The sequence below is a fragment of the Mirounga leonina genome, unplaced genomic scaffold (genome assembly GCF_011800145.1).
Source record: "Mirounga leonina isolate KUSES-001 unplaced genomic scaffold, KU_Mleo_1.0 Mir_114, whole genome shotgun sequence".
In the NCBI taxonomy this organism is placed as follows: domain Eukaryota; kingdom Metazoa; phylum Chordata; class Mammalia; order Carnivora; family Phocidae; genus Mirounga; species Mirounga leonina.
This window is the reverse complement of record NW_023270265.1, coordinates 49285638-49357726: the sequence shown is the minus strand read 5'-3', so window position 1 is coordinate 49357726 and position 72089 is coordinate 49285638.

Sequence of the window (72089 nt, the reverse complement as noted above, 5' to 3'; positions counted from 1 at the left end):
GGAGGCAAGCAAAGAGCAAAGGCTAAAAGAGCAAGCTGGAACAAAAATTTAGAGCAGGTAAGGATAACTAAGCTTGTTATAATGATATGTGTATGTAGTATTTTCTCCTCTAAGCCAGGAATTTTATAATGTGCCCAAGTTAAACTGAGGGTACACATACCTCAGAATGTATCAAATGTATCAAGACTTCTTCCCTGGTTCAATTTATTTTTTGTGTGAATGTTATTGATATTTCTACAGAAAAGTCCACAAGTCGGGTATACAAATTGACGAATTTTCATAGTGAATTCATCCATCCATCAGTACCCAGAAGGTTACAGTTCATTAGAGAACTCCAGACGACCCTCCTGTCTTCCCAGCCATGGGAACTCCCTATGCTGATCTCTAACATGGAAGAGTTGTGCTTGGCTTTGAACTTCATATGAATACAGTCATTACTATGTGCTGGTTTTGGTCTAGATCTTTCATTAAACATTTCTTTTGGAACAATTCAGCTATATTGTTGCAAGTACTTATAGTTCCTTTTTTATTTTTTTGCTATAATACATTCTGTTGTATGACCATTTCATCCATCCTTCCTATAGGTGGATATTTGTACCGTTTCCAGTATTTTGGCTATTAGATATAGTGCTGCTATGAATATCCTACACAAATCTTTTGGTGAAGATACAAATGACTTTCTAGGAGTAGAATTACCCACTCATAGGGTATGTATATGTTTAAATTTATTACACACTGATAATTTTATAAAGAGGTTACACCAATCTCCATACTTGACCTGCATAAGAGTTCTGCTCTGGTCCTCACCAACCATTTAGATGTCCAACTTATTCATCTTACTGACTCAGTACACTTTGGGTGGGTGGTAAGTGTAAGGTTTTGTCTTCAGGATTTGTAATAGGTCCATAAACAAAGTATCTCACCCTGAGCCCTAATGGTATTGGCAATGGGCTTTGTTTTGCGAGATGCCACTGAATTTTCAAATCTTGACATTTTCTTCCCTGAGAGCTCATATTTCTGAAACTAGAGCTTCTTTTTATAGCCTAAAACAGCTCTATACTCTAACACAGACCCAAAATCCAGGTTGTAGGGGAAAAAATGTTTCAACATAAATGAGAGATGTGAACAAGAACCTTAGCAAAAGTGAAATGTAAGACTTGAAAATCTAGCCGTAAATGTCTTCCAAACATTACTCACTGCTGCTACCATTTTGACATGAAGAAAAGAAAGGTCGTGAGCACATTTTGGAGACTTCAAATTGCACAGGGGTAATGCAAGTTGGTGGCGAAAAACCATAGTGTTTGAGTTTGGGATTGCTTAGTCTTGAATCTTCTTCCACTATGGTTTGTAAGTAATCAAGTTACCTAACCCTGCTAAACGTTAACTTCTTTATGCGTTAAATCGGGGTTAAGTTGGCTGTGACTACCTCATAGCACTTTAAACACCAAACGTGTTAACTCATATAAAAGAATTTAGCTCAAGTAAACTGGCACTCAGTAGGCTTTCAGTGTTTGTTAGCTAGGACATTTTCCTTTTGGTGGATTACTAGATATTTTGATATCTATAATGAACTTAAATATGTTAATTTTTAATCCTGTAGTTATTTTGTTTTTATTAAAGCAATGTTCATGATGCTAAATGGGTGAAAGCAAAATGTAAAGATCTCCTTCCCCCCATCCTCCTTCCCCACCTCCTTACCTATTCCACAGAGGTGATCACTTTTGATTTCTTCTGTTGGGCATTCTGAAGTTTCCTCCATAATTCTAAAGTACATTTTCTTTTTTTAATTAATATTTTAATCAAAGTAATACAAAGGACTTACAGCAAGAACTTATTTGTTTTCCTATCCCCCTACCTATTTTGCTCCATAGAAGTAATAATTTTTAAACTTTATTGCCTGGTTTTTAAAATTTTTACATGCACATTTAAATAATATGCAGATATTGTTATTGCCCAACTCATCAATTTGAAGCTTTACCTATTGGTTTTATTTTAAAAGATGGATTTTGGTTCACTTATACCTAATCCTCCAACCCATTCTCCCAGTTTAGCATCTTAATTTTTATTTAAATTCATTCTTAGTGTTTTATCTATTTTACTTCTGTAACTATCTTTCACTGCTGACCAAGCAGAATGGTATGATTACATTTTCTTTTATGTAACATGTCATTTTTCCAAGAGCTAATGAATGCCTCGGTTTTTAAAATTTACATTGTTTTCCTTGAACATCTAAGTCTTTCCATACCTTCAATATGTTCTACAAGGCATATAAGTACAATTCTTTACAAAGTCTAACTAGTCTGATGAAAACTACCTAGTTTTGTATATATGTCTGAGAAATCATCTTTCTGAAGTCCTTCTTTTAATTAATTTCTCTAAACCAGTCTTCCGGCTCTCTGTTTTCATAAGGACTTTCCTTTGCAATTATCCAGTGACTTTCTTTTTCCTCTTTCTTTCCTTCTTGAACCTCCTGCTTTCTGGGTCTCATATATTTCTTTTTCTTGGATTATATACTTCTTTTTAAGGTAGAGCACTTCTTGTTGCTTCACAAGAAAGGGTGATTGGGAAGTACATGTTTTTGAGAATTTTATACATTGTACTTTCTACCTTCACTTTGATTAGTAGTCTATCAGGGTATGGATACATAGGTTGGAAATTATTTTTACATAGAATTTTGAAGATATTTTTCCATTATACCCCAGCCTCAAAAGCTGCTGAGAAGTACAAAGTTATTTAAAATTCTCGATTCCTGGATTATGGTCTACTTTTTTCCTCCTTGGAAGTGTTTCAGGTCTTCCCTTGCACGTCCTAGATTGACCCACAATTTTCTTGTCTTCTCTGTCCTATTAATCCTCTCTTCTTACTGTTCTACTTTCTGGGAGAAGTCCTTGACTTTATGTTCCAATTGTTCTATTTTTGTTTTGCTTTAGTTTTCATGGATATTTTCAACATTTTTTTTAACCAGAGTACTTTCTTATTTTTTTGCCTCTTCCTTGTTATAACTTCTTGTTCTTGTTTCATGGTTGCAAAATTCTCTCTTACATCTTTTAGGATATTAGCTATAATTCTTTTGAAATTATCTTCTGCATCCTGTGTTGTCTCTCTTTCCTTTGGGCTCCTTTATACTTTTTTATGTTTTAATCATTTCAATCTTTATCGTTCATGTTGGAGCCTATCATTAAAGATCTAGTGATTCTTGGCTGACCATTCATATTTAGGAGTGAAGCAATAAAAAAGTTGGTTGGTAGCTCATGTGTGTGTGCACGTGCATGGAAAACCAAGGCAACTTTGGAGTTGATCCCTGAATGTCAAGTCAGAAAATAATATGGAGGCAAATTTCTTAGAGGGATGCCCCAGCGCTCTGCCTGGGTACAGAGCCTGCTTATGATATTGTGGGCCTGGGAGATGGAAGGACTACTGCATCACTGTTCATCTTGCAAAATTTCACTCAATCTCCCTGTTTGAGTAATACATTTTATTCCCATCTCCCTCTGTGCCTGATGCTCTTGAGTCTGAAACCCTCTTGTTTAGTAGCTTAAGAAATTAAGTGTTCTTTCTTTTATGGGTATAGATTCTCAGAAACACTCGATGGGACCAGGAGGTGTAATTACTCTCTAATATGGATTTTCAAGACATTCCTCTATCTTTAGTCCCCTGTGTCATCCCTGCCTTTCTCAGTAATTGGTACTTTCAATTCTCAGGAGGTATTGGCTTGCTCCTAATAACATGATAAATCTAATATTTTGTAAGGATCAGCAAAGTTCACTAATTACCATAAAACCAAAAGTCCTTTATGCATTTGGGGACTCCATTCTCAGCGGTTACTGTACCCTATCCCTGCCTTAATTACCTGCCCCTCCATCCCTGCCTATCTAAGCTTTAAAACCTGTGAGAAGTTACAGTATTTATAAAGCAATTGCTGAAACCAGGTCTTCTGACCCGTTCTTGTAAAATAGCTGATCTTAAGCATTAGATCAAGACCCACCTGAGTTATGACCCAAAGATCATCTTACCATATAATAATTTTGTGTGGGAACCATAAAGTGTATAGACCTGAGTGTCTCTAACCTTCTGTTAGAGGCGGTATAATTCCCAGACACTTGATGTCACAGAAGAGGAAATAGGTGGAAAAAGAATCCCTCTTGTGCTTTAAGGAAAGATTCTTTGTCTAGTTCTATGGCAGGGCACAGCAGGGTGTAGATACCAGAACACCTCCTTGTTTCAAGGAAACAGATGACACCGCCTTCCAAGCACTTAATAGTCCAGTTGGATACTTTGGGGGAGTTATTACAGCATTTGTTCCTAATGGGGAAACCCCTCCCCCTCAGCACAGGCAAGTCAGCCTCAGGTAACTTAATCTGCAAGACACCTTAATTGATGATACAGAAGATGGGAGAATGGAAGGCTTGAACATGGACACAGTTTAATTGCTCACACTAAGAATCACTCTTTGTTGGTGAGCTGACATCCCAGATGGCAGGACTCTTCTTTTCAACAATTAATCACTCAAGGGGGAAAAATAATTAGGACTCTTAACAAGTCAAAGCAAGATGGATACAAAAATTCTTTCAAGAAGTTACCTGGGGTCCAGAATCTGCCTTGAAGGAATCATGGTTTTATTTTCCAAGTACCTTCCTCTAAAAGCAGAGGTGCTCAAGTTACTAAATACAAAAGACAGCCCCAGCTTGGAATGAACAACCTAAACCACCTTTGAACTTTTGCAGTATTAACTTCCTACCATGTGCATGACTGTAATTCTGCCAATAGCTTCAGCAGGCAGAACTTCCCAAACAGACCTTGATCCTCTGAAGAAGACAGCAGCGACAATGGTTTAGTTGACAACAGTGTCATTTCTGAAAGAAAGGTCACAGGCTTAGTCTTTGCTGAAGCAAGGTGGATGTACCTTATTTGGCTCTTTACAAAATTGTGGCTTCCTGGAAAAAATGAACAGCCATATCATGTATCCTATCCAGTAACTGATTGAAGAGCTGTCAAAAACCAGACTGGATCCTTCTGGTTCTGATTTTATCTGAAGCAGGATTGAAAAGCACATATGTTGCCAGACAGAAGGTAGCAGCCCTAAAGTCCTGGGGCAGTATCCCATTCTTTGAAGAGCAGGACAGATCCTACATGTCCCCCACTGCCTTGTGGATGTGGAAAACCAAGTGATTTTTTTTTCTCAAAAAGCTCTTTATTTATTTATGGAGTGTTGTTTTTGCACACCATGTTTCAAAGAAGGGTCCATAAATATTATATAATTCCTTTAAATAACAAGTTACTCTTTTTAAGCAGAAAAAAAGATTTAAAAAGTTGTCCCTTATAGTAATTTTCCTGGTGACTAAATGTATGGAGAATTACGGTGAATGATGATGTAATCAGAATGCATTTTGTGGGTTTAAAGACAAGTGTTAAAATATGTGTTTTCATGGATTAGTCACATTGGATAAAATGATTTTTAAAAACACCTATGATAATTCTTAGTGTAAGTGGTTGTTGCTATTTTTTTCTTGGATTGAAGTCATTGGAGAGCAATTTAAATCGAGTTGGTAGATATTTACTCTTTCCCAAAACTGTGGCTTTAAAAAAGACTTGTACATGTTTCTAAAGTGGAGTGGCTTTTCATCGTTGATTGATTTACATGCTGTTAGTGGCTCCTTCGGAAAAGAAATAAAATGTCTCAAACTGTTGGCACACACTTCATCCTCCTCCACTGAAGGTTCAGAGAAAAACAGGAAGTAGAGATATCTACATTAATGTGTACATTCAAAATGAACAGAGAAATCTAATTTTAGGCCTATCAACCTTGATAGCTCCTTCTTAATCATTTGGATTTGAACAAATACGGGGATCAGAAGTAAAGAACTCACAATTTAGAAGTCACATCAGTGCTAAAATTGCTTGAGAGGTGGATAGATTTGTAATTCATTCATTACGCTCTGATCCCAGAAATCTGTGGTTCTATTAAGAACGGAAGCCAGAAATCATCTATAATGTGCAAATCCATATGAATGGCATGCTTATTGGTAAATGTCAAATCTGAGAAGCCACAGATGTCCCCTACACAGCTTCCTAGACTCGCCTGTGAATAGAGCATCATCCACTTTTTGGCACTAGGAAAATGAAGGCTGATAAATACATGAAGCCATGTAGCAACCTCCTACACAAGTATTTGGTGCATGAGATGGGTCTTTTAAAAACTCAGTAACAGAGTTCTTAAAATTTGAACTTCTATCATTTCTCTCATTTCCAGGTCAGAATTGGTCCTGTGCCTTATACCAGTCGGGGAATAATCGAGTTCAACAGTGATGCCAACAGAGGCAGGATGAGTCCAAAATGTATATTCTCTAGGAACCAAATGAAACTTGGGATCCTACAGGCATGTATAATAGTAAAGTAAAGATAACAAAGCATGTAGTCAGGTGAGCCCTGCTTTATTTTCTGGATGAAGCAGGACACTGTGTGGCTGGCTATAGTCCAGAGGTGTTTTCATTAAATCACGGCCTCTCTTGGAGCTCTTGATGCCCAGGATATGGCGCCCCACAACTCATCTGTCTTCCTGGCCAGTGAGCCACTGTACGATCAATTTCTCTGCAAAGGATGCTCATAAAATTTTTCAGAGGTAACTGCAGAACTCTCATTCCATGAAACATCATGGGGTGACGCATTATGATCAATGTTTAATCGAAGGCAGGAGTTAAAATACACAGCCAAGGCCTGTCAGGGTGGGAGAGGCGCTTCTGGAATGTCGGTGCAAGGCAGACACAAAGCAGGTCCAGCTGGGTTGCTAATGGTCTTGGCCATTTTCAGCATGTGGCTTCTATGAAATGACTTCAGGCTTCATTTGACACCTCTTCCCCTCGCTCCTCCCACCCTCCCTCCACCCAGCTGGCCCTCATCCTGTGAAGACTTCCCCTTAGTGCTAACTTCTAGCTCAGCTGGAATTCTCTAGCAATCGGGCCTGAACTCACCGGGCAGGAAGGCTCAGCCACCCACAGGAGCAGAGCAGAACAGTTGCTAGATGGCTCAGGAACAGCTGCCCACGAGGATGCTCTGCATCGGCCCCAAGTTCCAGGACAAAGAAGTGGCATTTTTTCCCCCTCTAGGACCTTTAAAATTAGGAGAGGTGTAGGAGTGGCTCACGGGCACTTGGAACATGACTTCAGATTCTGGGACGGTTGATGTCTCTGCTTAGTCATGGAGAACCGTGGGCAGAATTCGAATGCTTCAGTTCTTACCCGGACCCATAGCAGGGGCATAGGTATCATACTCTGTTTGGGGCCAGTTTTTCTTCATGTTTTATGAATAATGCTGCAATATGGGGCAAGTTGGAAACAGTAGCCCAGCAAAGCACTCTGACTTCGAAGGGAATTTAGGGGGACGGAGATCTCGCTTTAAAGGCCAGAACCTGAAAGTACCCAGGGGACAGATCAATACTGTCTATTTTAGAATTTCTCGGTGTCCCCTGCGTGATTCTCCACTAAGCCCTGGATTCGGGTTCTTGCTGCCCATTTCAGGTGGCCAAGGTTGGAGTGTTCCTATGGTATGGACTGGCATTCTCTGCCCCTGGTTTCTAATGTTAGCCCATGGAAGTTATAATGGGGTCATTTCTGGCAAGTCAGGGGGCTGGCAAGTCCTCTCATTCACTGCTAGCTGACACTTGCTTTCTCTTTTTCTTTTCCTCGCTTTCCTTTTCACTCCCAGGGGCGCACACACACAGAGCTGTACTTTTGATGGGGGCCGTCTGATGCCCCATGTTCGTTTCAACATACAATCCAACAGCTTAATCTCATAGGTACTCAACAGGTGACTCTCAGAATTTTTGGCATCTTATTTTAGCTGGGTGGGTAGGCTGCCGCTCGTACCCAATAGACACCGTTCAGAGTGTTGAATACTTTTTGTGAAGTGCAGGTAAAAACTTGTACAGTGCCTAAATCATTATTTATGAGACCCTTGTGGTCTATCATTTTAGAAAATAACGAAAAGTATTCTATGTGTTAATATTTCAAAGTTGATGAGCCAATAATTTGAATTCCATTTTTGAGGTAAGCTTTAATTTAAAAGGTAAAGAGATCTATATGTAAGCAGTATCTACCACCATCAGTTGTCTTCGAGCCTTTACTTTGTATTTCAGTAATATGGGCATGTTGATAAGTTATGGTAAGTTGTATTTTTAAAAAGCTAGGTAACATACTTAGTGAAAAACCAAATGAAGTATGAAGTGCCATTTTTAAAAGCAGTAATAAGATAAAACTAAAAATATATGCACATCTATTTATAAATACACATATGTGTATAAACACATACATATGCATAGACATACATTTGCATAGACATAAATATATTTGTGCACATATAGTTTTTTAAAAAAATTTCTATTGTTTGACATTTCAGTTTCCTGATTTCATAGGGTTTCTGTCATCAATCACCTTGATTGGTGGGTGGATTGGTTTCTTAATATACTCCTATGGGTTTATTACATTTTGTTTGCTGCTACTGAAACCCTGACTTATTTTTCTCTTGGGGCCGGGTTTGAATATAAACTTAAAATATTAACTATCGACAGGAAAAATGGCTCCCACCCCTCTCAGATTTTATATGTACTTTTATTTATTTTGTTTGATCTCTAATTCCTTTTTTAAAATTTTTTTATTGTTACGTTAATCACCATACATTACATCATTAATTTTTGATGTAGTGTTCCATGATTCATTGTTTGTGCATAACACCCAGTGCTCCATGCAGAATGTGCCCTCTTTAATACCCATCACCAGGCTAACCCATCCTCCCCCCCTCCCCCCCCAGAACCCTCAGTTTGTTTTTCAGAGTCCATCGTCTCTCAAGGTTCTCAAATTCCTTTTAACTCTCATGTTTTCACTCATCCTATCAAGAAGTAGATTTAATTTAAAAATAAAATTTCTCTGAATGTTTATAGCTAATTTAGCTGTGTCTTTCCCAGCCTCTAGGTTATGCTGCCTAGTGGAAATGCTTCTGCATCTAACTAAATGTCAGCAAACAAACAAACATCTTTTGTTGGAATGAAATAAAGCCTCCTAAAAGCATACAAAACTCAATATTATCTTTAAGTCTGTAATCTGTTAGAAATGCTTTTACTCTATGTTTCTAATTTCTAGCACATTGTAGTTAGATTTACAGGTTTGTAGAGCATTTGTCATATTCATTTACTTAGTGAATGAATTTATTATGGTTACATTAAATTATTTTCAATTGAACTTTGATAATGACCATTTATTATGACTGAAATATACTCAGATCTTGTACTTTTATAATATTAGAATTATTTTTGTTACACTTAAAAAATAGGCTTGGGGAATGTAATCAATGTTTTTTATAAGGGAAGGCAATTGGCTGGGGACTCCAAAATAGTGCTCTTCTCTCCAAAAGTGTCATCATCATCTTTCACTAGCAGAAAGCTCTGAGAGGAGTACCTGTAGCCCATGGCGTGAGAGAGGATGGGGATGTGAGTTGCCCCACGAACATTGTCAGCAGAAAGCAGTGACATCATGCAGCCAGACAACCTTAATGGCCATAATTAGTGAAGAAATGGAGAAAAATGTTCACAGAAGTACACTATAAAAGTATAATACTTTTAAAGTAATTACTCCTCAAGAGTAGCCCTAATAAATGTTAACGTGTTAAGTGAGGTTCTGATAATGAGTATAGTTTGGTGATGAAAAGGAGAAGGCAGAATGGAGCAGTAGACTAACGAAAGGATCTCACTCAAAAGGTAACTCATGAGCCAACAGTCCCCTCTCATCATGGCTCCACTTTCCCACATTTCAGATATCTGGGGTCAACTGCGGTCTGGAACCAGATGACCCTCCTTCTGACATATCCGCAGAAGATCCGTAGTAGCCTCATGCTGTCCCACAGTGCCAGTGTCATTCACTTCCTTCATCTCATCCTGTAGACATTTTATCATCTCATATCATCGCAAGAAAAAGAGTAAGGACAGTAAAATAAGATACTCTGGAAGAGAGAGAGACCACATCACATAACTTTTACTATAGTATATTGTTATAAATTGTTCTATTTTATTATTGTTGTTATAAGTATCTTACTGTGCTTAAATAATAAGTTAAATTTTATCATAGCTATGTATGTATAAGAAAGAACATAGCATATATAAGGCTTAGTACCATACAGCTTCAAGTATCCACTAGGAATCTTGGAACACATCCCCAGTAGATAAGGGAGGACTACTGTATAATATAGGTAAGCACTTCAAATAAACAGGGAAAAGGAAGATTATGTATTAAAAAGTATTTCTAAATTATAGACTGGCATTTAGAAATAAAGCAAAAGAGAGAGAAAGAGAGAGGGGGAGAGAGAGATTTCTATTTACTTCTTACATCATAATCACTTCTACACAGATTGAAGAGTAAGCTAAATACAATAAAATAAAATAAAATAAAGCCATAAAAGACAAAAAAACTTACACATGAATTTATTTATAATCTCACAATGCAGAAATCCTTTTTAAGCATGGCACAGAACTCAAAAGCCGTAAAAGAAAATTGAGAGATTTTATTACTTATAAAATTAAAATTTTAGTATGGGTAAAATATCTTAAGTAAAGTCAAAAGACAAATGACAAACTAGGAAGAAATATTTGTGACCCATATGGCAAATTATAGGATAATTTCCTTAATTTACAAAAAGGTCATAAAATAAATGAAAGAAAGACAGACAACCCAATAGAAAATCAAGCAAAGGGAATAAGCATGGAGTCCATGGCAAAGAAAGTCTACTGACTAATTAACTTAAGAATATCTTATGCATAACTAAAGAAATGCAAGTAAAAATAATGATATAACATTTTAAAATCTGAGTGTTAAAAATTTGACAGTATCCAGTGCTAGTCTAAGTGTGAAACCTGAAATTCCAGTTACTAATGGTCAGAATATAAAATATAAAAACATCAACAATCTTCAAAGAAAACTTAGGATAATTTTTAGAGGGCTATGCTCTAATATTTTAAAATTTAAAAAATATGAACCAAAATTTCTGTTTTCAATAATGGTGGGGTAGCTTGTTTTAGACCTAATCCACATATAAAAATTATAAAATATTTGTAAGTAACTATTTAAGTATATTAGAAAGTGTTCAAAAAGAAGTCAGAAAATGGGAGAGGGTTGAATGTTAAAATGAAAGAAATGCATTGAGTGAGATTTTCTTTTATGCAGCCTTTTGCTTGAGGGTACTCAACTTCATCATGTGAGGTAGCTAGAAGTGAAACAAAAATCCACAGATTCACTGCCTGAATATTCAAAACATAGAATTTAGGCTTGCAAGGGTAGCTGAAAAGGTAAGAGAGGATATCCTGAAATAGAGAGGGGTACAGAGGGAGGAGACTCAAAATCTGAACATAAACTCTACTCAAATGCTTGACTGACTCCTGGAACTACATATACTTGGGGGAAGACACCAAGAGACATGACAGACAGCAACATATGAAAGACTGAAAGAAATGAGTAGGAATTTTAGCTTCTGCCCACCCCAGGACAGAGTTTGGAGTTTAATCTATCCAAGTTTATTGCATGCTGGGAAAAAAACATCAACAATCTTCAAAGAAACATAACAAAATCCAGGGTTTCCACATTGTTTAACATACAATAAAAAATTACTACAGAGAGGAAAGAACAGGAAAACGTGACCCACAATCAAGAGGAAAGAAAGGCAATAGAAATTGACCCTGCCATGTGAGTTAAATGTTGGAATTAGTTTGTAAGGATCTAAAAGCAGTTATTATAGATACATTCAAGGACTTAAAGGAAGATGTGGCATTATGAATGTACTGATAAGGAATCTTGGGAGAGAGATGGAAACTTAAAAAAGGACAAAATTGTAATTTTAGAACTGAAAGTACTACTACCTGAAATAAAAAATTCACAGAAAGGGCTTCACAGCAAATTGGAGACAGCAGAAAAAGAACCACTAAACCTGAAGATAAATGAAGAGAAATTATCAAAGCTGAAGAATTAAAAGACAAAAGGATTAGAAAAAAAATTAACCTGGGGGGCACAGTTGGTTGAACATCTGACTCTTGGTTTCAGCTGAGGTTATGATCTCAGGGTCGTGAGATTGAGCCCAGAGTCAGGCTTCATACCCAGCGTGGAGTCTGCTTGAGATTCTCTCTCCTTCTCCCTCTGCCCTTCCCACTCATGCTCGCTCTCTCTAAAATAAATAAATAAATCTTTAAAAAAAGAGAGAAATTAAAAAAATTAACGACCTTCAATGACCTTTGGGACAATATCAAGTAATCTAACTGATCTGTAATTGAAGTCCCAAAGAGGAGAGAGAATGGAGCAAAAAGTATTTGAAGAAATAAGGGCTAGCATTTCCTAAATTGGTAAAATTTTAAGCCTATAGATCCGAGGAGATCAACAAATGCCCAGAAGGATACATACAAAAAAAAAAAAATCATCTAAGTACATCATAGTTAAATTGCAGAAAACCAATATAAAGGGAAAATCTTGAAAGCAGTTAAAGGGGAAAAAAACCCCACATTGCAAGCAAGAGAATAATAATATAAAAACCAACTAACTTTTCATCAGTATCAATGGAAGCAGAGATAATCGGATATTTTTTAAGTACCAAAAAATAAGTCAGTACAGAATTCTGTGAAAATATTCTTCAAAAGGAAAACAAAATAAAGATGTATTTAGATCCATGAAAATTAAGAGAATTTTTCACCATCAAAACTGCAATATAAGAAATGTTAAACGTAATTCTTCAGTTTGAAGGAAATTATCACATGGAAAACTGGGTCTGTGAAAAGGAATAAAGAGCACCGGAAATGGTGAATATGGGGGTAAATTTTGTTTTTAAGATTTTATCTATTTATTCAAGAGAGAAAGAAAGAGATAGCAAGAGAGAGCACAAGTGGGGAGGAGATGGAGAAACAGGCTCTCTGCTGAGCACAGAGCCCCATGTGGTACTTGACCCCAGGACCCCAAGATCACGACCAGAGCCAAAGGCAGATGCTCAACCATCTGAGCCATCCAGGTGCCCCTCTTCTTAACTTCTTTAAAACACATGATGGATTAAAATAATAATTGCAACACTGTGTTTTGTGGTTTATGATATAGTTGGATGTAATACATATATGACAACAGTAGCACAAGGGCTGACAGACCCTGGGCAGGCACAGTCTCTGGATGCAGGTCATTATGAATAATAGGGCTTAAAGCAAAGAAGAAGGCCCCTTCTCCTGCCAGGCCTTCAGAGCTTGGTAAGCAGAGTTTGGGAAGGAACTTAGCCTCCACTGGGCCCCTTGGTTGGGCAAAATTGTCCCCTGTACAAACTGCCCAACTGTACACAGAGATCCTGGAGGAAGTTATAGATTCCTAGAAGATGGATAGGACTCTGATCAAGAAATTTTTTATTTTTTGGAGTTTTTTTTTTTAATTTATTTTTTTAGCTCTCATTCTTTACTCCCCCCTCAGACACTTGGTAGTTATGGGATTTGGAGGAAAATAATTAAAAAGCTCCTTCTTAACTAAAAGAAGAGAAAGTCTAAATATGACTTTTGTGGAGTTATGATCACTGGGTTTCCTGTTGCTTTTCTCTTCTGGTGAAAATGCCTGGAAGCATTTAGGCCTTCATATCTTTTTTTTTTTTTTTTTTTTTTTTTTAAGTAGCAGCTTTATTGAGATATTCTTCACGTATAATTCACCCATTTAAAGTGTACAATTCAATGGTTTTTAGAAAATGCAGGATTGTGCAACCATTGTCACAATTTTAGAACATCGTCATCACCCCCAGAAGAAATCCTATACCCTTTAGCAATCACCTCTCAAGCTCCCAGCTCTACCCCTAGCCCTAGATAACCACTAGTTTACTCTATATCTCTATTTGCTTATTCTGGATGCCTAATATAAATAGAATCGTAAAATATGTGGCCTTTTGTGACTGGCTTCTTACACTTAGCATACCGTTTTCAAGGTTGATCCATGTTGTGACATGAATCAGTACTTCATTCTTTTTTATTGCCAGATAATATTCCACTGAATGGATATACCACATTTATTTATCCATTCGTAAGTTGATGGGCATTTGGTTTGTTTCCACTTTTTGCCTCTTTTGAATAATGTGGCTATAAACATTCATGTACAAGTTTTGTGTGGGCATGCTCTATTTCTCTTGTTTAACTATTTGGGGGATCTCCAGACTGTTCTTCAAAGTGACTGCACCATTTTACATTCCCACGACCAGTGTACAAGGGTTCCGATTTCTCCACATCCTTGCCAACACTTGTCATATCTGCCTTTTTCATTCTAGCTATCCTAGTGGGGAAATGGTTTTGGTCTGTATTTCCCTAATGACTAATGATGTTGATCATATTTTTACATGCTTGTTGGCCATCTGTCTATCTTCTTTGGAGAAATATCTATTCTGATCCTTTGGCCATTTTTAAAATGGGTTCTCTTTTTATTGAGTTGTGAGAGTTCTTTATATACTCTACATACTTAAAGATCTCCTGGAGGCAGGCATATTTACTAGGTAATAAGGAAAAGTAACATTTTATGAATACTATCATCTATCTATCTATTTATCAATCAATCATCTATTCAATCTATATACCTACCTGAAAATGTAGGTATGAATGCACATGCATCTATCTCTACAAAACAATGAACAATATTTAAAAATTTGAACTTAGGGGCTACATTTTGCCAAATAATCATTTGGGACATGGCCAGCAATTGAGCTCTTGTTTCCCAGCCACACACACCCTTTTTTCTCTGGTTTGTGATCTAGGGCTGGGACTCCGCAGATTTGTTTAGCCCACTGCTCCCTGTTGGGAACTGCTCCTAGGTGGTACTAGAGGGAGGCAGCAAGCCTAGGGGATAGAGAAGATACTGTTTCCTGTGCCCACCTGCATAGGAGTAGTTGATTCTGTTGAGTCTGCAGTTTTTCCAGCATCTAGACAATTAGCCTCATCATGCTCCTCTCAGGGACACCTGCCCCACCAACCAGTGATTCCCTTCCTCAAGGGTCGGGGTCCCAGCCCCAAAAGGACCCTCCTCCAAACTTCTAAGCCTTGACAATTCCAACAGCTTCCATTTGTTCCCCAAGCTCTATCTTTTAGTGTTTATTTTTTCCCTTTTCAGTTCTACAATGCCTGGCTAACAATGCTTGTGTTAAATTCTCCTGCTAATACAACTGGAATGGTTCCTGCCTCTTGACGAGACACTAGCTGATAGGTAGGCCATCTGAATAGTGGGTTGAATTCTCTGTTTTCATCACAATCCTCAGTCTACTTGCCCTGTTTTCATGGACACCAAGGAGATAAACTGTCTTCTTATTTCTCTTGATTTTGTCAACAATTGTGGAGGGGCGAATCAATGTGAGATTGGGAGTTAGGAACAGAACAGCCATCCCTGAAGAACTCTGTGGATGGTCTCTGACTTGCAAGGGGTTTGGATGTGAGAAACCTCTCAATCCATAAGGGGTTTCAAGGGACTATTTGGGACCTGGTTAGAACGAGATTTGTGGCTCTCTGGAACAGAGGGCCATCTTGATGCTCCTCCCATGTAGTCTGGATGGGGGTTGGACTAAAAATCAAAAATAATAACTAATAATCTGATTCTGTTGCACATTCCCCACCACCTGGATTCCTCTCCCATCTGACCCCCCACCCTTGCTTACCAGCTGCCCCCTTTCACTTACCTTTCAATTAGCTTTCATATAGCCACCAGGGGTCTTCTAAACTGCAGTTCTGATCATGTTATTCTCCTCCTTGAGACTTGTAAGTTGCTTTTCTTGATACTTAAGACAAAACCACCCATGCATGCTGTATCCTCAAGGTTCCTAACCACCACTGTGACTATGAAGGAGCTTGTCTCCAGCTCTTCTTGCTCCCTTTCCAAGCCCCAAACATATTGGCAATCTCCCACCTCCTTAAAGAAAGCCAACAGGTTTTCCACCTGTGAAGGCCATCTGCCCAGCATGTTCTTGCTCCAAGATTTACCTACCCAGTCCTACTCTTTCTTCAGGTCTGTTTAAAAGCCACTCCTCAGGGAGCCTGCGTGGCTCTTGATTTCGGCTCAGGTCATGCTCTCAGGGTCCTGGGATTGAGCCCCACGTCAGGTTCTGCACTCCACGGGGAATTTGCTTGACGATTGAGTCTCTGCTTGAGTTTCTCCCTCTCCCTATGCCCCTCCCCCCTCGAATAAATAAATAAATCTTAAAAAAAAAGTCACTCCTTAGAGCAAGCTTCACTGATCTCCTTCAGAAAACAGGCCCTCTACTATCTTCATAACACCTGTCCTTCTTCTTGATAATCTTATTATAATTTATAACCAGATATTTATTTGTGTGATTATTATTTTTGTAATATCAGTCTCCTGAAGGAAGAATCTATCCTCCTGTGGTTGGAGGCCTGGTAGATATGGAGTGAGTGAATGAACAAATGAACGTACACATGAATGTATGAATGCATGAGGAAAACATAGACCCTTAGAAAAATCTAGAAGTGGCCCATCTGCCCGACACTGTCAGGTGTTAAGAACTGACCAAGTCTCGATGGTTTGAGTGTGGACAGAAACAGGGTCTGTTGGCTTCAGTCCCTCTGTGGCTCTAAACATTCAGCCCCATTCTCAATCTGGTGGCTTCTGGTGCTTGATTCCTCGAGCAAGGTGATGCAATTCATGTCATGGCCTTGATGTGTCCTTTCTGAGAGAACTAGCAATCAGTTTGTTTCCTGATTACCTTTATCCCCCATGAATAATTATTAATGTTATTATTAGATCTAAAATGTGACTAATAAACATCTCTCTTGAAAGGCCTCTTATGTTACATATAAAGATCCTCAAGGTGCTATTGACATAAGGTTGACAAGGCTAGGAGCACTTCATAGACTTTCTTTCAGGATTGGAGAAGGAACTAGACTCTTTAAAGGGGGTTTCTAAGACATTGGTCCTACAAGGGTGGTTAGTGATAAATTCTGATATCTGAAATAGGGGGTGTTGGACACATGCTGGACAATGGGCCCAACACTTTATAGGTGATTCTTTTTTTTTTTAAAGATTTTATTTATTTATTCATGAGAGATAGAGAGAGAGAGGCAGAGGCAGAGGGAGAAGCAGGCTCCCCGCGGAGCAGGGAGCCCGATGCGGGACTCGATCCCAGGACCCTGGGATCATGACCTGAGCTGAAGGCAGACGCTTAACCGACTGAGCCACCCAGGCGTCCCTTATAGGTGATTCTTCATTTAATCTGTACAATAACCTAACAGGATATCAGTGATACCATCATTGCCTCTTTGTAGGTGAGGACATAAGCTGAGTGGAGCTAGATAGTTTGCTGCAGAAAATAAATGGTTGAGCTGGCCAGGTCAAGCATAATCCAGACCACCCTCTCAAAAGCAATCTTACTTGTTGGACTTGAGATAGAATTCCATCCCCTGACACTATGGAAACCCATAAAAAATCTAGACATGATCTTAAGACTCAATAAGGCGATATCCGTAAAGTCTCTTCAATCACAGTTCAAAATGTGGGGTGTTGAAGAAGAGTCCAGGCGACACCTGCATCTCCTGCAGTAAAGACCCGCGCATGTTCCCATGAGATGTGCACACAAGACCCTCACTTTTGGCTCAATAGGGTAAACAGTTATTTTCATCAGCATTACTCCTTACAAAGTGCTTAAATGACATAAAATTAAAAACACAATTCTTTTCTTAGATTTTTGTGTTTTATAATCTATTGCTACAGGAAACCATGAAACCTTAATCAAAATAGGTCACTGCTTAAAAGGGGGGAAATGCGAAAACCAAGTATATTAAAGGTAAGATTTCTGTATTTAGAGAAGCACAAATTTCAGTCATGATATAATGAATGAAATGCTCAGGAAACTAATTTTAGTATCAGGGAAGGCAGATTAATTCTTTTCAGAACTGTGAGGACATTAGGGAGTCAAGAGACCTCAGAGCTTAAGGTGACATTAGAGATAATCTCACCCAATATGCTCATTTTACTGATGAAGAACCAAGCGGGATGATTTCCCACTTGGACACCTGATTGTCTCTTTAACACATAGCTCTTCTGCAGATGGCCAATTCTAATTTTTCTCAAGTAACAATAGAATAAAAATGGCAGACAGGAGAAAATTGTCTTGGATTCAATTTCACTGAGCTCATGGCCTGTGTTCAATTCAGCTTTCCCTTACAGGGAAAGGATTCTGGGTTAGTTCTTTTATTATGACTAAAGCGTCGGGCAAGATTTTTATACTGTTTTTGGAAGCATTTTTTTTCAGAAGCAACCATGCACCCTTATCCCGACTCTCCAGTGATTTGTTGAAGGAGGATATATATCTGAGAAGCCAAAGAAAGCAGATCTGAAAAGGCACAAGAGAAATAAATCATTTTTTGCCCAACTGCTACTGATAACTTCAGTAGATAAAATTTATACTACAAGCATTTTTATTTGCAAGGGAGCCACAAAGTCGTTTATATATTTTTTCAAGAAAAAATATCTTCCCAGAAAAAGTTGATCAAATATATTACATGCACTGAAGTTAATATTTAGAAACTTTCTATTTTCTGTATTTAAAAACAATTGCCTCACCTACCATCATTTAGAATGATTCATGGGTACAGATAAACATATTAAGTTGTGTGGTTTTTTTTTTTTTACTGTATATCATAGTGATCGGCACTCTAAGTGCAAAACTGAGTATATAGAAATTCCAAAGCTAGAGTCCACTCTTCTCATTTTTAGTGCTGAAAAAAAAAATGTTCTCATTTGATGCCATATTTAATTTGAAACATTTTTTGGCTTCATTTTCAATTCCTTGTCAGAACTATGCATTACAGAGTCATTTAAAACAGACCTGAGCTGGGCAATGACCAAATAAATTCATTGCAAGGAAAGAAGATCTATTGTGCTGTGCATTTTGGAATTATACCTTTTAGTTCATATTTTACCACACGCTGCATAACTAGTAACAAGCTGCAAGATGTATTATACTCTTGGGCATTTTTTTGAAGGGAAAAAAAGTCCAAGGACATTACTTTCCAGAAAAATGTTTTTACATGAGCAGAATACATTGGTGAGGTTCCATGGAACCTTCCTTTTCATTAACAGCTTCTCCTAAAAGCACTTTGCAAGAGTGGTGCCTTCTACCTTCCTGCTGGAATGAGTGCCAGGGCTGTGGGTCGTGAGTAATAGCTCTGGGTGCACGGGCCACCTTCGTGAAGACTGAAATGCTGGATATAGGAACTCAAACAGAAGGGCTTTCAGGCTCCATTTCTCCCATATCAAGCTGCCTCAAACCTGCATACCGCAAATGAATTCCAAGGAGAGAAAAAAGCCTGTTGACTCTCTGGTCTCTTTATAAGACCCACCAGTCCTGCAGGAGAGCTTCTTGACAGGCTGGGGGAGTTTTTGGGCATATGGCAGCCTCCTCTCCAATGGATGATGATTAGGTTCAGGAAGGGTTCCTGGTTGTCTACATGAGCAGTGTTCTGTCACTGACAACTTGGGGACCTTTCCAGTAATTAAGAAATTTCAACAAATGCCAGAGAAAGGAAAAATCCAATTTTAATACATTTAAATTTTAGCAGGCTGATGGATAGGAACAAGGGGAACTGGGAAGTGGTTTAGCCCAGAGAATGTTAGATCAGGAGGGGCTTCAGAAAGTACCTAGGGCTTCATGAATTTGTTCATGAATGAACAAATGGATTCCTGCATAGGGAAATGATGAAGGTTACATAGCAAGCTTACCTTTTTGATTATATACTAACTTTGTTCAACACTGAGTATAAAGGCTTGGACCTTTTCCAACTGGTAGGGACTGGATGTATCACATCCAGTCCTGGAGGCACAGGGATAGGGGTCACAAACTTTAATGCCTAACAGAATCTAGCACATAAAGTGAAGGAATGAGTTGGACTGATACAAGCATACCTCAGAGATCTTATGGGTTAAGTTCCAGAATACCGCAATACCATGAAAAAGTGAGTTGAGTGAATTTTTTGTTTCCCAGTACATATAAAAGTTATATTTACACTCTACTATAGTCTACTAAGTGTGTGCCATAGGGTTATGTCTAAAAAAACAATGTACATACCTGAATATGAAAATACCTTATTGTTAAAACATGCTAACCATTGGGGCACCTGGATGGCTCAGTTGGTTGAGCGTCCGGCTCTTGGTTTTGGCTTAGGTCATGATCTCGGGGTCCTGGGATTCAGCCCCAGGTCAGGCTCCACGTTCTGTGGGGAATCTGCTTGAGGAATCTCTTGCTCTTCCTCTCCCTCCGCCCCTCCCCCACCACTCACATGCTTTCTCTCTCTCTAAAATAAATAAATCTTTAAAAAATGCTAACCCTTAAATAAAATCTTTAAAAAAAAAAAAAAAAAAGGAGGGGCGCCTGGGTGGCTCAGTCGTTAAGCGTCTGCCTTCGGCTCGGGTCATGATCCCAGGGTCCTGGGATCGGGTCCCACATGGGGCTCTCTGCTCACCGGGGAGCCTGCTTCTCCCTCTCCCACTCCCCCTGCTTGTGTTCCCTCTCTCGCTATGTCTCTCTCTGTCAAATAAATAAATAAAATCTTTAAAAAAAAAATGCTAACCTTCATCTGAGCTTTCAGTCATAATCACTGATCACAGGTCACCATAACAAATAAAATAGTCATGAAAAAGTTTCAAAATTGCAAAAATTACTGAAATGCAACACAGGCATGAAGTGAGCAAATGCTGTGGGACAAATGGTGCGGACAGACTTGCCCAACGCAGGGTTTCCATAAACCTTCAATTTCTAAAAAATGGAGCATTTAAGAAGTGCTATAAGGCAAAGCACCATAAAGTGAGGTCTGCCGGTATAAGGCAGCTCTTGATATCACATCACCAAGGAATAGGGGCTGGTGAGGATTTGAGCAAAAGGAAATGCTCACACCCTCTCCGAAAAGGACAGCTACCACTGGCCCCAGTCAATCACCGCCCCATAGGAGAGCAGGGCCAGCGTGTGGGTTCTTTCTCCTTTACAAAAGAAGCCAGAAAACCAGATGCATGTGTGAGAGTCTACATTTTAAAATGTCAGTAACTAATTTGATTTTGGAATTTGGTGAAAGTCAATCAAAATGCATCTGCAGGCTAAGTTCCGCTCATGAGCTATAGCTTTAGACTTGTGGTTGAGAGGCTGATCTGAACTTGTATTCCAGAAGCAGCCGGCCTGTGGACTGAGGAACTTTTCAGGCACGGAGATCTTCATCTTCTTGGTTTACCCCCTGCTGCGAGTCGAGTCTCGAGACATGAGTCACAGCTTCTTGGCACTGAGAAGAGCTTTGCTCTGCTGTTCTTCTTCAAGCCGAAAGAGTTGAGCTATGGCCCAGGCCTCTAAGAAAATGTACCTATCACTTGGGCATTGCTTAGCCCAGAGCGGTCTCCATTCACCCATGCTGTGATATGGGCAGACTTCCATCCTCAGTGCTGGATGCAGAGCAGGGGTCTAGTAGGGACCAGCGCTCCGGGCTAGTGCTCAGTCGCCTCCACGTTTCCGGTATCCCTGGGGATCCTTATGCTTTCACATTAAAATGTTTCTGTATTCTATCGAAGAAAAATATAGTGCATTATCCTGCTTCCAAGGAGAAAAGGAACATTCTGTCCTTTTTCTTTGACTCCCAAATAAGGAGATGCCACAGGGTTTTAAATTATAAAAGATACTTTCACATTGTACAGATTCGCAATTATTTTCCTACCCTCCAGACAAAAATAAACAAAGCAATAAATGCTAAATTAGTTACATCCAGTTACTAATGCACGAGAATCCATTGTTTTTCATCTTTCACTGCTTCTCCTGTGCTTTTCCTTTTCTCTCCCCTACATGTGTCTTCCCTTGTAAGCCGTCTCATTTTCCAGCAATTCTGCCCTGGATGACTTGAAATGATGTTCAATAGCCCTTGCCATTGGGAACGGTCCTCGGATCCTAACCCAAGAGTGCCCTTTAAGGTTTAAGCCCTTGCTCACTTTTGCAGAGGGGTGGAGAATGTGTTGAGAGCCGTGGGATTTAATTCCTTGCGTGCTGCCAACCAACTGCACGCCTTTAGGAAATTCCTCAACCTCTCTGGGACCCGTCTGCTCTGTGTAAAAGGGGTGGGTAGGAATGTGTTGGAGGGTGAGCCGATCCCAGAGAGAAGGCAGTTAGTCCAACTATAAGAGCAAACAGTACGAGGTCCTCAGTTAGATCAGTGCATGGAACAGATACTTTCTCATGAATAAACGCTGGAAAAGCAAGTCAGGAGGTACATATGTTGAGAGCCAAGAAGCACAATTTTATATATGAAAGGCAGAATATGATATTAAATGTTTTACAAATATAACTTTTAAACTCAATTACAGCCTGACTCCTCTGGTTAATTTTCCGGTTCACTTGATCATCTTTATGACTTTCGGGTGCAGCCTACCACACATTCTATCTCTTCTCTTATTTTTACCAAAGCAATTTACGTCATCTTTAAATGAAACTTCAAATGGATAAAAAATTTCCACAATTCAAATAATATACCACAACTCAAAAGCAATTATTTTATTTCTCTGTTTACTAATAATATTTATCCATGTATAAAAGCTAATACAGAGAGATGAAATCATGATAAAAATTTTATGTTTGACTTATTGGATCATCATTTAGCAAATAAAACACCTTTTATGCTTTCTCTTCCTTTTTATAAATTTTAATGTCCGCAAAATATCTCCTCAGGTATTTCCTTAGAGTTAATAAGCCATGACTCCTGAAACACACCCCCACTGGTGTGCGCTTAGGTATTCCCCGTATTTTAACCTCATGCAGACTCTGAGAGGGTGACACCAAGTCTAATTTACCACTTGTGACTCAGGGCTTAGTGCAGGAGACAAAAACACTGCAGGTAGTTTAAACAGAGAGAGATTTAGTACAGGGAAGAAGGTGCTTCCACACCTGGGTGTAAAGGCTCACAGAGGAGGAATCCGAGACTGTCACAGGAACTCCTGTTTTCCAGACACTGAGATCGGACAGCTATTGCCGCCCCCACCTCTTAAGCTCTGCATCTCCACAACCTGGCCTAACTCAGGGAATAACCCAAGAGCAGAACCCCTAGGTGACTTAGGATGATCAAAGCATTGCCTAGGCTTTGCTGTTGTGACACCCATGGGACACAGGACTACTAGACAATTTTGGGTAGAAAACTTTCCTTCTGTTCCTTTGTTATGGGGGGACTGCCAAGGCGAAGGAGGGGAGAGTACTGGACGTGGGGAAAGCTGAGAGAAATGTCTTAACGTCCCAGCTTACGGAATCCTCGTGAACGCACACCTCTCTAACATTGGCCCTGGGTGGGACATTGCTGGGGAGACACCAACATGAGTGTCAATTCTAAGACTCTTCCAGTGAAATGCCGGGGTGGGTTACTCCAGTCAGTCATCAATGGAGGAAGCAATATTTGTTCAGGACTTGACATACCTCGAAGGAGTGAACAGCTGGAGCAGCTTGAGCAAACATCCCCTGGCAAGAAAGTCCAGTCTATCTGTGGAGGTACTTGGTTCAATAGGGTTTTGTTTTTTTAAATTGTGGTAACAAGAACACTGCATAAAACTTACCATTTTAACAATTTTTAAGTGTACCTTACAGTAGTATTAACCATGTGTACATTGGTATGCAACAAATCTCTAGAACTTTTTCATCTTGTAAAACAAACTCTACACCCATTGAACAGCAACTCCTTACTTCTCTGTCAACCCAGCCCCTGGTCACTGTATTCTGCTTTCCGCTTCCGTGAGTTTGACCTTTCCTAACGTGGGTGGCTAAACTGCTTTCCAAAAGGACTGTACCAATTTATGATGCCACAGACTAGCAGTGCACGAGTCTATCTCTTCCTGTTAGGTTTTTACAATCTCTTTGTGTCCCAGGCTTTGAACCATCCTTGATTTCCTGGGATAAATCTTGCTTCATCAAGACAAATTATTCTTTGAATATATGCCTTAATGTCCTTGATCAGAACTGCACTGTGGCTCACTTCCTTTGTCATTATTTTTGCCATGATCACCATCAGCATCAGCATCAACACTACTGTGTTAGCGGAAGAGTGGGGGTTCACCGAGTCTTCTGCGTCAGGTTGCCAGGGAAGGTCTGCATCCATGGATGCCAAGGACCTTTGTGTATCTGTTCCCTGCTTTTCTCAATCTCTGCTTTATTCAGGGACTAGATGTGACAAGCAGCCTGGAGCAGGACCGGCCACAGGAAAAACTGGAGTGAGTTCAGTTGGGAGCTGAGAAGAGAAGGATGGGAAGCTGAGGCTGCTGGGGGCGGGGGGTAGGAGGCTGGAAGGGAAGCAGTAGGTTATACCAATGATTCCTGAGCACTATCTCACAGTTCTGTAGAACTAGAGTGCCTCTCAGATAAATTGAAACACCGAAGGGTAGTCCATGGTTATCCTGAGTAAACTCACTTAGAGCATTCTCTGTGATCACTAACCTAAAGCACTGTCCAAGAGGTCAGCCATTCTGGCCTGTTTTCCTTAGAACCCAGCGCAGCTTAGGGATTCTCTGGACTCAAGTGCAGTAAGGGGGCCTGTTTTGTGTGCGCTTGGAGGCGGAGATGGAGGCCTGGAGAGAGACAGCGCAGACCAGCTCCAGCCACAGAAGCACTCAGAACTTTTAGAACATATGCTTCCTCCTCTACTACTGGACCTTATGTGCAGTGCTTCCTTCAGGGCATTATATGCCTAATTCAAGGCCAAAGGGAGATTCATGCCTCTACCCTTATAGATGCCGCCTAAAGTACTCACCTCCACCACAAGAGAAATTACGTCCATAAAGAACAATTTGTATGGTGGACTACTATTCTTCCACTAACTGCACTTCTTATGATGTAAATGCTATGTTTTAATTAATTCTTATATATACGTTAATCCAATTAGCAGCATTTTCACATGAGTGTGATGAGTGGAGTTCAGCTAATGAGGTGCACATGCACACACAAAGCAAGTAGAGATGATCGATGGCCCCACACATGTGGCAAATAAAACATTTGACAAGCAATCTTCTGTTTTTAATAACATGAAACATTTTGAGGGAAGGGAAACAGGGAGGAGGATAAATCTATTTTTACAGAGCAGGAGAAGCAATGAGGTACCCTGTGAGAAGGCCAAGTATGTGTTCAATAAGATTATCATTATAGGTGATTTCAATTATTGCAGAGTAATTGGAAAATCTCTAAGGTATTCTGCTCCACAGCTTTCCTAAGAGAGAGACAGGCAGAAAAGAGCTGGGCCATCTTCTGATTCAGAAACTCCCCAGAGGAAAATTCCACATCCCTCATCACCAACCAAGATGGTGCCTGCAAATTAGAATTAGCCAAGACACCAAGGTCAAATAGGGCTGCAGATTTATTACAAAGATGACAGGAGGTTTAATTTAAAACCGGCATTTCTCTCTGCTCCTGGGAAAGTGCCTTGCTGGGGCTGATTTTAGAATTGGTGGAAGCCTTCCAATTGCCGTCCAGGTTATCCAGGCTCTTCCTGGAGCCTTGCTTTCAAAAGCGGGGCCATCTTGAGTAATACATCATTGGTGTGTCCTGTGCAGGTTATTACACTAATATATCATTAAAGCAACAATTTGCTTTGGTGATGGATGGCATAATAGACCCTGGGAGGCACAATTCACTCAATGATGAACTGCCCCTCATTCTGATATATACTCACAGTACTGCTCAGTGGGTCCTTTGTGAAGGCGAAAGGACAGACTTCAGAGCGGGTTTTGTTTAAGGAAGGACAACTGAAGCTCTTTACAGTGGAGTGTTCCTGGTAGATCAACCCAGAATATGACTTATTCTCTAATTGTCAGGTGGATAAAAGGACAAAAGCATATAAATCTAGCATGTAGTTAGATCCTAAAAAGCCAGGGTCGTGGGTAAGCTGTACTAAAGTTTTAAAGGGAGTGGCCTCTTTAGGACCTGTATGTCTCAACCATTTGGGGCAATAATGGATTATCTTTGATTTTCAATGAATGTATTACTCTTGGTGTCCTGTATGTTGTTTTGAGAGCTATAATAGCCCTGTTTTCTAATAGATTAGGTCCACTCTTGAGTTAGTAGGATATTCCTAAAAGTCGGACTCTCCCAATCTTAAGTAGGGTTTGATTTCTGCCTTGCAATCTATGGATTACAGGCAGATCCAGTCGAGTCGAGAAGAGAGGCCCCATATCCATACATGGGCATCATCTCCACCCAGTAAATCTTTGCTACTCATTACCAAATGAACTAGTGGGATTTAATGTATAAACTAATGAGATTTCCTCAAATCTATGCATGAATTTTTTTTTTTAAGCTGGTAGTGCAAAACCAAACCAGGGGGCTTCTTTTTAACTGTCTTTGAATATTGCCCTAGTTTAAGAGTGTTTCAGGGAGTAGCTATAATGAAATATATTAATACATTAACCTGTACCTTTTGAATATATTAATATCTTGAATATATTAATATATTGACCTGCAGTCATTTTGAATCATGATTAAGAACAATGGTGCCTCATATTATCCGAGTGTTTTAAATTCTGAAAAATATTCCCATTACTATCCAGTCCTTCAGGCTCTCCTCACATCAAGTTGTCACATAGGTGGGCAAGTGTTAGAATTCTCCCTTTACAAAGAAGGAAAAAGATATGCGAGGGGTTAAGGGCTTTATACCTAGGGTCAGAGCCACGGTTGGACACATGCCTAGGAGGCGGCACATCCCACCTCTATCATGTACCCTCTGTCTTCACCCCATGAATCACTTCCACATCCCTGCAACCCAGAACATTCCTTCAAAGGGCAGTTCCTGGGAAACCAGCAGCAGCACTGTCAAATAGCCATGTGTAGAGGTATTTGGCTGGAGCTACTTGAGTTACTTCACCTGAAACTGACATTTCTGACGTCTAGTAACCGGGAACCTCAATGGACCTAAAGAACCTCAAAGTCGCCAAAAGCACCATCAGGGCGAAGCACCTGTCGATCTAGAATCCACGTTGAATCCAACTGCAAAAATACTCTTTTTTCACTTAGGAATAGTCTTGAAACTCAACTGGCGAACACAGCCTCATTCTCTGCCCCTCATGAAGAAATAATGCCCGACTCTCACACTGCGGCCGGGCTTCTGTTTAATTAAGGGTGTGTTCCAGGTGCACGGTCCTCCCGTTGTTCTGCGTCTCTACCTGGGGCTGCCGGCCCCTGCTAGGCATCGCTGCCGGGGTAAGCTGCTCCCGCTGGCCCACCACTCCAGCATCTCAGCATGTCTCACTGGAGGTGAGACTTTCCCCTCACAATGTGACAGTTTCATGTCACCCCAGCTACTCCCTGGTTCCCACGTTGACAAGAGTGAGCAGACTGGCCGGCCCCACATCTGCTCATGCCTCCTGGTCTCCTGTCGCGGGCACACTGGCTGCTTGGAATAGGAGGCTCAGAGTCAAGGCCAGCAAAGGCAGCCCACAGCCTGGAACATGGCACTTTCTCGGGAATGACTGTGGAAACCAAAGTTTGGTTCAGGTGGTCGTTTAACTGACGGTCCAACTCCAGTCCCTTAACATGAGACGTCAATGTATCACATGTCCGTAGCCCAAAGTTACAGAATATGCATGAACTGGAAGGGGAAAGGCCCCATCTCTTCATCTCCTCCAGCCCAGTCTCATTTCCCAGGGATGAGCTTGTAATGGTTTCTCTTCTGGTTCTTTCCAAAGTCACCCTCATCACCCTGGATGACACATGCATACCTCTGCTTCCTGACCACATCGCCTTTAAATATTTCGTCTGTTAGATTTTACCTATAAATGCTTTTGTTATTCTATAATGGTTACACCAGAGATCATAATATGCATCATTCATTTGTTACAATCCACCCACACTTGGTGCTTTTAACATGTTGCGGACAACACAATAGCCCTGCAGCTTTTGAGCTCATGCCCCCATGCCCCACCCTTTGTGTTTGTTGTCATCTGCTTTCCTCCTACCTATGCTCTAAATGCCATGTGACGTCCAACGCTGCTTTACACAGGCAATAGCATTTATATTTACCCCGTGCTTGCCTTTCTGAAGCTCACCCTTCCTTCCCCAGGTCTTTGCTTCCAACCAACGTCATTTTCCCTGAGCCTGGAGAATTCTCTAGTGTTCTTGGTAGTGTAGATCTGCGAGCCATAGAGTCTTTAATTTTTATTTGTCTGAAAATGTCTTATTTTGCCCGCATTTTCCCCTTTAAGCCAGAAAGCTTTTTCTTTTGTCTTTTAAAAAATTGATTATTTACATACAGTTATGTGCATACATCTTAAATGTATAGCTTGACATTTTTTATATGTGACCCTAATCCAGAATAAAATATAGAATATTTATAGTACCCCAAAAATGTTTCCTCAAGGGCCCTCTTGGTTGCTAGTTCCCCAAAGGACACTGAGACAAGTTTTGTCTGGTTTTGAGCCTCCTAGAAAGAAATCCTATGTCCTTTTATGTCTGGCTTCTTTCTCTCCTATATATCAACATGGATTCTTTCCCTGTTGTTGCCTGGATCTGTAGGTCCTTCTTTTTCATGGCTGTATGGAGTTCCATTGTGTGGGTATTTCTTTATTTATCTGTTTACTCTTGATGAGTAAACTTCTATGATGGTTTCCACTTTTTAGCTATTATGAATACTGTGGCTATACATGTTTCTTTAAGTCTTTTTCCCAATTTTTTTATTGGGATATCTTTTTCTTTTTAGTTTGTAGGAGCTCTTTGTATATTCAGAATGAAAATTCTGTGTCAAAGATAAGAACTGAAAATATCTTCTCCCAGGTTGTGGGTCTCTTCTACTCTTCTAATATCATCCTTTGATGGGTAACAGTTCTTAATTTTAATGTTAATGCTTTTGTATTATGTTTAAGAAATCTTTACAATATTCCTCTATGTGTTCTTCTAGAAGCTTAATTGCTTTACCTCTCATATCAAGTTTATGATACATCTTGCATTAATTTTATATATAGTATGAGATACAGCTCATTCCTTACTACATGGCTATCCAACTGACATTTTTACCCGCTGAATTACAGCAGAGCCTTTGCCATAACAGATGCATATGGATGTGGATATGGACACACATCTGTTTCTGGACTCTCTGTTCTGTCCCACTGTACTCTTTGTCTGCCTTGCACTGATACTACACTTGTAATGCTTTGTTAGGTTTTGTATCTATGCTATACTGAAAAAGTTTTTGTAAAGTTAATATTTTCTCTCCTATAAATGTTTGAATTGTTCACCAGTAAAACAATCTAGACCTGGAGTCTTCCTTTTGGAAAGGTTTTACATTATGAATCCAGTGTATTTATTATATGAAAGGTTGTTTGAATTTTCTGTTTTATTTTGTGAGTTATGGTAAAGCTTGTTTCATGAAATTCGTGTACATCATCAAAGTTTTCAAATTTATTGGCATAAATTTATAATATTTTAAACATCCAGAGCATCCCTTATGACATCTTTTTTTGCCTCTGATACTGAAAACTTATGTTCTTTTCTCTTTTTTCCCAGATCAAACTCACTAGAGACTTACAAACTTATTAAAAGAAGCAGTTTTTTACTTTGTTTATGTTCTCTGTTGTGCATTTGATTTCTATTTTTATTGATTTTCATGCTGATTTTTATTATTTTTCTCCCTCTATTTTCTTTAGGCTTAATTTACTGTACTTCTAGCTTCTTGAGAAGACAATTTATATTATTTATTGTCAGCCTTCTTTCTTTTCTATCATGAGCCTTTGTAGCTAAAACTTTTTCTTTGAACAGTTTTAACTATATTCTACACATTTTGATACATGGTATTTTCATTACAATTTAGTTCAAAATATTTTTCAATTTCCATTGCAACTTCTCTTTGGCCAACGGACAACCCAGAAACAGGGTGCTTAATTTCCAACTCTTTGGAGATTTTTGTAGTTATCTTTCAGTTATCAATTTGGTAAAATCAGCATAGGAGAGTTCTAGATCTTCCACATTCTCACCAACCTTTAGTATTCTTAGTCATTTTTAATTTTAGCCATTCTAGTGGATGTGCAGAAATATCTTATTTCTCTGCTGACTACTAATGTTGAGCATCTTTTTATGTGCTTCTTGGCCATTCATATATCTTCCTCGAGACATGTCTATTTAAATGTTTTGCCCATGTTTTAATTGAGTTGTTTTTTAATTATTAAATTGTAAGAGTTCTTTTTAGATTGTGGATATAGCCACTTTACCAGATGTGCGTTGCAAATATTTTCTTTTATTCTGTGACCTGTCTTTTCATTTTCCTAATATCATGTTTTGAAGAGCAGAATCTTTCCATTTTGATGACATCAGATTTACGTAAATTTTTTTAATGATTGTCGCATTTTGATGTATTTACCCCCCGGTCACAAATTTTATAGCTGTAGCTGCTATGATTAGGTCTGTGATGCAATTCAAGTTAATATTTGTGAATATGTGAGATAAGAATGGAGGTTCATATTTTTGCACGTGCATATCCAACTGTTCCAGTACCATTTAAAAAAAAATTATCCTTTTCACATTGAATTTCTTTGGAACTTACATCAAAAATCAATTGGATATATACCTGTGGGTCTATCTCTGGACTTTACGCTCTTCCACGCTGGCCACACCCCATCACAATTTCAGTTTGTCTTGATTACTATAGCTTTATAGTAAATCTTAAGATAAGATTCTTCAATTTTGTCCTTTTACAAAATTATTTTAGCTATTCTAGGTCCCTACATTTGGATATAAATTTTAAAATCAGTTTGTCATGTGGCATTATATTTCACAGATTGTTGAATTCAAATTATGAACATTTTATTTAGCAGTTACCAATCTGCATAGATGAGTTACATTGATCTATTTTTTTGTAAGGTCAGGGTTTAGTATTAAAGTTATGCTCGCTTCATAATAAATGAATAAAGATGTGATGTTTCCTCCTGTATTTCTGATAGAATTTGTGTAATATCAGCATAACATTTTTATTAAATGTTTAATGTAAGTCACTTCAGCTTAATTCACTTCAGCTTAATTTTCTTTGTAGAAAAGTTTCCTGTTATAATTCAATTTATTTCATAAAAACAGTTCTGTTTGTGTTTTTAAATTTTCTTGTGTGTCAATTTTGGCAAGTCATTTTTTTAAAGAAATTTCATCTAATTGACAAATTTATTGTTACAAAGTTGCTCATAGTATTCCCTTGGTATAATTACTTTCAACTTAGTAATGGATTCTCTTATATTTCTGATATTGTACTTTGTACCATTGTACTACTCTCTTTAAAGGTATTTTAGGTTTGGTAATATTCCCCTAGGAAACCATATGATCCTGGTGCTACTTTGTGAGGTAGTTCTTTGTTGATTTTTTTCTATTACTTCCACAAATATTGGTCAGATTAAGCATTTTTTTCTTAATGGGGTCAATTTTGGCAAACACTACTTTCCTAGTAGATTACTTATTTCAAACAGGTTTTTAATTCATTTGTATAGAAGTCAGTAAAACAGTATGCTAAACTTCTGTTTCTATGGTTATTTCCATTTGATACTTCTTGTTTTGTAAAGTTCTTTTTTTTCTCTTGATTATATTAGCTAATGGTTTGTCAGTTTTTCTAAAAATAGGATTTTGGTTTATTAATTAGGTATATTGTTTGTCTGTTCTCTATTTCAACAATTTCTATTTTTAATCATTATTATGTCCTTCATATTCTTTCTACGGATTGCTTTGTTTTTCTTGGTTTTCAACTCTTTGAGTTAGAAATTTGGGGTAATTTATTTTTATCCTTTAATTTAAAAGTTATAAGTATTTCAGGCTGTATATTTTCTTTTTATCACTGTGGCAAGGTTGCAGAGCTCTTGTCTCATGGAATCGAAGAATGAACGCAGCGGACAATAGGGTGAACTGAAAGTTTATTAAGGGAAGATGAGAAAGAAAAGAAAGAAAAGGAACTCTCTAGAGTGAGAGAGGTCCCGATTGGGTTTTTATGGTTGGTCCTTTATAGAAAACTGACCAGGGAACTTGGTAAATATCTTATCTATAACATTTAAGACAAACAAGGTGGATTTGTAAATATTATGAAAATATCTCATCTATATTTAGAACAAACAAGGAGGATTTATGTTCCCTTCTCTCTGGTTAATATCTTGTCTGTAACATTTCTCCACATCTGGGATTTCTGTGAGCCTGGTTACATAGCCCCCTACCTGTCTCTCCCTACCTAGCCTCGCCTGTCCCTTACTCATTACCACTTTAAATGTGTTCCATATAAACTGATATGCAGTGTTTTCACAAACATTATTTTTCAGATTCTGGACTTTCTGAGTGTATTTGCATTTCCACTCAATTGTTCTATAGATGACTTCTTAATTTCCAGGTAGAAGGATCTTTTTAAGCTTTGGTATTATTTTTAGTCTTGTTGAACTATGATGACAGTATTGTTTGTAGTATTTCTACTTTTTGGAAATTTTACCGAATCTGTCTTTGTTAACTAATATATGATTAATGTTTGTGGATTATATTAGTCTGATCAGACTGCCATAATAAAATATCACAGACTGGGTAGCATAAATAACAAGTGTATTTTCTCACAGTTCTGGAGCTGAAAGTCTGAGATCAGGGTGCCAACATGGCTGGTTTCTTTTCTTTGCTTGTGGACTGTTGCTTTCTCACCGGGTGCTCACAAGGCCTTTCCTCTGTGGGCAAGGAGAGACCGAGAGCTCTCTGGTGTCTCCCCTTAATAAAGGTACTAATTGTATCAGATTAGGGCCCCACCCTGTGACCTCAGACAATTTGTTTTTAAGATTTTATTTATTTATTTATTTTGGGGAGAGAGGGTGTGCGAGCTGGGGGAGAAGCAAAGGGAGAGGGAGAGAGAATCTGAAGCAGACTCCATGCTGAGTGAAGAGCCTGATGTGGGGCTCAATCTAATGACCGTGAGATCATCATGACCTGAGCTGAAACCAAGAGTCAGACGCTTAAGCAACTGAGCCATCCAGGTGCCCCGACCTCATACAATTGTAATTCCTTCCATAAAGAGTGTATCCCCAAATGCAGCCACATTGGTGGTTAGGGATTCAACACAGGAATTTGGTGGTAACACATTCCACCTCTAAAACAAATATTCTCTGTGCACTTGAGAAGGCATATTTTCTATTTTAATGGATCAAGTTTGATATATGTGCAGAGGATGCACCATTTTATATCCTTACTTATTTTGTCCCCTTGATGTTATTTGTACTGAGAATATTTTAAAGTTTTTGCTATGACTGTGTTTCTATGTCTCCCTACATCTCTTACAGTTTGTGTACTATACCTATGGTTTGTGTTATAGTGCTCTTTTTTACAGCTCTATCATTAATTGGAACTTTTAATACCCGAAAGTATCCTTTGTCACATTTTATGTTTTTAGCTTGAATTCTACATTTTTCAAACATTAGGAGTGCAAACCAATTTCTTATTTCTTCCATTTGCTGGTATTCTTTTGCCCACCCCTCCGTGTTAGCCCTTCCTAAATCCCAGGGTTCTATGTGAGCTGTGTTCTTTATACACATCATTAGGCTGGCTCTTGCTTTGTGAGCAAAATTAAAAAGTTTTATTTAATAGGTGATTTACATCCGTTCACATTTACTGATATGCTTGGTCTCAACTTTATCATATTATGTAATTTCTACATGCATTATGTAATATTTGCTGTGTTTTCTTCTCTATAAATGTGTTTTAATTGCTCTTTTCTTCTGGTATTTAGGAGAGTCTGTATTTTTCTTTGAGTGCTTTCTTTAATGCTCTTAGTTCCCTGCTTTTTCTTAACTTAGGTGTTTGTTCTCTCATTGTTTTTTCTCATAGTATCCTTTGCCTCCCACGTAGCATGTACACAATTCTAAATGAGCTTATTCTATTTTTTCTTTCCCTCTTCCCTGTGTCTTCATTTTCCATTGCATTATTTTTACTTCATCCAAACATATAGCGTGTGCATTTTATCTTCCCACCTTTGTTTTGGTCTTAAATCTATGGTTAAATGTTCACAATTAGTGCTCCTGCTGTTTCTCCCCAGTATTCTCTTGGTAGGAAAAAATTCATTCTCTAGTACATTCCTCAGGAAAGACCAATGGGTACAGAATTCTCTGCATTCTTACATGTTTAAAATTGTTTTTCTGTTTTTCTTTGATCTGTGAAGGATAGACTCAAATTCTTGGCTCATAATTTCTTTCCTCGAGTTTCTTGAAAATGCTGCTCGATTTTGCTTGGCTTTGCACATTTTTTAGAGCCCTGTCTTACTTGAATTCTTTTGCCCTCTTAAATAGCTTGATCTTTTTGTTTGAAGGCCCTTTGAATGTTCTTCTTTCCCTTTAAAATCTAATCATTTTCCTTAGCTATGTCTCAGAGCCCATCATTCTGGGTGAGTTCTCCTAGGTGCCCATGGAGCTCTTCCATTATGTAGATTCAGGTTTTCTTCTCCTTTCAGAGAGTTGAATTGAATTATAGTTTTAACTATTAGTTCTGGTTCCTTATCAGCTGTCCAACTTTAGGGGCACCAATTATATGTATATTAGATCTTTTTTGCCTGGCTTCCACTTGAACCACTTTCCCTCTGAACATTCCTCCTCCTCCTTCCCTTCCTCTTTTATTCTCATTTTTTCCCCTCTGTATTTTATACTTTAATTTTCCTCTATGCTTACCATCACATTTTTATTCAAATATTTTCTCTCTTGGGTACCATGGTTGTCTTTTCTATCTGATTTGTCTGTGTCTTGCATTTCTTTTCTAAGTTTACTCCATTCTTGTTGTACACCCTTTTTTCTTAAATTTTTTAAAAATTCTGTTTCATGGTGGGTTCCCATATACCCCAAATGCTTGTTTAACGATATTTAATTCAGTCTAGGGCTTTCTCTTACATTTTTTTCCTTCTGTTTTATGGTTGTTTGGGACAGAGAGGAGAACTGTTACCAGCTGAAATGTTGTGATTTTTATTTTTTTTTTGTTTTCTTCTTAGGGGAGTTTCCAGAGGAAGCTTTCTTATGTTTCCATCCTTTGTGCACACAGTTAGAGGTTTGGGATGATTACAAGAGCAGGTTTTTCTTACATGTACTACAGTGTCTTCAATGGGTGACTTCTTTTTGGAGAGAAGGTGTGCACACTTCGATTTTATTTTTATTTTATTCAGTCATGCAGAACTGCAAACTTCCTCCCTTGCTCCCTTTCTTCCTTCATCAGCCAGTCTCCAGAGTCTCTTCCTTGTCATCTTTTTCCTTCAGAAACACTACTTTTCAAACTGACCATACAAGTCTAGGCAGTGTTCTTATCTACAAGGATTCTTTTTCAGGATTTTCACACTTACTGTGAACTTCCTATTTCTGAGGATAATTTATATCAGCCCCTTTGTTCTTTCCTGTGCAGCTTTTTTTTTTTTTTTTTTTTTTCCCCCAGAGCCTTTGCCAGTTCTCTGGCAAAGTTTTGTGGTTGAAAGATTGGTCTGCTGGGGGCGCCTGGGTGGCTCAGTTGGTTAAGCGACTGCCTTCAGCTCAGGTCATGATCCTGGAGTCCCAGGATCGAGTCCCGCATCAGGCTCCCTGTTTGGCAGGGAGTCTGCTTCTCCCTCTGACCCTCCTCCCTCTCATGCTCTCTGTCTCTCATTCTCTCTCTCTCAAATAAATAAATAAAATCTTTAAAAAAAAAAAAAAAGAAAGATTGGTCTGCTGGATCTTGATGTTTATTTCTCACATTAATTAGAAGTATTCAGTGTTCTGGGTTTGTGTGTGTGTGTGTGTGTGTTTTCAGAAAGCATGGGATTTATATGGTTTAATTTGGTTTTCTTGTTGACTGGTAAAGTTTGTGGTGAATGTGTGGAGATCCTCGTATTTAAGTAGTCTCCTCGGCTACCTTGGTACCTTGGGTACCAGGAAATCCCCTTGATGCAGTTTTAATTCACCTTTATCCCTTCTTTAGCTTTGTCTCTTCATGCAAGGTCATTATATAAGGGAAAAATTATATTTATAGAATAAGTGAAAATACTTTGCTTCAAAATGTGATTTATGTATTTGTTTAGTAAGACTTAATTAACATATAATATACATTCAAGTGCTAATAAAATTGGAATAGCAGTCAATATTGTGTATCCCTCCATTGAAAACTCAAAATCACACATTTAGTTAAAATTTCTCTATTTCCTGACCTTTGAAATTCTGGATGATGTATGAATCCTCTCTGAAGTAGTTGAACCACATCTCAACACAGGATTCTTAAATATAGTATTCATCATGCTTCCTAGTGATAGGGAGCAGCAAGGGAACCAAAGAGGATTAAAGAGAGAGATTTAAACTATACAATCTGCAGGGTTTAACCTTGTTGAGATTTCTTTAGTGTTACATGTTCATAAATAATTTCATAACAGTGATTAGAAGTTTGTTTATACAAAATAATTATGTTGCATAATGAGTCTTCCTGTTATGCAGATAATAAAGACAACGGGATGTGCTTAGGAGAAAATGCTGAAGTTTATTAACGATATAAATTATAGATTCAACAATTGCAAAATAATAAGTTTGAACCATATTGTTTATGTACTCAAGTAATTATTCTATTTTCTTCTAATATCTTGTTGTTATTAGAAATTTTACGCCCTATTAATCTTCCTTGACTTTTTCCCAGAGTGTAACATTACTATTAAATGCACACATATTTTTACATCCACACAGCATCCACACACAAATAGGCACCTTATGAGAATAATTACAAGCACAGGTCATAATGGTAGTAAAATTGAAACACGATAGAGATAACAGGCATATCTTCCTAACAATATAATAGCCTATGTTCTACTTTTACCATTAAAACATTGCAAATAAGGAAAATTTAAAGTTGAAGGAAGTCCTTGTCCATGTAAAATGTATGACTAGAAGTTAGAGAGATACTTTTCTGTGTGAGTCTTTGAGCTCATGAATTCATGGTAAAGTGATTTTGAGCAACATCTGGCAACTGGAAGGTTTCTGTGGTATTTAATTCATAACCACAGAGAAATCTTGATTAAATGGATCTTCCTTATGGACCTTCGTAATTCCTTGTGATGGGTCTGATTCAAATTAGTTTAATGTCACCTGAGGAAAAAGGTTAAGCTTATTGACAAAAAGTCACTATGGATGTGTGACATTTATTCTCTAACTATGAATAATCAAGTGTTGACTACAGATCAGTTCCTCTTCTATTAAATCACACCTTTTTCTGATATTGAGAATATGTGTGACAAAGGTGGGTAGAAAGAAAATATTTAATTGCAAAAATTTTCTGTGATGCTTTAATGTCATAAAGATGCATTTATGTGCAGTCTAAATGAGCCCCCAAAACCTGTTAATTATGCAAAACAGGTATTATCATCTCCCCTTTAATATATAGGGAGCCTAAACTAGGGTGACTTGCTAAAATCAGCTGGCCCGCAAAGATAACTGGGACTAGAACAGAAGTCTTCTGTCTCTCCTCATTCAGTGTCCTCTGAACTACAGATGGTCCCCAACTTACCATCGTTAGACTTAGGAGTTTTCCACCTTATGATGGTGTGAAAGCGATGCACATTCAATAGAAACTATACTTCAAATTTAGAATTCGGACCGTTTCCCAGACTAGCACAATGCAGACAATCCTCCTCATGGTGCTGGCCCGAGCAGCTGCAGCCCCCGGTCAGCCAGTTATCAAGAGAGTCAACAACCTTTGAAAAGTGTTGTTTTCACTGTCAATACACCATTCAATAATTAACAGGAAGTATTCAACACTTTATTATACATAGGCTTTGTATAGTGATTTTGCCCAACCGTAGGCTAATGTACATGTTACATGAGTACCTTCACAGTAGGTTAAGCTAAGCTATGAATTTGGGAGGTTAGGTGTATTCAATGCATTTTCAGCTTACCATGGGTTTATTGGTTTGTGACCTTGTCGTATAATGAGGAAGATCTGTATACTCTTGCATTTAATTGCTTGCAAATTGATCCAACATTCTCTATTAGATTGTATTTAGGAAGCTAGGATTAAAGCTTTACTCTCAACCGAGCCATCTTTATTGACTTAGACTTTAAATTGTTTCTATTTCATAGAAAGTTTTGGGAAATGGATGAAGACAAGGGAAAAGGGAACGAAGGAATAGAATCAATTATTGATCACTCAGTTATGGATGAGACATTTAATACTCACACAAACCCAGCAGGGCTCTCTGGGCCGCCCTCCCTTTTCTGACAAAGCCGCGTTTCCATGCTTCATCAATAGAGCACAAGTCCATGTCACACTGGGCCTCCAGAACCATACATGCTTAATCATTTTTCAGTCCACAGAGGGATGGCAATTTCCTATGAAACCTTCAAAGTCCGAAGTCATTGGGTGCTTTCTTTCCAATGGAAAGGTCAATTCCACCTCTGCTCATAAGTCTTGATCAGATCAATATGAACCCAATGCTCACACTTTCTGACACATTCATCTAAATCATTTTTTCCTTTTTTCCACTATGGAAAATCCATCTTTAAGACAGGGGTAAAGTATATTTTTCCAAGTCAAAATAGTGCACACAGAAAGTCATATTATTTTTCTGTCATGTGTAATAGACACTTATTATTTTCACCCAGGGAAGAGTCAGATTTGATTCCTATAAAGGAAGGGTCAGTAATAAGAACTTTATGAGTTTCAAATCCCTAGTCAGACTTCTTTAAGCAAGGTCAATGCCTAAAGGTCTGGTCCTAAGGTCTGAAACCCAGCATGTGGGAGAACACGTGCATGCACACACACACCCAGTACATGAGTTAATGAGGATATAAAGATTCTCATGGCATTAGACAGACTCAGTGTTACTCAGCACTTTTATACTGACTTACACAATAATTTGGGCTGTAAAGTCACCATTTCAGAGAAAGTATTCAGAGACGTAAAGTTATATGATGCTTTTCCTTTTACACCATACTAGGAACTGTGTAGTGGAAGTTAAGACCCAATTTTTGATTCATAGCTTACCCATAGGAATATATTTCAGACAGATATTTGACACATGGTATAATCTCTGATTTATTAGAATCTACTTTATGCATTTTTCAAAGACAGTAATTTGGTATCTGAAAATTCTGGGCCAAATACTCTAGGTCACGTTATTGCTTGCTGTGTTATAATGACAGCTATAATTAATATTTTTTAAAATCGGTCTCTCCAGGATGTTTTTAAATAATATTTTGATCTAAGTTTATAAATATAAAAATTCTGTTTTTTCCACTGGTCTGGCAATGAGAATAAATCAGGTGCAGAGATACATTTCTTTCTGCATGCAGCATGCTCATCAGGCAAAAGATATATATGCTTCTTGATAAGCATTAAGTTTACTTTTCTGGAATGGTAGAGCTTTCAATTTATACTTAGATCATAAAATAGCTTTGCTGGCATTCTAAGTAGTTACCCAGGCTAAAATCGAATCACTGAAATTCCAGAATTCTGGCTGAAATTCTTCTAATCAAGGAAATTCATTTCCTGGGGGTTGGACGTAGGCATTATGATATATGTGAGAAGCTAAAACTGGTTAGAAAAAAGTAAGTGGATAGCAGTAGAACTTTGTGCTCCAGCAGGTTGGAAGATTTGGACATTTCATGAGACCCTTTTCTGATTTTAATTTTAATCATTTTAATTTTCATAATCCTTTATTATCTTAATTCACTTTCTTAAATGTAAGGTCTAGCTATGCTTTTTTCATTCAGCCTCTTTTAAAGACTATTATACATTCGGTTGGAATATTTCCAACCTTAACATCTTCCATTTGCTATCACTAGACTTATATCATGCTCTTGAAGTTAGGGACTTCAAATCTTGGTTTTTCTGAGGTCAGTTTTCATCTTTACTGAGTTCAGAGACATGGCCTCTAGCATAAGGTCATCTCTCAAGCTATGAAAACCTACTTTCAGATTTTCTGAGGAATCCTTACATCTCCCACTGCTGCCCCTGGCCCCCTCCCCTGGTACTCATTGTGGCCCCAGCAGCCAGAGGGCAATCTGGGAGCTCTGGACACTGCATCCCTGGCTTCTGATGGTTTTGGCTCATTTGCTCCAAAATAAGAACTTTGAAAACTAGCCAACCCCCTAAAATCCTTTTAATTCAACATCCATTTGTTTTCATCATATGTGTTCAAGATGCAAACAGGTGTAATTTCCAGAATTTTGTATTTACATTGCAGAATCAAAAATAGTCTATCATTCTATGTAATGGATCTAATGGTATCTGATGCTACAGTGATTCAGTATCCATTAACATCTATTTACAAAATACACAACCTAACTTTTAACAGTCAGAAATTTTACATTTTCATTTTTTTTTCTATTTGAACTTGCATTTCTATAACACTTCTGGCACAGAATTTTCTCTAGGCCTGATATATTCTGTGATTGAAAGTCTTTTATTCATCAATTTAATGCTTCTTTGTGAAAAACAAAAATATACATATACTTACATCTAAATTTTTAAAACACTTTTTGTGATCCTAAAACTGGGTTTAAAAATTTATCATGGTTGAAGCTACTATTAAAAGTGTTATTAATATGCAATTGATCAACACAGCATAACATGTAGTCTGCATTCTCGTAAGTCATAATTAATCACATATAAAATGTTATTGGAAACACATCTTTTGGTAAAATGGGTAGGGATTTTTACAGCTGGTTTAAGTATAAATGAATATGGCTGAAGATGACATTGTTAGAAGTGAGGCAGAGCTCAGCATCTATTTAAAAATAGATATAAATGCTGAGAGAGCTTGTCGACATAAATAAACAGGTAAAGGAGTTTCATGATAGTAATGCATTGAAATGCTTCTGAATTATATGCCAAACATCTTAGTGACCTGAAGTTTAAAAAAATCTCTTAGCAGTCAGCTCTATTAATTTCTCCTTCAGTGTTTTTATAAACAAAGGGTTGGGAAACACCTGAAATGAACAAGGAATTAGTACCCATTCCCTAGACTCATTCATTTCCCCACAGCCACCTGGATATTTTCAGTTGCCCCTTTGTGTAAAGCTGGGTTTCAAAACCAAAGCAAATACCATAGTAAGGGACATGAGGAAAGGGAAGAGAGAAGGTGGTTGAAATAGAAAAGCAAAGAAAAGAGAACCTTCATTCACAGGGCCATCTTGAGGAAAGAGTATGTATGACGTGGAGATCCCCTTCAAACCACTGTTGGTTGTTCATCCCTTGAGGAACCATGAGCCCTAAGTCCCTGTTGAAGATGGGGGAGCTAAGGCAGTATGGTGGGTGTCAAGAGAAACCAGGGTGTCAGCAGAAGTCCTGGGTTTGGGTGAGGAGAGGCAGGTGACACAAGCCTGTGGTCCAGTCCCTTCTTCTTGCCCTCCCCTGTCCCTCATTAGTATTCAGCATACCTGGAAGGTCACCTAGGAGTCTGCAGTTTAGATGAAGCCCCTGAGATTTTGTTGCAGGATGTCACAGGTAAGTCACTCTTTGAGAGACACTGGATCATAGGAAGGAGGATGGACTTTGGCCTTAGCTGTTCTAATCTGTCCCTTCCTTTACCTGAGGCTGGCAACATGTATTTATATTTATACTCTAGTTCTTAGAGTTAGGGACTCAATAGAAATTTCTGAATAAAAGCTGATAAAAATGGATGAAAAAAAAGAAATGATAAATAAAACTGAGGTAAAATCATGAGAAACTTCCTTCTACACAGATCAAGGTCTTTCCTTCAATATTGAAGAGGACAGTATTAAATAAGTCTGATTATTCAAACATCTTACTTAATAAAACTGGTATCCACACCATATTTTTCTACCTTGTCTCCAAGGATATAAGGGTTTGAGACACTGTATCTCTCAGGTTCTCAAATTAGACAGTCTTAAAATAGCCAATGTGTTTTGACAGTCTCCAACAAACTTTCGGTGAGGACCCAGCATATCATAGGCCACGTTCCAGGCACATGAGATACTGAAGGGGCAAGATACTCTCCCTTTCATGGGGACCTTGTGACTTACCAGTCTCGGAGATTGCATTCTGACTCATACGCGTGAAATCAAGTTGACCTCTTAGTAACACTCTCCAGCGTCTCATCAGAGAATAATGTTGAAGTCACCTTTTTTCCACTGTCTGAAAACCTAAGAGAAATTTTTGCCATACTTACTCAAACATGAGGGAGTAACTTCATGGTGGTGAAGCACACAGGCTACAAAGTTGAGCTACACATGGTCAAATCAAATGCTCCCTCTTTCCAGCAGAGTTCTAACTTGGCCTAGATTTTCCCAAAAACAGAGCCTGAGACAAAGGCTTACATGCAGGTGGCTTATTTTGGAAAGTGATCCCATGAAGCAAGAGTAAAGGACCAAGATGAGGCCAGGGAATAAGGATGATTTACTGAGTTGGCCACTGTAATGAATGCCAATGCTCCATTCTACTGGGGCTTTCTTCGGAGCCCTAGGAAAGGTGTTTCATAACCACCCAGCTGGGGTCAAATGTGGGAGCCTTCTGTCCCCCATGAGTGTTAACTCCCCATATTTGCAGGGTGAGAGCACCTGGCAGGTTCCCATGAGGATCCCCATCATGGGGATGGATGGAGGGGCCCCAAAGTCAAGAGATGAGGAGTTATGCATGCTCAGTAACTGTCCCTCCACCCAAGATCTTAGTACACAGATGGTCTGGGTAGGAGACTTGGCATTTTTTAAAGCACCTTAGTGTTCTCTTTTTAAGAATAGTAAGTGCTGTCATCTTGACTTTCAGTTCCCTCTGATAAATTTTCATTCTACTCCCTTCAATGAGAAGGTCTCCCTAGAAGGCAGAGAGGAGCTACATGGGACATAGATCCCCATCATACCACCAGTGGTGAATGGCTGACCATTTTTCTTCTTGCTCATTTTTTTGTTTTCTTTGTAATTCTAAAAGCTCTTACTTGACCTTAACATTGAGTAGGACCCAGGGTTTCCTTCAATTCTTTGCTGTTCCTTCTATCTTAGCCCAAGTGTCACCTTCTCATTGAAACAACTCTGAACACCCCATTTAAAATTGCAACCCACACCCTCCCTCTGCTCCTTGTTCCTCTTTAAAAAAAAAAATAGCATTTAGCACCTTCTAACACACTAAAACTTATTTATTATGTCTATGGTTTATTTCAAGTTCCACAGGACAAGGGACTTTAACTCTTGGTTCACTAATATATCTCCAGCAGCTAGAACAGTGTCTGACATTTAGTAAGTGCTCAATAAACATTGATTGAATGAATAAATGTGAATGGTGCAGACATATTCTTTGGTAAATAAAAGCAGGGTTTAACTTTCAACAAGCATGTTGGAATTTTCTATGGATTGAAGCTCAATCAATGCACTCACTCCAATCAAGGCAAAAGGCCTTAGTTGAATTAATAACTTGCCTCAAGAATTAAAAACTTTAAGAGATGCACAGTTAATATTATTTTATAACTGCTCACTATTAGGAAGTGTGGGTTGTTGGCCCCCTTCCCAGTCCAAACTTACAGGTGCCAAAAAAGGAAGAGGATACTATATGACTTCAGAGAAGGAAAATAAAGCCTATGAGGCCCCCTGGGGACTCAGAAGGAGTTGTGACCTGGTTTGGGAGAAAATAATGGTGAAGTAGAGAGGAAGCCGATGGTGGGCTGGGCTGGGGGAGGAACAATGCTGTTCATTGCCTTGCATCCCTTTGCTGCATCACCCTCCCCTTCACCAACGTGGGACTGAAAAACAGCAATAACAGCCCAGCACCATGAAGCTAGGGGTAGGAGCCTAATCTGAGAGCAGCAGAGAGCCCTCCTGTAACAGGTGTGGGCATTTCCACATGTTCACCAGCCTGGGAGCTCTTCAAACCATCCCCGTTGGGGTTTTGATGTAGGCCAATTTGATTAAATCATTGGCCACTGATGATTGAATTCAACTTCCTGGACCTCCTCCCTCCCAGGAGGTCAGGGATAAAAGACTCGACCCTCTAAATCACAGGTTGGATCCCCTGGCAATCAGCCCCCATCCTTAGGTTTGGTCCCAAATCAACCTCATTAGCATAGCAAAACACGTCTTTACCACTTTTCACAGGGTTTTAGGAGATCTGTGCCAGAAAAAGGGTGAGGACCACATATCTACTTCTTATTTTAATCACAATATCACAGGTGGTCAAGTCTAGATGGTCTCTCTGTGAGCTCTATTCCTTGGGTACCTCCCCCCTTCTTAAACCCACCCAGATCAAGACAAGCGATAACCTTCGTCCCATACTCCAGGGTGAAAGTTACCTTTTTAAGATGCTGGTATTCCCAAGGAAAATGATTCGAAATGGTAAAATTAACCAGATGCCTGAGCAGACCCTCAAATTAAAAGGAAAGGAAAGAAAAACTGAACAACAGGTACTGGACAAACCAGAACTAATGGAGCAGGATAATGAAGACTTAAAATAAATACACTGAGAAGAGAAAAGTGATGTTGGTAACACAAAGCAGGAGCAAGCAATTCTGAACAAGAACCAAGGCACATACTGTGTGTGAAAAATAAAATAATTCAAATAGGGGCACCTGGGTGGCTCAGTCATTAAGCGTCTGCCTTCGGCTCAGGTCATGATGCCGGGGTCCTGGGATCGAGCCCCGCATTGGGTTCCTTGCTCCGCGGGAAGCCTGCTTCTCCCACTCCCACTCCCCCTGCTTTGTTCCCTCTCTCACTGTGTCTCTCTCTGTCAAATAAATAAATAAAATCTTAAAAAATAAATAAAATAAAATAAAATAAAATAATTCAAATAAAACAGAAATAAATGGAAGAGTAGGTCTAGACAAACAATGTATTGGTGATCTAGAAAATCAGACTGAGGAAACCCTCCAAAGGTATCAGGAAGGAATACAAAGATGCAAAATTCAACAGAAAAGTTGAGATATAGAAGATCATTTATATATTAGCACAATCTATATAAAAGATGTCCCAGAAAAAAAAGAGAAAAATCAAAGAGAAAATGTATGCAAAAATAACAAGTAAAAATTTCCTAGAAATAAACAGGTAGTGATCTCAGATCATAAAGGCTCATAGAATGCAAACTGTAAATAAGGAAAAACCCCACACACGTGTAATTTAAGACCATCTGAGACAAATACAAAATTCCAAAGGTTTTTAGGTAAGAAGTGCTGATCTCCCACAGGATAATAACGATCAGATATGACTCTAGATTCTCCAACAGTGGTCCTGGAAGCAGGAACGTACTTCATATTCAGCTAAATTATAATTTCAGTGTGAAGGCATAGCAAATATATTCTTAGGCACATAAGGGTCAGAAAGCTTATTTCTCCAAGATTTTCTTTGAAAACTCCCTTGAAGGATGTACTCTAGTAAGAAGACAAACCCAGAGCATGCCATGGGAAATAAGGGTGAATAAATAACCAGCTAAAAGAAAAATAAATAACTAGATAAAAACAACTGGGGTATAAAAATGAAGAGACAACAAGGAAGGAAGGAAGGACAGAAGGGAGGGAGGGAGGGAAAAGGAGAGGGAGAAATATTCATAACCCTTCATAAATAAAAATTTAGAAGACGTTAAATTTCAAAAATGCTTTCATTGTGTTGATTTCAGGTATTAGAGATGATGAACTTGATTAAAATTTCTGATTTCTTTAAAAGGGTCTACAAAAGGCAGTTTTTTTGTGCTCTTGACCCAGGTTTAATGTTTCAGCCTAAACACTCAGGCAGAGCCCCTGGGCATCAGTCAAGGATGTGGATACTTGCTGGTACCTGGTGAATTCTCACATATTGGTCCCTGTTGAGGTGCTGGGCAGAGTGATAAAGGGATTAGAGCAGGGGAAGGGTCTACCAAAATCTGAATGCATGTTCATGGTGATATGTCAGAATGGCTGGCCGCGGGCAGGCCAGACTGATGGTGCAGCTTCCCCTAAGCTCATTTCATTTCTCCCACGTAGTACCACCTGGGAAGTTGTGCATGGATTCAGTTCAAGCACCTCTATGCAGAAGGGGCTCCTGTGGGTGCTCGGCAGAGGATGGTTTATGGGACTAATTAACGGGCTCTCTGTCAAAGCTAATGAGTCTCTTCAGTCATAGAAAATGTGACCAGCACATCAGTCTAACACTTGATGAAAATCAACATGCAGAGCCTGGCACACTAGGCTGTGAGTCAGCTATCTGGGGCTTAGTCTTGGCTGGCCGGGTGGATTTGGGGTAAACCGTATGCCAGTCCAGGTCTAAGTTTACACACCTGCTAAATGAAGGCATTGAATGGTAGAGCTCTCTGATCTCTTCTAACCCAGATCTCCTGGGGCTCCTCAAATTGTGGATGAGATTTTGGGTTAGACTGTATTGAATACTAACAAAAGGACCACACTGAATTTGGCTGAGGTGACAGAAATAAGATTTCCCATCTCTGATGTGACCTATGAACTCAAGTAATAATAGCTATCGGTTATTAAGCACCTACTACAGACCCCATACTTGCCATTCACCATTCCATTTAATGTCAACCACAGCTTTGCAAAATAGATGGCTGTCTTCCCACTTCTCGAAGGGGAATTCTAAGGTTTTGAATAGGACTATAGGTGCTGAGAGTCAGAAAATGATATGAACCCAAGCCAATGAAAAAGGCCTTGCTTTTCTTCTTCCAAGTAACTTACCTTTCCCCTGCCCAGCAGAGGCTACCTACTGCTGTGTAGAAAATCACCTCAAAACTCAATGGCTTATTATCTTTCTGTATAATTCAAGAGTAGGTCAGTGGATTGTTTTGGCTTGGGGTCTCTCATGTGGCTCAGCTGGATGTTGGCCAGGTCTGCAGTCACCGAAAGTCACCTCCAGCTTCACTGGGCTGGAGGATCTGTTTCCAAGATGGTGCATCCCCATGGCCAGCAAGGTGGTGCTGGACTGGTGGAAGGTCTCAGCCCCTCTGTACATGGGCCCCTCCAAGGGCTGCTGAGGGCTTTCACTGCATGACCTTCATCTTCCCTCATAATAAAAGATCCAGGCAGATGGTGTAGTGTTTTAATAACTTACCTTGGAAATGACATAGCACCACTCCCCACCACATTCTACTCCTTAGATGTGAGTTACTAGGTCTGGTCCACATTCAAGGGAAGAGAAATCAGACTCCAGCATTTGAAGGGAGGAGTATCAAAGCTTTTGTACCTTTTAAAAATTATTCAATATGTTTTTCTAATATTTTTTAAACTGTGGTTAAGAAAACCATAAAATTTACCACGTTAACCATCTTTAACTGTGCAATTCAGTAGATTGAAGATATTCATATTATTATGCAACAGATCTCCAGAACTGTTTTAACTTGCAAAACCGAAAATCTATACTGTATACATGTTTTGAAACCAGCACAGGTAGACTAGGCTAACGAAAACTAAGAGGCAGAAGGCAGCCTTCTGGCTCATTCACCTGTATAACTCCAGGGCCACAACAGCGCCTGGTCATGGGAAGAGCTCATTATTGCCAGCGGAATAATGAGAATCAGACAGAAGGGGTGAGAGGCACTGGAATTCACAAAGCAGCAGCTGTGTCATGTGTGAAATTCACATTGTGCTCCTGCTTGCCTGCCCCCGGGGTCCAGCCAAGTGCCTGCCCCCCACCCACCCCGGGTCCAGCAAAGGGCCTGCATACTACTTGGTAAACATTTGTAGCATTAAAATAGATCACTTTGACCAGGAGGGACTCCTGACCACTTGAATGGTTTGGTCTTGAATTTTTTTCAAAAAACACTTATAGGGATGCCTGGGTGGCTCAGTCAGTTAAGCGTCTGCGTTCGACCCAGGTCATGATCCCAGAGTCCTGGGAGCCAGCCTCACATCGGGCTCCTTGCTCAGCAGGGAGCCTGCTTCCCCCACCCCCTGCTTGTGCTCTCTCTCTCTCGTTCTCTTTCTCTCTCTCAGACAAATAAATAAATTAAATCTTAAAAAAAAAAAAAACAGTTATAAACAGTATTGAAAAATGACTGAGAGAAAAGGGCAGATCTTGCTTCAAACATAAGATGTTACAGTTTCCGACTTGACATCTAGGGCTAGGATACGTGATGTTTTATTTTTTGCCATGTTCTATATATTTGCCCCTAAACCAAATTTAGATTCAAAGCTGCAGTTTTAAACAATAGCTATATTTTTCAGATAATCAAAACAGGAACCAGAGATCAGTATATGTAACTGGCATAAAATGGATATTCTCTCGTATGTGAATATTTCACAGAAATATTTTGGATATATTCTATCTATGTGATTCAGATTTATTTCCGGGGTCTTATTTGATCACATTTTGAGAGTAATCTTTCTATCTACTGTAAGGTAGATTTATATCTGAAGAAGCAGAGCATTTTTTCACAAGGTCCACTTACTAGGTTGTAATTTCTCTCTATATATAGAGAGAAAACTTTTGAAATAATTTTTTAGAAGATTTTATTTATTTGACAGAGAGAGAGAGCACAAGCAGGGGGAGCGGCAGGTAGAGGGAGAGGGAGAAGCAGACTCCCTGCTGAGCAGGGAGCCCAATGTGGGGCTCAATCCCAGGACCCTGAGATCACGACCTGAGTCGAAGGCAGACACTTAACTGACTGAGCCACCCAGGTGCCCCTCGAAGAATTTTTTTAGTTGTTTTCAAATACATACCAAAAACCTCTCTGACTCTCTCTCATTCATTTATCCATTTATATCTATATTGAAAATATTTTGAGTTTATAGTTATAACTTCATAATCTAGGTTTTTTTTTAAATTCGGTTTATCAAACTTTAAATTTGCAGCTGACCATAAATTAAATTTTATTTAATGAAATTTCAAACTTGCTTGTTTCGTATACTTGTAACTGATAAGTCTTATTGGTGAAAATAACTATTTTTAACAAAAATAAGTGGACCAAACATTCTTTATAAGCACATTCTTAGCATCAGCTCCACAATATTCATAAATAGTCACATACACGAACATTCACATCATGAAAAATAAAGCACATCCTCCAGATCTTCTAATGAGCTGACTATTTTAGAGCGTCTCACACCAGTAATGCCTAGTATGTTAACAATCCCCAGGAAAATATCAGGTTCTGGATTTAGGAATACCGGTAGCCTGCTGAGGGCTGCTTCTGCCCTAAAATAAGTGGTCTTGTAATTATTTCTCATGCACAAAGTCCCCAACCTCGTATTTCAAAACACGTTCAAAAAGAGCACTTAACAAGAAAAGAAAATAAACAAGGAGATTATTTAAAACTCTGTAAGTGGTACTAAAATATAGTCCCTTAAGCATTAAACACAGTAAGCAGGTCAGTGTGTAATAAATAGAATATCCTGAACAAGAAGTGGGATCTTTTTTGATAGGGTGAACATTCTGATGCCCCAAAGAAAGGTTATATAAAAGAAAAGCTTCTAAAAATGTGAAGTGTTAGCAGTTCGCCAGGGCCACACTTTCTCTTGACATTATTCTTAAATTTCTAAAAAATCAGAGAAAATGATGGATTTGGGTTTGCTCTAGGTCAGCTCTCTTTTTTTCTCTCTCTTTCCCATTCTCCTTTTCTTTCCTAAATATATTATATATTATATAGTAATATATATATCTTTATTACAAGTATAATCACTTTTAATTAAAAGTTGAAAATAGAGAAAACCATCCAAGGTCCTATGACTCTAACCAAGTAACCTAATCCTGCTTTGCTATATTTTTCTCACTTGTCTTTGTTGCCTAGACTGAAACACACACACACACGCACACTTACACACATGCACACTCACACACACATACACATACAGAGTTAACTACAAATTTTCAAGAGTGCGTAAGTTTATCCAGCTCTTCTCACATTGTCCAACATTCAAGTTATTTTTAGTTCTCCTAAATTCTAAATAATGTTGTATTATATATCCTTATGAATATATCCTCCCATATTTAAAGTTGCTACCTTCAAAAGGCAGAATTATTGGATTAAAGATTTAGTATCTATAGCCAAACTGCTTCCAAAGGAGTTGTACCATTTTACACTGTCTCTACCAAAGTGTGAGTCTCCCTGTGTCACCTCGCCCTTGCCAGCTGAGTAATATTAAGATTTCCCCCTTATTTTTGTGGAGTGAAATGCAGCCCATTCATCTAGCAAACTTTTTGATTACCTGCTGGGGATAGGGATGCTAGAACCCCAGTCCCTGTCCTGGAGGGACTTCCTATCTAGTGGCAAGAAGGCTGCGGGGGAATTCAGATGCAAGGTTCTTTTCTTACCAAGGGCAGCCTTCCTGAGCCTTCGAGGCTAGGCATGATGCTCTGGCTTGTTGTCTCTCTCAAGCCTGCCTTTCTACTGAAAGGTGGATTAGCCTGTGGGATTTTTCCACTGTTCCCAAATCTTTGGGGGAAGAAGGGAGAAGGAGCACCAGTCCTTGTGGTTGAATGCGGATGTGGATTCTCCTGGTCTCCTTCCTTGGCAAAGTTCTCACCAGTGCCTCTGCCTAGGGATGCTGGGTCTTTAGGTGAGATCTATCTATGAGCATGGGTGGCCCTCTCCAAACCACTCATTCACTTTTAAGAATACTAATTGATAAGGAGCCTGCTTCTTTTTCCTGGTGCCATTGTTCTACAGAGCAGTTCTTTTCTGCTTCTTCAGGATCCTTCCTGATCAAAGAAGGTGAAGGGCAGTGTTGCCAGCATTATGATCATGGGCTTCTCTGTGCCTTGGGTTTCTCATCTGTAGTGTAGGTGTTGTGATCCTGTCCACCTGACAGGTGTGTGATGAGGAATACGCATAAGACACATAAGACTTGTAGCCCAACATTGTCTCAACTACACCCACTCCCCTCACAGATTATTTTTATTTATTTTAGCTCAGTGACGTTGAGGAAGGCAGTCTTAGAGTGGCATGGTGGAAGTGGGTCTCTCCTGCAGTATTGGCAGAGGCCAGGTCCACAAGCTTGGACATCTAACTAGCAGTTCTGTAAGCCAGTTGTTTCCACTGAGAAACTTTGCATCATGCACAGGAGCAAGCAACCCTAAGAATTAGTGATGCATCAAACAAAGAAACCAGAAGGCTTGGCAGAGAATATGATTAAAAATAAACATAACTAAAGAAATTAAGAAAAATCTAATAATATGCAGGTTCACAATAGCCACCATGTTCTAGACAAAATTAGAAAATTATCACATTTTTGACGAAGGTAATCAAAGGAAACATCCTAGAAGTACCTTGGACAGATAGATAAGGCATGTTGCTCCTAGGGACAGAAAACTCAGTTGGTCTGAGACTTCTCCGAAAAACCAGTCCAGAAAACAAAAGATCACTGTCCATAGGTTTTGGGGGAGAAGTATTATTAAGGTCCAATTTTATACCCGCCAAATTTTGTTCATGTGCAGAAATAATACAGGGATGTCCTCACCTGGCCAGGGTCTGAAATATGGTCTTTAAAAAACTCGTGTTGACATACACACTCCTGCTAATGAAGAGATGTGGCCTCATTAAATGCTCCAGGTTGGGTATGTCATTATAAAACAGCTGGCAAGAAGTAAGCCAATTAAATAGCTACATGTGAGTACCTGCCATCATGGTTCTGAAAAGACTGCAAATATAAATAAGCATCCTTGAAACCAGAGAGCTATACCATAAGAAATGCATACATTGATAATAATAATTATGGCCTCAAACCAAGAATATGCTTAATTCTTCCTTTTACCTGGGGCGAGGAGAAATGAAAATAAATCAATTAATTCTTGACGTTGTACCTAGAGAAATGCAGGTTTAAATATCTCTGGGAATGCATAAAGGTAGATTTTATTAGTTTAAAACAACAACAACCACAAATGGAGAAAAACTAACCAAATACAGTTAGCCCAGGCTGAAAAACAAAATGAGGTAAAAAAAGCCTGAAATGAAACCATGTGTAAAACAGGGTGAAAGAAGCAAAGTGGAAATGATCAGTTGTGGCAAGAGGCAAAATTCTTTAATTCGTGATTACTGAACAATGTTCTGTGGATTGGATGTTTCAGAAACTATTCGCTGCTAGAATGTAGACTCCAGGGCCCTACATGGGCTGTGCTGAATTAGGATCTGCAGCAGTGAGAACAAGATTTTGTAGTTGAATGAATTCCTCCGAATTTCCAAGAGTTGGGATTGGATTTAAGAAAACCCAGCAGCATTAAAAAAAAAGAAAAAGAAAGAAAGAAAGAAAAAAAGAAAATTCAGCAGCATACTGGCTAAAGACACAGTTGAGATAACACTACAACGCAATGTTAGAAATGAACAGATGAGTAAAAAATTATTAGGAAAATATAATCATAGAAAGGAGCAGGCACCATCAATCTCAAACACAGCAGAATTTTTTTTTAATTGAAGTATAATTAACATACAACGTTGTATTGGTTTCAGGTGTAAAGCATATTGATTCGACGACCCCATATATTACTCAGTGCTCACCACAATAAATGTGTCACCATACAGCATTAAATCTGTCACCATACAGCGCTGTTACAGTATTATTGACTATACTCCTTGCCTACGCTACAAACACAGTAGAGTTTAACCAAAACCATTAAGTAGGAAAAGAGTAATTTGATGTTAAAAAAAGGTGTCATTCCCAAGGAATATAATAATTAATGAACTATGTTGAATTACAAATGTGTGTATATAAAACAAAATATTAAGAAATTATGAGGGCCCTTATATTTTCCCTCTTTTTCTCTCCTTTCCAGCATTCTTTCTATCCTAAAATTAGTAAACATTCACAAAATTAGGAGCATATAATATATAATAAAAATGAACAAATGATCAATTCAATAATACCCAGAAAGCAAAAATTATTTTTTTTCACGACATCATAAATACTTATTTTTAAAATGGAATAATCAATAATAACAATAATAACCAACTTTTTAAAATGCTCATATGTGCTAAACCCAACATATTTCATTTCAAGCTCCTACTGGTAGACATTATTTTTAACCCAAAATAGGTTGTGATAAATTGATAATCAGAGTAGTTTAAATTAGTACTTCATTCAGGTCATAGAGTCCTCAGTAGTACAGTATGGATTTCAATAAAGGTCTATCTTAGTAAAAGTCTGCTCTTTTAATAATGTTTCTATATTGAAGCCTTTCTTGAATAATTACTTGAACTGAGCCACTACATCACATAATACCAATCATCCTAGATTTAAAGTAGTTATTTAAACCAGTATTTTTTTTACATTTAAAAAATTTTTTATTGTTATGTTAATCACCGTACATTACATCATTAGTTTTTGATGTAGTGTTCCATGATTCATTGTTTGTGCATAACACCCACTGCTCCATGCAGAACGTGCCCTCTTTAATACCCACCACCAGGCTAACCCATCCTCCCACCCCCCTCCCCTCTAGAACCCTCAGTTTGTTCTTCAGAGTCCATCGTCTCTCATGGTTCGCCTCCCCCTCCGATTTCCCCCCCTTCATTCTTCCCCTCCTGCTATCTTTTTCTTTTTCTTTTTTTTTCCTTAACATATATTGCATTATTTGTTTCAGAGGTACAGATCTGTGATTCAACAGTCTTGCACAATTCACAGCACTCACCATAGCACATACCCTCCCCAGTGTCTATCACCCAGCCACCCCATCCCTCCCACCCCACCCCCCACTCCAGCAACCCTCAGTTTGTTTCCTGAGATTAAGAATTCCTCATATCAGTGAGGTCATATGATACATGTCTTTCTCTGATTGACTTATTTCGCTCAGCATAACACCCTCCAGTTCCATCCACATCATTGCAAATGGCAAGATCTCATTCCTTTGGATGGCTGCATAATATTCCATTGTATATATATACCACATCTTCTTTATCCATTCATCTGTCAATGGACATCTTGGCTCTTTCCATAGTTTGACTATTGTGGACAAAAATTATTATTATTATTAAAGATTTATTTATTTACTTTAGAGAGAGAGAGAGAGACCACGTGTGCATGTGAATGGGGGTGGGGACTCAGCGGGAGAGGGAGAGAGAGAATCTCAAGCCGACTCCCCTCTGAGCATGAAACCCCAAGCAGGGCTCGATCCCATGACCCTGAAATCATGACCAGAGCTGAAATCAAGAATCAGATGCTTAACCTACTGAGCCACCCAGGTGCCTCAAAGCAAAATTTATTGTCCACGGCATCCAACCATGTTATAATTAAAAGAAAAAATACTAGAAAGATATTTTTAGCTAGCATCTATACTTTTTTAATTTTAATTTTTTTAGTCTAGTTGACACACAGTGTTATCTTAATTTCAGGTATACAACATAGTGATGCAACGTCGCTACACATTAGTCTATGCTCATCACGAGTGTCATTACCTTCTGTCACCATACAACACTATTACAATATCATTGACTATATTCTCTGTGCTGTACCTTTTATTCCTGTGACTTACGCACTCCATAACTGGAAGCTTGGATCTCCCACTGCCCCCCCACCCATTTTTCCATCTCCCCACCCCATCCCTTCTGACAACCACCAGTTTGTTCTCTGTGTTTCTAGGTTTGATTCTTTAACTAGAATCTATTAAATTTCTACAATATAGCCAGGTAGTAGGCTACCTGTATTATACTTCTCATTTCCATCCTTTCCCTAAGTTTTCCAAGAAAAAATATATTTACTTAATAGATTAAGAAACTGTGAATCAGAAACCTTACAAAACGTGTCCAAGATCACTAAGAATAAGAATGAGAACTTAAAACCGGGTTTGGCCTGAGTTCTTTCTCTTATCACTACAGCTCATCCATCCATTAATTCAACACGTATTTCTTGAGCAACTACAATGTACCAGCCATGCTTCTACGTGCTGGAGTCTAGGTAAATAAAACTCACATGGCCTTGCCTAATGGTTTTTACAAGATAGTAAGGAAGACAAACATAAAAATATATATAATTAAAATTTATGACACAGGCTAAGAGCAAAAATAACTGGAGGAATGCATTTTTAGACCCAGTGAACAAGGAAGACCTCTCTGTTGAGGTGACTTCAAAAGGGAAACTGGAAGGATGAGAAGTCAGCCATGCAGACAGCTGGGGAAAGAGCATCACTACAAGGGGTGCAGTGTGTGGAAGGGCTCTGGGGTTGAGAGGGGGTTTGCTGAAGCAGCTGAAAGACCAGTGCTGAGTCGTGAGCAAGAGGGAGAGAGATGGCCACTGACTTTGAGAGTGGACAAGACCTCAGTCTGCAGAGATCCCACTGCTCTATTAAGTTGTTGGATTTCATTGCATGAAATTGGGAAGCCTTGGGAGGATCTTAAGTGGGGGTGTAACATCATTCAGTTGTGGCTCTAGCTGCTGCCTAGAGAATTGTTAGGAGGAGAAGTGGGGATAATAATTAGAAATCTATTAATGTAGCTCAGCTGAGAGACGATGGTTATGTGGATGGGGTAATAGGAGTAGAAATGGAGGAAAAATCAATGCATTCAAGATATATGTTGGAGGGTGGAATTCAAAAGAATTGCTGATACACTGAATGTGAAGAAGGATGAAGAAGGTGCTAGAATAGCTCTCAGTTTTCCTGCCTGAGCAATGGATGAATGGTGGTAATATATTTTGAAATAAGAAGATATTATTGTTTTCCAGATACATGTGTATGTGTCTGTCCCAGTCCAGAGAAACTTGGGTCTTTAAAAATAGTACAGAGCCGTAAGAAGAAATGAGTTAATAAGCCACAAAAAGTATGAATGAATCCTAAATGCATTTTGCTTAGTGAAGTAAGTTAATCTGAAAAGGCTACACACTGTATCATGTCAATTATATGACATTCTGGAAGAGGCAAATCTGGAACAGTAATACCAAGATCAGGGATTGCTAGGAGTTTAGGGGAGAAAGGGAGAAGGTTGAGTGGGTGAAGCACAGGGATTTTTTAGGGTGGTGAAATTGTTCTGTATGATACTATAAGACATTTGTCATAATATTATGTATTTGACAAAACCCTTAGAACTTTACAGAATATGAATGCCAAATTAAAACAAACAAACAAACAAACACTTAGGATATTAGAGGATCCCAGGATGGAATGCAGAATGTGATCAATGAATCTAATTGTTTACAAATATATGAAACAATCTCACTGAAGGGGAACAAGGTTGGAAATGTTACTATAAGAGTAACAGCAAAAGAAATTGTACACAAATGTTACATGCTAGCTGTTCAGGTTGCTACCCGTGGAGGTACATGTTAGCGATCCTGATTGCAGATGGTGGGAGCAGGTTTCTCACTGTGGCTTTCAAGTTGACTGATCTTTTCTCCTCTTGTCTAAACTATTGACAATCTCTTCCAGTGTATTTTTCATTTCGGGTAATGTTTTCTATCTCTGAGGTTTGATCTGGGTCTTTTGATATTTTCCACCCTCCTTGTTGTGTTCATGTTTCCTCTACCTTCTGGAACCAATAGAGAATGTTTATAATAGCTGTTTTAATATCAGTGTTTGCTAATTCTATCATCTTTGTCATTTTGCGTGTGTTACTACTCACTGATTTTTGTTGGGTTATGGACTTCATTTCTTGCTTCTTTGCATGCATGGTGATTTTTGACTGGATGGCAGTCATGAATTTTACATTGTTAGGTGCTTATTTTTGTTTTATTTCTATATGTCTATTTTGGCTTTGTTTGGGGATGAGTTAAGTGACATGAAATCAATCTGACACTTTTGAGACTTGCTTTAAAGGGAAACATATCATAATGATAAAGGGTTAACTCATCAAGAAGACATAATGGGAGCAATATACCATGTTCATGGGCCGAGAGATTCAATATTAAGATGTAAATTTTCTTCAAATTTACCTATAGATGCAAGACAATACCAATTTTTTTAAAGAAAAGGACAAGCTAATTCCAAAATTAACCAAAAAATGTTATGAAGAAAAACCAAGTTGAAGAACATACTATCCCTGATATCAGAACTTGCTATAAAGCTACAGTAAATAAGACAGAGTAGCATTGGCAGAAGACAGATATTTAGATCAGTGGAACAGAATAGAGAGTTCAGAAAATAAACACATATAAAATTTGCCAAGGCAATTCAATAATGGAAAAGATAATCCATTCGATATGTAATACCAGAACAATTAGATTGCCATAAGCAAAGAGAAAAAGTTCTTCCACACCACATAATAAAAAGTAACAAAAATAGACATAACTGTACCTTAAATAATAAAACCTCTGGAATAAAATATTTTAAAGAATTCTTAGTGATTTTGGCTTAGGCAAAAATTTCTTCAATAGGACACAAAAACCACCAACTATTTAAAAGATGTATAATTTAGATTTTACTGGAATTTAAAATGTTTGGTCTTGAAAAGACACTTAAGAAAATGAAAATGCAAACTATAGATTGGGAGAAACTATTTGCAAAACATATATCAGAATGTATAAAGAATTGTTATGATACAGTGATAATGAACAATTCAAATAAAAATGAAAAAAAAAAAAGATTAAGGCACTTCACCAAAGAAGATATTTGAGTGGCAAATTAGTACATAAAAAGATGCTCAATCACATTAGTATTAGGTAACTGCAAACTAAAACTATAATGAAATATGACTATATACCTACAGGAACAGCTAAAATGTAAAAAGCCTGAAATTACATTGTTTGTTAGCACGTGGAGAAATGTAACTCTTGTATGTTGCTGGTAGACATGCAAAATGGTACAAACACTTTTGGAAGGGGTTTGACAGTTTCTTATATGGTAAACATACACCTAGCATATGACCCTGCCATTCTTACACTCTTAGATATTTATTTACCTAAGAGAAATGAAAACATATGTCCACACAAATACTTACACTTGGGTATTTCTAGCAGTTTTATGCATAACAGCCAAGAACTATGAAAAATCCAAATGTCCATCAACTGTTGAATAAAACTGACCTAAAAACAAGAACAAAAGCATGTCTATGCAAAATGGCTAAAAAAAAAATACATTAAAAAATTAAAGAGGAAATATTAGAGGTGATTTGAATTTCTATCCTAAATACTAAACTTCACAAATTTACAAAGTTTCTTATATCTTAAATTTACTTGAAATTTACTTGAAAACAAGTAAATTTATGTTATCAGGCTAATGTACAGTAGGTGACTTCATTAATTAGAAGATATTTTAATTAGGGGCACCTGGGTGGCTCAGTTGGTTAAGCATCTGCCTTCGGCTCAGGTCATGATCCCAGAGTCCTGGGATCGAGCCCCGCATCAGGCTCCCTGCTCAGCAGAGAGCCTGCTTCTCCCTCTCCCACTCCCTCTGCCTGTGTTCTCTCTCTCACTGTGTCTCTCCCTGTCAAATAAATAAATAAAATCTTTATTAAAAAAAAGAAGATATTTTAATTAACCTATCAAGTTGGTATGTAAATGAATTCATGAAAACACTGTTCTCTTGAGTGGTTTAAATAATGCCTCTAATCTTATTTATATTCTTAGTTTGCATTGCAAACTCTTCATTACAAAGGTAAAATTCAAGTAGTCACACACTGAGAATAGAAACATCTGAGTTAATGAGGTTTTCTTAGATCTCACTTTTAGATTGTGTTCTTCATGGCTTCTTAAAAGAGGAATTTAGTTGCAAAGTTGCCCCAGGAGCTTGGCAGATTCCACTGGGCCCCATTCTCAGTTCTGGATGCACATGTCTTTTTTTGTTTCAATTTACATCATTTTTTAAACTTAAAATCAATTAATTAACATTCGTGTATTATTAGTTTCAGGGGTAGAGTTTAGTGAATCATCAGTTGCATATAACATCCAGTGCTCATTGCATCACATGCCCCCTTTAGTGCCCGTCACCCAGTTACCCCATCCCCCCACCCGCCTCCCCTCCAGCAACCGTTTGTGTCCTATGTTTAAGACTCTCCAGTGGTTTGTCTCCCCTTCTGATTTCATCTTATTTTATTCTTCTTTCCCTACCCCTATGTTCCTTTTTTGTTTCTTAAATTCCACATATGAGTGAAATCATATGATATTTGTCTTTATATGACTGACTTATTTCCCTTAGCATAATACCCTCTAGTTCCATCCACATCGTTGCAAATGGCAAGATTTTATGTTTTTTGATGGCTGAGTAATATTCCATTGTATATATGTACCACATCTTCTTTATCCATTCATCAGTCAATGGACACCTGGACTCTTTAAATAGTTTGGCTATTGTGGACATTGCTGCTATAAACATTAGGGTGCATGTGCCCCTTCGAATCACTATGTTTGTTTCCTGTGGATAAATACCTAGTAGTGCAATTGCTGAATCGTAGTGTAGCTCGACTTTTAACTTTTTGAGGAATCTCCATACTGTTTTCCAGAGTGGCTGCACCAGTTTGCGTTCCCACCAACAGTGTGAGAGGGTTCCCCATTCTCATGTGCCTTTTCCAGGTATATGATCATGGCTTCACCTGCAGACACATCAATTTGACTGTTTTCTCCTTAGAGCTAAAATTGTATGGTATAAAGAATAAAGTAAAACATAAAACTATATTTGGGTAACTTTTCACCCTTAAAATTTTCCAAATAAAGAGCTTTCAGATTAAACTGTGTATAAACATTTATTAATGTCACTAAAATGCTGACTTCCCTTCAAAAGTATCCTTTTGCTTCATAATCTTGGATTCTTTCCCAGCATCTCCACGTCCCCTGCATCCGCTTGCACATAGTAAGGGTGCAGTTGTCTCACTGATTTGAGACACCCGAGTCCCCTTCGCCCCCTCCCCCAGGTCCGAAGGGCCAGCCACCAAACCTGCCCTCCTGGAATCCCCTGTCCTCCACTTGGAAAATTTTAATGGTGAAAAGTTACCCAAATATAGTTTTATGCTTTGCTTTATTCTTTACATCATACAGTTTTAGCTCCAAGGAGAAAACAGTCAAATTGATGTTTTCTGCAGGCGAAGTCTGACGCTCCGGAGGTTTAGCGTCGTTTGGGGGGAGGGTCGCGTGTCTGGGCGTGAGGAGCGGGCGCTCATTCCGAGCGGAACCTTGAATGTGTCCCGATCAGGGGAGGGATGGGGGCTCCCGGGGCTTCCCCCCACCCCGCCCCAGGGCTGTGTTCCCTGGCCCCATCGGAGGATGAATGCAAGGGCCCGTTGCAACAGGAAGGTGGCGGTTCCTTCGGGTCGTCTCCGCGATTGCTCAAAGCCCTTCCGACTCAGCCCTACTTGAGAGGGAACAGATTGTGTTGGTGTTGCACGCGCAAAAGCGCGGCCGCCCCGCTGCGCAGAACGGGGTCACGTCGGAGGGCCGCGCCCGGAGCGCCGGGGGCTGGCACGGCCTGAGCTGCTCCCGCCGCTCGCGCACCGAGCCGCCGCGTTCACACGCACGCCGACCCCAAATCCGAAATCCGCAGCGGCAGCTGCGCCGCAAACAGCTGGCCCGGGCCGCGCCTGGAGACGCCCTCGATGCATTCACCGACAGCCCCTGCCAGGGCTTGGAGAGCAGATTAGACCCCTCGAGGGGGGCCGACTCCAAAGCTGTAATTTGAGCCAGGATCTTGTTACACTTGCATGCAGCTGTTGCATTCAGAAATACAATGTGTTTTTTCCCCTTCTGAATAGGCTCTGTTCATCTCAACTGCTTCATTTACTGCCTTTTTCTGCAAAACTTTGGCAGTTGGGTATAATAATGTCACTGTTGAACTCTCTGCGGTTAACAAGCTCCTTTCTGTGGCATTCTTTTGATGCTTTACGCACTTTTGAAGAAAGCCATGTTTCCCCTTTCTGTAGTTCTGTCAATCACGGTTTCTTTCTTTTTTTTTTTTTTAAGATTTTATTTATTTATTTATTTGACAGAGAAAGACACAGCGAGAGAGGGAACACAAACGGGGAGTGGGAGAGGGAGAAGCAGGCTCCCCGCAGAGCAGGGAGCCCGATGCGGGACTCGATCCAGGGACTCCAGGATCATGACCTGAGCTGAAGGCAGTCGCTTAACCAACTGAGCCACCCAGGCGCCCACGGTTTCTTTTTTTAATGGCATTTCATCTTTCCGCGACTGGTGTAAGATCCCCAGTGCAAACAGGATAGAACTACCTGCTGCATAGTCTGGATGACTCCATAACAGGGCCAGCTCTGTTCATTAGGATGGTGTTGAGGAGAAATGAAAGCACTTCCATCCTCAAGTGCTACCATCTGAGAGAGGGAGACCACTCTAGTTTTGCTCTGGGTTTTCTTGTGTTTGTTACTGTGAATTAATTCAAATAATTACCTCTTGTAATAAAAAAGGAACATCTCTAGTGTCTGAACTCTGAAGTGGTTGCAATGTGTTGTTTTTCTTCAGCAAGCTGATTCATCCTATTCAGTGAGTGTTGACCAAGCACCTACTATGTACAAGTCTCTATGTCCCATTGTTGCGGGGGTTCAAAGATGAATCGTTCACCTCCTGCCTGCAAGGAACTTGCTACCCAATAAGAAAGACAGGAAAACAGCTACCCCAAAGCAAAGCAGAACACTCTGAGGGTTATCGACTACAGACAGCCACTGCCCCCACAGACTGGGACACTAGGGGCCAGGCCATGGGGAGGGGTGGCATTATCTGGGCCTTAAAGAGGGAGCAGGATTTAGACGGGCAGAGAAGGGAATGCATGGGCACAGGCTCAGCAGCACCAAGTTGCTAGTGTTTCCGGGCAACGGTGGGTGGTCAGCCCCATGCTGTGAACAGTGGCGGGGCAGAGATGTGATTACTCAGGCCAGGTTGGGAGAACCTGACACGCCAGCTCGGGAGACTGGACATTTTCTGAAGGCAGTGGGATTCCCCATGCTCGTTTTGGCTCCACTTTGCCTTTTGGAAAAATTGATCCAGTATATCCTTCACTTGATATCTTCATTCTTATGAGGTGGTATTGAGGAATTTTGGAGTGAAGTCTCATAATGTCTGCAATTTATTCCCAAATAGTTCAGCAAAAGCTGTCACACACACACACACACACACACACACACACACACACACAAAGAGACAAAACATCAACAAATGACAAATCCAGAGGAAGGATATGTGGGTGTTCATTTTACTCTTTTCACTTTTCTGAAAGTTTGCAAGTTCTCCCAATAAAGATTGTGAATACAAAAGAATAGCCATTCTACCAAAGAGTAGAGACTACTTGGTAATACCTGCCCAGCTCTGTAAGTATCTGGGTCTTAGGATTTAGCTCTCCTAGCAAACGCTCTGCTCTAACTAACTATCCCCACTCTACTACCTACGAACCAGGGAGTCTCAGCAAGACACTGATGCCACTTGACCACTGGTTTCAGCATCTGCCCAACAGATGCAATGGGAGCACCTGCGGGCCCATAGGGCACTGGGAAGATTAAGAAGAGAACCGACATCTGAAGCACTTGACGTGGCGCCTGACCCACGTTATGGCTCAGAAAATGGTGTGGGTTATTACAACCACTGCTTCCTTTGTTAACTTTTCTCCTTAAACCTTGCCTAGTCCTATTTCTTCCCAGCACCCATGATCTCTCCTGCAGGCTCAGGGCGGCATGCCAACAGCTCTGCTGATGCCCTATCCTCCCAAAGGGCTGATAGATCACACTCATGGCAACCTGCATCAGAAAATCACAGCATTATCAACAGTAGCCAAACTATGGAGAGAGCCCAGATGTCCATCAACAGATAAATGGATATAGAAGATGTGGTGTATATATACAATGGAATATTATGCAGCCATCAAAAAGGATGAAATCTTGCCATTTACAACAACGTGGTTGGAGCTAGAGAGTACAATGCTAAGTGAAGTAAGTCAGAGCAAGACAAACACCATATGGTCTGTCTCATATGTGGGATTTAAGAAAGAAAACAGCTGAACATATGGGAAGGTGGAAAAGGAAAAAAGGAGAGAGGGAAAGAAGCCAGAGGAGACTCTTAACAATAGAGAACAAACTGAGGGTCCACGGAGGGAGGTGGGTGGGGGATGGGCTGGATGGATGATGGGCATTAAGGAGGGCACTTGCTGTGATGAGCACCGGGTGTTGTATCCCTGGATTCTATTCCAGAAACCAATATTGTACTGTATGTTAACTATCTAAAATGTAAATTAAAAAAAAAAAGAAAATTCATTCTGCGGGTCCAACCTTGTGTATTGTAAGGACCTCTCAAATTACACTAGGAGCAGAGTTTGAATATTCGGATCAAATGTCAGTGTCTTCAGTGGGGTAATCATTTGGTTAAAAAAATTTTTTTAATTCAAGTAAGGGGTGAAACGGTACTGTTCGTTCAACTGTACCAACAGCACTCCTGTCCTTTTTAGAATTTATTGTCTAAACAAATGAAACATTTCAGTGTGACAATAAATTGTCATGACATGAGTGATTTGAAGATAGCCAGAAAAGCTTAAACATCACTTTTCCCTGGAGCATTCTGGTCTTCTCTCCACACTTGTCCCTGTAAAAATGGCTTTACCTGGAACCAAGAGGCATCCTGCTCTTCACAGAGAACATTCAATCGCTCAACCGATTACAAGCAAGCTTAAAAATTCTGTACATGTGCATAACTGAACTTGAATGTTGGCAACTGTGAACGCCCATAAATGAGCGCATGTACCTGAAAATAAAACAAGAGCTGCTTAGTGCGTATGTCAGCATTTGCGCGGCTGCAATGCTCCACGGAAACGCACCTCGCGCTCTGCAGGTACTAAGTGATGGGAGTAGCCTACCAATGCCTCTTTGGTGCACCTGCACGTGGGGTCTGGACCTCCACAGGGTCTTTCTCATTTTCTCTACTGTTCAATATATTTTATTTTTAGAGCAGCTTTAGACTTACAGAAAAACTGGGAAGACAGGACAAACAGTTACCATATACCTTGCATCCGCTTCCCTGATGAGTAAACATCTCACAGGATTCTGGTACTTTTGGTATGGGTAACAAACCAATATTGATATATTATTATTAACCTACTTTCATACCGTTTTAAAATTTCCTTCGGTTTCACCCAACGTCTTTTCTCTATTCCAGGATCCTATAGGACATTTAATTGTCTTGTCTCCTCAGACTTGTCTTGAGTGTGGCAGTTTCTCTGATGTCCCTTGTTTTGGGTGACCTTGACAGTTGTGAGGACTCCACATCTTGTTATGGCTTCACTTCTCAGCCTTCCTATTTTCAGCCACCGCTCCTTATAAAATGGTAGCCTCCAACATCGCTAAACATTGTTAAAAGTGCTTTAATAGCCTTTGCAAGAGACGTGTAATATCATGTCAGAGCAACTGTGATCGGCTGGTAGTTACACTTTGAAAATGTGCTTGTGGTTAATAATAGATTAGAACGTTTTATGCAAAACTGCTTCCTGGTAATTAGATATTTGAGATGTTTTGTAGAACACCAATTTTTATTTTACTTAAAATTACAATTTGCTCAATTATAAACATAATCCAGTTATATTGGATTGGTTGGATAGCTATTGTATATTGTGGGCATAATTACAACTACCCTGTATTTATGCCCCCCTCACTCTATAAAAATATAACAATTGCCAGAAAGTCAGAGTTGGAAGGAAATTCTTAGAGGCAAGAGCTGATCTGTATCTTTGCTTCCAAGTCACAAAACCCCAAACCCCAAAAGCCTATGCCAAGGGCTTTTTGCCCTAAACCCAGCCCTTAGGTCTTTGACAATCCATGGGTCTGCTTCTTCCAATTATTTAAAAATATATCCTGAGCAGCTTCTCTGTACCAAGCACTTGGCATGAATAGGACAAATACCTGTCTCTGCCCTCACAGGTCAGTCTGTCCAAGGAGGTGGGCTTACAGCAGATAAATAACTCAGGACTTGGCCCCCCACAAGTTGGGAGAATCTCCAGTCTTGCTGCGACCCTACTCTTTCTTTTTCCCTCTCTGGTATTTCTAATGCTAACCTGTCACCCATGTGTCAGTCTGTCTGTGTGTGTCCTGCACTGCTCAGCACCCTGCCTGTGGCTCCCCTCAGCCTGCCTGGTCATGGGTCAGTCCCATCCATGTCCATCTTGCTGCTCAGTTTTGACGTCCTTGAGATTTCTCAGCTCCGATTGCTGCCCAGCTTGTTGACCAATGCCTGCTGCCTGACCTGTGGCAAGCCACTGGATGGCATTAGTGACAGATCAGACATTGCAGAAGAAAAGAGTGGGGGAAGACATAGCGATCAAAACTACCCAAAATAAAACAGAGCAAAGAAGATGGCAAAATTTAATAATCAGTGAGCTACTAGAAATTTTCCAAGTACCCTACTATATGTGTAACTGGAGTCTGCAAAGAAGAATAGAAAGAGGGGGGAAACAGAAAAAATATTTGAAGAAATGATGGCCACTTTTAAAAAAATTTCCAACGACGTAGATTTCAGAGCAAAGAACATTATCAGAAATAAAGTTATTTCATAATGATATAGGGATTAATTCATCAAGAATACATAACAATCCTAAATATTTATGCACCTGGTAAGAGAGTTTCAAAATATATGAAGCAAAAACTGACAGAATTAGGAAGAGAAATAGACAAAACCGAACTTGTCAGAGATTTCAACCCAACTTTCCAATCACTACCAGAACAAACAGACAGAAAGTCAGTAAGGAAATCTGAAATTAATTTTGATATTTATATAGCTAATTCAGCTTTCTTTTGATCAGGGTAAATAAATATACCTTTTACTATCCTAGGCCTTTAACCTTTGTCTTTATATTTAAAGTAGATTTCTAACATACAACAGAGTTGAGGAGAGTATATTATCATAGAGTCTGTTATCAACCAAATTGACATAATAAAAAATTTTAGAATACTCCACCCAACATTAATACAGAATACACATTCTTTTAAAGGACACACAGAACATATACCAACATTAATCAAATTCTGAGCTATAAAATAATGCATTAATACATTTTAAGGGATTCAATTTATGCAAACTATATTATTTGACTACAATGGGATTAAGTTGTATTCCAAATATTTGGAAACTAAATAACATATCCTTAAATAACCAATGGGTTCAAGAAGAAATAAAAAAATTAGAAAGTATTTTAAAACAGTATTTTTTCAATAAAAACACAGTATTTTGAAACTGTCTGGAAACACGGCATGCTAAGATTTGTGGGATGCAGCCAATGCCACACTTTGGGGGAAATTTGTAGCACTGAATGTCTACGTTAGAAGAGAAGAAAGAGCATAATATATGACCTCAGATTCTACCTTCAGAAAATTTTTAAAATAGAGCAACTCAAACCCAAAGAAAGCAGAAGAAAATAAATAAAACAAATCAGAGTAGAAACCAATGAAATATAAAATAGGAAATCAAAAGAGAAAACCAACGAACCCAAAAGCTGGTTATTTGAGAAAATCAATAAAATTGATAAATGTCTAGCCAGGCTGATCAAGAAAAAAAAGAGCAGACCAAAATTACCAATGTCAGGCCTGAAATAAATGGCACCACAACAGATTTTACTGATATTAAAAAAACAACACAGGAAATAGTGTAAACAACTTTATGCCAGTACATTTAACAACTGAGATGAAATGGGCAAATTTCTTGAAAGGCACATAAACTATCAAAGCCCACCAAGAGAGAAGTCATATTTATAGATAAAAACCTGACAGAGAAATACCATATTTTTTACTTATATATGGAATCTTAAAATACAAAACAAATAAACATATTTAAAAAGGAGAAATGGACCCATAAATGCAGAGAATAAACTGTTTGCCAGAGGGGAAAAGGGTGGGGGCTGGAAAAAAAAGGGTGAAGGAGGGTGGGGGATACAGGCTTTGAGTTATGGAGTGAGTACGTCATGGAGGTTACCGAATAGGGTCAGAGGCATTGCAGTAGTGTTGTATGGTGACAGCTGATAATGATACCTGTGGGGAGCCCAGCATAACTCATAGAGTGGTGAATCACTTTGTTGTACACCCAAAACTAATGTAACATTATGTGTCAACTAAACTTCAATTAAAAATTAAAAAAAAATAAAGAAAACAGAAAAACCCTAGGCCCAAATGGCATCACTGATGATCAACCAATCATTTCAGGAAAATATAATACCAATTTTACAAAACCGTTCCAGGAAATTATATAGGAAGGATTAATTCCTAATTCGTTCTATGAATCTAGCTTTTCCATGGTACCGAAACTATACCAAGACATTACAAGAAAAGAAAATGGTATACCAATACCTCTAACGAACACGTATGCAAAAAATAAAGTATTCTGAGGAGGTGAAGTTTTTGTCCCAGAAATGCAATATTGATTTAACAATGGAAAATCAACCAATGTAATTCAATATATTATCATACTATAAAAAAACCACCGTATGATTATCTCAGTAGATGCAGAAATAGCATGTGATAAAATTTAACACCTATTCCTTTTTTAAAAAAAAAATTCTAAGTAGTCTAGGAAAAGAAGGAACTTCCTCAATCTGATAAACCATACTTAATAGTGGAAGAAAGAACTCACCACTTTCATTCAACATTATTCTGGAGGTTCTAGTCAGTGCAGTAAAGCAAGAATAAATGGAAGTGATCCAAATTGAAAACGAAGATGTAAAAACTGTCCTTAATCATGGACAACATGATCATCTATGTATATAATGCTATAGAATACTGTAACAAGTGAGTTTCACAAGATCACAGGATACAATTAGTATACAAAATATACATTGTATAAAATGTGTGTAAATTATACAATTAATATACAGGGTACAGATTAATATACAAAAATTGATTGTAATGCTAATCAGTAACCATGAAAACTTGAAGGTGAAAATAATACCATTTACAATAGCATCAAAAATGTGAAATACCAAGGAATAAATCTGACACAGGAGTTCAAGATGTTCACCCTGAAAACCGTAAAAGTGGAGGACATTAGAGACCCACACAGCAGAGAGATGTGCCTCAGCCATGGGTGGAGGACTCATGTCACTCAGTGTCATTAAGCTGTAATTCCTCCAAACCAATCTGTAGATTCAACACCATCCCAGTCAAAATTCCAGCAGGCATTTTTTTTTTTTTTGGTAGAAATTGAAAAGTTTACTCTAAAATTATATGGAAATTGCAAAGGCCCTCACATAGACAAAACAACATTTGGATGAATAATAGCATTTGCAGTTGCTTTATTTGTAATATCCCCAAACCTGAACTAACTCAATATTCAAAAGATGAATGAAGAGACAAATGATGGCGTAACCATACAATGGAATACTACTCAGCAATAAAGAGGAATGTTCTACGGGCACATATAGCAAAATGGATGAATCTCGAAGTAATTATGCTGAGTGAGAGAAGCCACATAAAAAAGGGTGACTACTGTATGATGCCATTCCTGTAAACTTCTAGAAAATGAAGACATTTTATCATGACAGGAAATAGATCAGAGGTTGTCTGAGGACAGGAGAGAGGCGCTAAAGACAAAGGGGGTGGGTGGGATTACAAAAAAACACAAGGGAACTTTTGGGGGTCATGACATATTCTATTTTGATTGTGTTGATGGTTGCGTGGATAGGTAGCAAGGTCAAGCCATATCAAGTTGTAGACTTTAAGTAGGTGTAATTTATTGTATGTAAATTATACTCCACCAAAGCCATAAAAAATACCACCTGCACTTAAGTGAGGCCCAGTGGTCCCTATGCTTTAAAAATTTCATCATCTCTAAGTACAAATCATGTAAAGTGATGTTTTTGCAATGTTTATCCTAGTGCTTATTAATAAAATAGGCAGTTAAATAAGTTCTGGTCCCCAGTTGCCTTGAAATTTTATGCAGCTTTTTTAAAAGATTGAACTGGATCTCCAGCAGCTGGGAGCCGATCTACTGCTAAGCAAGAAAACTGAGAAGTAGAGGAGTGCATGCTCTACTTTTGTAAAACAATGACCAAGCTATGTTACATGACTCTGTGTGTGTGTGTGTGTGTGTGTGGTATTGTTAATATTGGTTTCAAGTCAGAGAAAGAGGGAGAGGAGGGAAGAGTAGAAGTAAGCAAAAACAAAGTCTACGATTTGTTAAAAGAAGCTCAACTTAGTTTGGATACTAATCCACATAAACTTTAAAATATGAAGTAATCAGAAAAATTTGCATGACAATACTTGATGATATTAGGGCATTACCAGCAGGTTTTTTAGCTGTGCAAATGGTCTTGTAGATTTTTTTCAATGTTCCTTATAGCTTAGAGACCCATACTGACACGTGCATTTCTGAAATGATGCAATCCTGGAATATAATTCAAGGATTTGGAGAGGGGGTGGGAGAGACAAAGCAAGCTTGGGAACACATCGATAATTACTGAAGCTGGGTGATGGGGTTAGGGAGCTTCTCGAATATTATATTGGTTCATTTGATTCACAATAAAATGATTAAAAACTGAGATTTCTGGTCTGACATGTAAGGAGGTTGGAAGTTGTTACATCTGTTCTCACAAGAAGAAGAAAGCTGAACAAACTCTTCTTAGATCCATAAGAGAATTGTGGTCACAGGGCAAACTGCTGCCCCTGACACTGGAGGGAAAGACAGGTGGAAACTGCCAATCACAGCTTCCTGGAACAGACACAGGGCAGGAGCCAGTGCGGGCTAAGAAAACCTACACTGCAATGGCCAAATCACAGGCCATGGAGGTTCCAAGGGCACAGACTTCAAAGTAAAAATTTCCGGGGGCCCAGTTGTAGGAGATCCCCACCTTCACTTGTAGGAATTTTACCTCTAGGAGCCCTACCAGGTTCGCAGGGTGTAGATCAGAGAAAAATAAACCCACTGCTGGCAGGGTTAAGGGAAAAGCAATCAGCTTGAAAATGAATTTTCAGAGCATTCCACTCTCCTTCACGAAAGCCTGCCCTGAAGCAGAGCCTGAAGACCTTGGGGTTTACCGCCAGCTTCACCTACTTGGGGGAAGGGAAATACCCATTGCTGGCCCCATGTAGTCTTCCTGCTCCAGCTGAAGGGGGAAGAACAGAACAAAGCTGAGCGGCACTTGTGAAGGTCACACTCTGGGGACACGGGCTCACTAAAGACCAAAGACGGAGACCAAAGCATGGGGCTACAGGACTTCTTCCCACACCTCACCACTGCATCCCCGGGCTCCTCCTAACCTCAGGGCCCTCCAACCAGAAGAACCACACATCTCAGCCCTCACCAAAGAAGAGATCTCCGGAGAACCCCAAAGACCAAGGGGGACAAGAACGGACACCAAACAAGAGTAGCCTGTGACGCTTGAAGGAAAGGCCAGCTGTAAGCACAGCCAGGACCCACATGAGCCTTGCCTCCTCTTACCCAGGACAGTCTGTCTGCCTTTCAATGAAAGATTGGAAGCTAATTAAGAGCACACAGAAGCTAAAAGAAGTACACTCAAAACCATTCATGTGCATAGAATTGGAACCCCGTGTCTTCCCATTTCTGCAGCTCCCACTCTGGTCCCTGGCCAGTGTCGTCTCCCTGAGCTTGGCCTTCTTCCAGTCCTGACACCAGCCCTCTGTGACAAACTCTGCATCTCATCTTATCTCCCCTGGCTCCATAGGTCTGGAAATCCAAGCACAACTCTATCCCCTGAACACCCTCCCCTAAGCCTGACTTATACTCACCCGCCACAAAGGTTTGGCTCACGCAACTCCATCTTTGTGGGGTACCCTCTTCATCTACCTCAGCCCATCCAACGTGCCCTGGAAGATTCGGCATCAGCCAACACCCTCACATCCTTTCCTGCCTCTCCCATCTTCCTCCCACCCTCCAGGTGTGATTCAGCACGCGCGCGCCTGAGGGAGGGCATCCAGGCTCCTGGTGGTGCCACACTCTCACTTGAGCTGACCTTGGACAAAGAAGCCACTTGTTTCCCTCGAGTCCCACTCACTTTAAAATGGAAAAAAAAAAAAAAACTCTCCCCTTTATCATTACCTCAGGATTGCTGGGCCAGATCTTCTATGAAGAACTTATCAACTCGTATACAGATTTATTCACACAGGGCATGGTCATTGAGAAATCTTCAATCCTTATTTCATTTTCCATGCATTTGTCTTTTTTCTCAGGCTCTTTTCAGGGAGGGCCCCTGCCATTGCTTTCTTTGTGCGTGCTGAGCAATTTGTCCTGTAACGTGGACATCACCAGTGCACAGTGAATGCTTTCCAGGACCAATCACCACGTCGGTGGCTCACAGGGGGGACCCCCTTCCCTGTCTGTGGCAGCGATGTTTCTCATCACATGTTATGGGTGGAAATCTCTGCAAACAAAATCCATCTCTGTCATCGACTTAACATTTCATTATTTCCTCAGTGTTTCGTGTTGCTTTACAAGCAAAGCAACATGAAGTGGCTTTTTAAATTTTTTAAAGCCAAATATGAAGTGAAAATCTTCTCTCATCCATAATTGCACCACATTTTGCTGATTTATCAGGTTCTTGCAGGCCTGTTGCTGGTAGTGAGCATGGGGCAAATCCTGAGAGTATGAACAGAGCAGATTTCAAGAAGCTTTAGCTCTCAAGGCATCACAATTTCAAAAGGTACAGATATCCATGGATGCCTAATAGAATTTCCTAAAATTAACTGTATTTGAGGAAGGTAAGCGGTACGTTTCATATTCACCTGCTACAAAGTGTGAGAAACAGCTATGATTTTTCTTTTTAATCTCTACCTTTATGACCTGAGTGCCGTTGGCCTTATCAGCCCGAATTTTACTTCCAGCCCCTCAGCTTGCTGGCATCGAATTGCCCTTTAAGGCAAACTTTAAAAAGGATGGATTAACTGTGGTATATATCTCTAACAAACTGCTACTCGGCAATAAAAAGGAATGAGCTTTTGATGCATGGAACAGCATGAGCGAATCTCAAAACTGCCGTGTTGCAGAAAAGAAGCCACACACAGTGATGCCTATGATTCCATTTATGTGAATTTTTAAAACTGGCAAAACAGACTAGTGGCCAGCCAGGAGGTGATAGCTACTGACTGTAAAGAGCACAAGAGAACTTTCTGGAATGATGGATCACAAATTCAATGTCTTGAGCAGAGGGGTGGTCACGATGGGGCATATACATATATGAAATATTAACCAGCTACATGCTTAAAATGTAAGAATTTGTCTGTAGGCAAACTACACCTTAATAAAGTCCGATTAAGCAAGAATTGAGGGAGGACCTCTTCTTCTGGAAGGATGAGGTAGACGTACTTTCCCTATTGCTCCCATTAAGTACAACTATCCGCCCTGGATGTTCCATATATAAAACAAACATAAGGAAACTCTAAAACATGGGACGAAGAGAGTGGACTAGCCAGGGACCTTG